The 72089-nt window shown below is 40.6% G+C and overlaps 1 protein-coding gene across 7 annotated transcripts; it reads left to right on the forward strand.

Annotated features, from left to right (window-relative positions):
- Positions 1 to 731: 731 nt before the first annotated feature.
- Positions 732 to 57782, forward strand: INTS6L (integrator complex subunit 6 like). 7 transcript variants are annotated; one of them, XM_044937546.1, is made up of 18 exons: positions 736 to 1184; positions 1325 to 1402; positions 25322 to 25471; positions 26265 to 26354; positions 26597 to 26780; positions 27062 to 27190; positions 30458 to 30621; positions 33595 to 33747; positions 37085 to 37217; positions 45172 to 45266; positions 46279 to 46389; positions 48588 to 48806; positions 50041 to 50164; positions 51214 to 51356; positions 52975 to 53209; positions 54807 to 55181; positions 56027 to 56120; positions 56817 to 57782. In XM_044937546.1, exons 1-18 carry the CDS (start codon positions 1074 to 1076, stop codon positions 56917 to 56919), a joined length of 2691 nt encoding a protein of 896 aa, XP_044793481.1. In that variant the 5' UTR covers positions 736 to 1073; the 3' UTR covers positions 56920 to 57782. The 7 variants fall into 7 exon arrangements, 6 of the variants coding, with proteins under 6 accessions (XP_044793485.1, XP_044793481.1, XP_044793482.1 ...); XM_006056256.3 differs by having other exon boundaries at positions 738 to 1184; positions 52975 to 53077; XM_044937547.1 differs by lacking the exon at positions 46279 to 46389.
- The last annotated feature ends 14307 nt before the right edge of the window (positions 57783 to 72089 follow it).

Below are 72089 nucleotides of genomic sequence, written 5' to 3' on the forward strand. Positions count from 1 at the left end.
CTAAACGAGACTAATGTGGATGGCTGACACTTCATAGGTGCTCAATAAATGTGAGTTGAATCAGAAACCAGGTTGGCAAACCTTCCGTGTGTAAAGGCTGCAGAGACACAACAGTAGGTAGAATCATCACAGGCAGGCCAATACTTTGAAGTGCTCAACGAAACTGAAGAAGCTTGTGCACACAAAACGCCAGTTTAGGTAACTGTGCTTTAGTTTCCTTTCTAAGTAGAGATACGTGGAATGCAAGGCCAGCAACAGACTTACAAATACTGACCAAGAGTGGGGAGGGATCTGAAGGAATGCAAGTAAGTCTTGCCAGGAAAGAAGTTTGCTGCTTCTGAAATGTTTCGGTCTTAGCCACTGGCAGGATTGATCGATTGCAGTAAGCAGTTTTCTGTGCAGCCTGTCCAAGCATCTGTTTCTGTACTTCTGCACAACTGTTGCTCAAATTCACTCTTCTTTTCGAATTATCATCTTTAAAGAGCAAGCGAAAACTCCATTCAAGCCACCCTAAGTATCCTAACAGCTTCCAAGTCCTCTAAAGGAGGGTCCTTAACATTTCCCCTTACCCCCTGCCTGGGTTCAAACTTCAACTCCCAAGGTCCGCCCAAGTCCCTCCCCTTGCCCTGTCATCTAATGAATATGCAAATACCACATAATTGGCAGCCAATGGCGTGGGTTCTGGTCACATGGTGCCCATGGTAGGTGAGCGGACAGAAGTTGTGTGTCGGTGAACAGAGACAGCTCTCAGTCTGGGGCGAGCGCTTCAGTGAGCGTGGACGGATGCTCGGGTAGTAGTCTCTGCGGCAGCAGCAGCGGCAGTAGTGGTGCCAGAAGAGAGGAAGGGGGAGGGCCCCGAGGGCTACACACGCTCACATTTTCAAGTTCCCTTGTTGGGAGAAGAGGTGGGGCTGCAAAAAGAGGAGGCCAGGAGCAGTTCCATCCGTCCCGTCCCGTCTTCCTCTTGCTCCCTGCACCCTGGCTCTGCGAGAGTTGAGGGTTCAGGTGGCAGTACGCGGCAGTGAGGGCAAGAGGGCCAAGAGTGGGGAGCGGAGCCAGGGGTGTGGGGGAAGATGCCCATCCTGCTGTTCCTCATAGACACGTCCGCCTCTATGAACCAGCGCACTGACCTGGGCACCTCCTATTTGGATATTGCCAAAGGCGCTGTGGAGTTATTCTTGAAGGTAAAGGGAGGGGAGGGGAGAGATGGGGAGAGTTCCCGAAGGATGGGGTTGGTGGTGGATTTAGGTGCTTCTGTAACGCTGGTATCGCCCCCTCCACCCCCTTCCCTTCGTGGCCCCCTCCGTCATCCCTCGTCCTGTAGCTGCGTGCCCGGGATCCGGCCAGCCGCGGAGACAGGTACATGCTGGTCACCTACGACGAACCCCCGTATTGCATCAAGGTAAAGGGCCATCCAGGGGGTGGGCCGGGCGGGAAGCAGGAGCCAGTTGGCCTGGGCAGTCGAGACCCCCTGCCCCCGCCCGAGGCGGTCCTGCGTCGCCAGGCGGGGCGGGCAGGGCGGGGTGGGGTGGGGGCGAGGGCGGGGGGAGTGGTGACTCCGCAGCTTCCGAGGAGCCGCGGCGCCTGGGGTCGGGAAGGCGGCCGGGGGAGGGGCGGCCCCGAGGAGAAACCGCAGGAGAGCCGGGCTGGTGGCGGCGACGGGCACAGCTGCCTCGGAAGATGGCGGACATTTTGCTTTTGTATGAACCGGAGAGGGAGACCGAGGGCGCTGCTGAGATGGAAAGGAGGGAGGGGAGGGAGGAGAGGAGAAGGAGGGCCCGAGACGCGAAGGGAGGCTGCGGACGGGCCCGCCCCTTCGGGTCGCACCGCGCGCGGTGGAGGCCGAGGGGCAGGACGGCGCCGGCTACTCCGCCCCGAGGTGCTGCGGACTCGCGCGCGGGTTTTCCTGGCGCCCGGGCTCCGCCCCCGGCCCCTCCTCCCCACTCCTCCCGCCCTGCGCTGCTTCTCCTCCCTCTCTTCCTCCCGCTCCCCTCCCCTTCCTGCTGAGAGCGTGGCAGAGCCGGCCGCCGGCCTTCAAAGATTAGACTGCTGCTTTTGTGCGTCTGTGGTCTCTAACCCACCCCCACCCAATGGAAAATCAGTCCGCGGAGCCAGCCTCCCAACCCCCCGGCCCGCAGAAACAGTCCTGTTCACTGCTTCTCCTGTGTCGGTCCTGTTAACCCAGGCTCTGTTACCTTAGCTACTGTTGGTGTTTCATTGTAGATTCCACCCAAGCCGCGACGGGGTGGGGCGGGGAGATGCCTAGTCGGAACCCGCGGGGACAGAGCTTTTGGGGGACCTGGCCTACCTACTGACATCATAAATTAGGTTTGTGTTAGTCACGTAGGGATTTGTCCAGGGAAGAGAAAGGAAGGAAGGGGAGGACTCGCTGTGCGCAGTTACAATAGCCAAATTCGATGACTTGATCCACGGGGTCCTGACCTGCAGGAGAGAAGTAGGGAGCATTTCACCTTCCAGCCCTCATCCTAATGGTGCGGAGATAAAGAACTGCTTTGCCTGCAGTGGCCCGATAAAATAGAATTCAGACTATTAATGCAACCTGCTTAAGAGTCCTGCTTGCATATTGAAATTTTAAACATATATTACCATAATCCTTGACGTCTTTTGCTAGATGCCCTTTTTTTCTCAAATTCTCTTAACAGAGCCGAGGAGGCACTGAATGTGTTATAATCCGTTTTAGCCGAGTGAGGTGTTTAAAAGAATGGAACCTACCAAACTGAATCGTTGGCTAAAGAGAGCGTTCCTTCGGAAGTAAAACCGAAGAGAGACTTTACTTTTGTAACTCGTATCTTCGGTTAACAGTTTGATTAGTAGGTTCCCCTGAAAACCATTCTGGTTTTAATGCTTTGTTTTCTGTTTTTGATTTATCTATTTAGAAAAATGGAGCAAGTAGACATCTTTAAGAAGGCCATAAGTTTTTTAACATGTCAGTTTCCTACAAGGGTGTGACCATTTTTTTTCCACATAGAAAAGCAGATGTTTGTCCATCCTAAGTATGAAAGTCTACACCCTTGGAGTACTAATACAGATAAGAACCCACTGTTGTACTGTGGCCATTTGAAATCCTCCTTATTTTGAAATAGTAAACAGGATAAATTACAAAGCAGTAGACTTTTTTTTTTCTTTAAAGGAGTAATTTAGTTAACATTTTGCTGAACAATATTGTAAAGTTAAAAAATAAAATTAAAAACATTTTGCTGAACACCAAGACTCATAGATGAAAAATTATTTTTGATCTATAAAGCTTTTATGGCAATATTTACAGAATCTTTGGAAAGGAATAAGAAAGTCTGGCCCCCCTTTTAACCATCATCACAGCTTTTTTTTTAAACCTAGCGTTATATTACTTTTGAGTTCTACCTTTTCCATCTGTTTTGTTCTATGAATTATTCCCAGTAGCCACATAGTCTTCATCCCTAAAATTTTTCGTGGCCGTGTAACTTACCCATGGTATTTTGGATGCTCCAGGTAGTTCTGTGGGCAGAGGGGAAAAGTTGAATTTTGTTTTTAGTGGAAATTTCATCTGTCAGCTCTTTTTATCTTGCAATCTTGTATACTACATTTTATCCTGAAGTAAAAAACATTCTTCTAAGCTGGCTTTGATCTTTTTTTTATGTGGACAGGTATGTGAAGACATTTTGATTAACACTTTCAATTGCTAATCATGAGCTATCCTCTTGCTTACGCTTTTCCAAAGTCATTCAGGTTTTTTTCTTTTTAATCTTATATGATAACTACATGTGCTAGGGAACAATGACTGATTTTAGTGATGTTTTTGTCATTTTGCTGTCTATAACTGAATTGCTAATGATATGCCATATTTTGGTAGCACTTTCTTTCTCTGAGTCCCATTCAGTCACTCTTTTTCAGCCCACCCCATCCCTCCCCTCAGCATGTGGTAACTATTTGTTCTTCTGCTTCTAGGACCTAGCCATTTTGGAAGGTCTGAAATTTTAGAACATCTGGTGAATTTTTCTTAAAATTTAATCTAATCTTTCACTTGCTGATAGCTGGGAGCCATAAATGTCTGTTTTCTGTCACACCAATTATCAAATAGGTCTTTATTTGACTGTCAGCAGGCGTCTTAGTTCCTACTTAAAACTTCACTCTTCCCTAGGAGTCTGAGGTCCTTTCAGCAAAGTGATGTTAGATGAGGTTTTATTTGTAACTTATTTTTCTGCAGAATAACGTGAAGTGTGTTTTTGGGTTTCTCTACAGTTAGAGGGCTTTATCTCTTGTCAAAGAAACTGCTTACTTATTTCTCAGGTCTTGGTTATGTCCAACTGTGAACACTGCAAAACTGATTTTTTTTCCTAGTAGAAGATTCAGTTGTATTGGTGGTGTAACAGGCATGAGTTGTGCATTTGGTTGGAAGGTTTATTCCCTAACAGGCGTGGAACTATTCCCAGTATATCCACTTACAAGCTCTGACAATAAATCTTGTTGTGAAAAGTTACTGTGACTGGAATTCTTCACTAAAGTGTACTGTTAAGCATATGAATATAGTATTTCACCCAGGACTTCGTAGCTTCTTACTGCATAGCTCTTTTAAAATTAGTCAGACCTGTTACTTGCAGTCAGCTTGACGTGGGTGGAAGTAAGTTTGATTTGGGGAACCATATAAAAGGCATACGAAATGCAAGTATTTTGTGCTACATCTGTTTCAAGTGTTGCTTTGTAGACACATTTTATACATAGTGTCACAAGTGTTAACACTACATTTATACAATGGTATCTCTAGTGTACATAGCTAGGTTGAAGCTGTTTAATATTTTAAAATTTCTAGTGTATCCTTATAAGACTAATACATGGTTTTAAGAAGTGGGGTGGGTTTCTTTTCTCTTTTTTTGGTATAATAGTTCTTAATAGTTTTGGCTGAGGTTCTGCTGTCTTGTATGTTTTGTTTTGCTATGAGTCATAATTTCCTTTTATTCAGTGAATAGCAGAGGTAAGCTTGTCACTACTACTAAGTCTGAGCAAACTGAGGGCATCAAGAAGAAAGTGAGCCATGAGACTGGAGTAGATAATAAGTATTCCACATAGTTTGATGTTTGAAGCTACTTTCTTAAAGTGATTTCTTTTTATTGAAGGCAATACTATTTTTTTAAACATAAAACTGAGTCAGTTTTCTAGAAATAGCTGAAACACATGTATACATTGCAGACAGACATATATTTTTTTCATATAAATAGGGAGAGATGTTTCAAAGAAATATCCCAAGTCTGTAATTCGAAACAGCATTTGTAAAAGTAAAAATTTCCCTTGAGTGTTGCTTTTCACATCCTATAGCCAGTCTTGCTTACTGGTATCTGTGTGCCTCTGTCAACATGTATCAGCAAAAGGCGTTTTGGCTTACAGATTTAGGAAGTGAACCTGTGCTTTTAAAAGTGATCTTTGTTGCAAATATTTACTGGTATTTTAAACTAAGGCTTAACTTTGTCATATGCCCATGAGTATATTTTGTGGGCCTAATTTGGAAAAGGAGTGACTTCTAGGGGAGCCTTTCACTGTGGTTGGAAGCTAAGGAAGTGCTTTTGGGTGAAACAGCAGTAAAGTAGCCTGTGAGAACAATCAGAGGCAATTGCATCGAAAACTCAAAATACTACAAAGGTGGTGCATCTACTTTTATGATTAGTTGTTTCTTCCCTGACCATGTTTCCTTTTCACCTTCCTCACTAGCCATTTGAAGCATTATTTTGAAATTGAAAAAGAGGAAAAAAATCATCAACAAAATGAAAAGACAACCTGCTGAATGGGAGAAAATCTTTCCAAATTATGTATCTGATAAGATGTTACTATCTAAAATATTAGAAGAACTCACATAACTCAATAGCAGAAAAAAAACTAAACAATCTGATTTTAAAAATGGGCAGAAGATCTGAATAGACAGTTTTTCAAAGAAGATACACAGATGGACCGCAGGCTCATGAAAAGATGCTCACCATCACTAATCATCAGGGAAATGCAAATAAAACCACAATAGGATATCACCTCAGGCCTGTTAGAGTAGCTATTATCAAAAAGACAACAAATAACAAGTGTTGGAAAGGATTTGGAGAAAAGGGAACCCTCCTCTGCTGTCGGTGGGAATGTAAATTTATGCAGCCACTGTGGAAAGCTGTATGGAGGTTCCTCAAAAGATTAAAGCTAGAAGTAGCCTATGATCCAGCAACTCTACTTCTGGGTATTTATCTGAAGAAAATGAAAACATTAACTTGAAAAGATATATGCACCCCCATGTTCATTGCAGTTTATTTACAATAACCAAGAAATGGAAATAACCTAAGTGTTCATTGATGTGTAAATAAAGAAAATGTAGTATATACATACAATGGAATATTATTCAGCCATAAAACAGAAGGAAATCTTGCTATTTGTGACAACATGAATGAACCTTGAGGACATTATGCCAAGTGAAATAAGTCAGACAGAGAGAGACAAATACCATATGATCTCACTTAAATATGGAATTGAAAACAAAACAAAAAAAGAACAAGCTCATAGATACAGAGAACAGATTGGTGGTTGTGAGAGGTGGAAGGTGGGGAAAGTTGGTGAAGGATGTCAAAATGTACAAACCTCCAGGTATGAAAAAGTCATGAGATGTAATGTACAGTATGGTAATGATAGTTAATAATATTGTATATTTGAAAGTTGCTAAGAAAGTAAATCTTAAAAGTTCATAAGAAAAAAGAAAAAATGTTGTAACTTTGTGTGGCAATGAGTATTAACCAGATTTATTGTGATCATTTTGCACTGTATACAAATATCAAATTATGTTGAAAACCTTAAATGAATAGTGTTATATATCAATTACACATACATACCTAAAAGATGAATGCTTCCAGATTTTTATCCAGCCTATAAATTAAATATATTTTACTCGAAGGAATTTTAGGAATGAAGTACTCTGACTGATAGCATTTTTTCTTTATATAAGAGTAAAAGATGGAGGAATTAGAACTTTCAGTCAGTCAGTTTAGTCGCTCAGTCGTGTCCGACTCTTTGCGACCCTTTGGACTGCAGTACACCAGGCCTCCCTGTCCATCACCAACTCTCAGAGTTTACTCAAACTCATGTCCATTGAGTTGGTGATGCCATCCATGATGGCATCAGGATGGATGAGGATGCCATCTCATCCTCTGTCGTCCCCTTCTCCTCCCGCCTTCAATCTTTCCCAGCATCAGGGTCTTTTCCAATCAGTCAGTTCTTTGCATCAGGTGGCCAAAGTATTGGAGCTTCAGCATCAGTCCTTCAAATGAATAATCAGGACTTATTTCCTTTAGTGTGGAGTGGGTGGATCTCCTTGCGGTCCAGGGGACTCTCAAGAGTCTTCTCCAACACCACAGTTCAAAAGCATCAATTCTTTGGTGCTCAGGTTTCTTTATAGTCCAACTCACATCCATACATGACTACTGGAAAAACCATAGCCTTGACTAGACGGACCTTTGTTGTCAAAGTAATGTCTCTGCTTTTTAACATGCTGTCTAGGTTGGTCATAACTTTTCTTCCAAGGAACAAGCATCTTTAATTTCATGGCTGCAGTCACCATCTGCAGTGATTTTGGAGCCCCAAAAAATAAAGTCAGCCACTGTTTCCCCATCTATTTGCCATGAAGTGATGGGACCAGGTGCCATGATCTTAGTTTTCTGAATATTGAGCTTTAAGCCAACTTTTTCACTCTCCTCTTTCACTTTCATCAAGAGGCTTTTTAGTTCCTCTTCACTTTCATCAAGAGGTTCTTTAGTTCTTTGCTTTCTGCCATTAGAACTTTAGTAAAAGCTTATACAGAGAACCCTCCACCAGTCATGTGTATACCACTGTATTTATGTGCACTTTTGTTTGTTGTTTAGTTTTGCAGTGAATAAAATATTCCTTGTTTTAAAGAAGAGAGAGAAAAGTGGGGAAGTTTTGGTAGAAGACTAGCTCTGTGGTCAAGGGAATTAGCACTGCTATTTTCAGATTAGGTTCAAGCTGGAAGATGACTGTGGAATGCTGAGAAAATTATGGAGTCCTGTCTGTTCTGTATTCTAAACCTCTCTTGTGTCCATTTATTCTTTTTTTCAAGTTTCTATTTCATTAATTTTAATTTTATTTATTTATTTTTGACTGTGCTGGGTCTTCGTTGCTGTGTGCAGGCTTCCTCTGGTTGTGGTGAGCAGAGGCTACTCTCTAGTCATGGTGCATGGGTTTCTCATTGCAGTGGCTTCTCTTGTTGCAGCTCACAGGCTCTAGGCAAACAGGCGCAGAGCAACTAAGTCCACACCACAACTACTGAGAATAAGATCAAACTTGTGTTCCTGCATTAGTAGGTGGATTCTTAACCACTGGACTACCAGGGAAGTCCCTAGCCATTCGTTCTTATTTGCTCCTCTCTTGTTTCAACTTTCAACAATCTTCACCTGGACCATTGTGGCAGCAGCCACTCACTTGGTCTCCCTACTTATGGTCTTGCTCACCTCTGATTCTTCACCCTCATTGCCACTAGCTTGCTCATTCTTAAAGTAAAATAAAAACTCATTCCCACACTAAAAATTCTTCACTGACTCCCCATTATATTTCAGAATAAAATCCCTGCTCCTTAGTTTGGTTTTGCCCACAGTGTCTCCTCACACTTTTTTCTTGGACCTCAGGCTTCAACCACAATAAGAACTTGACCATCTTCTTCAGACTCAATATGCCTCTTGCTTCTGTATCATTGCTTATGTGGTTCCCTCTGCTTGGTTAGCCTGACATGCCTCAATTCTTCATTCTACACTCTCAAAAGTCATCCTGCCCCTCTGCCCACTCCTACTGCAAACAGTGTAACAACTTCCACTATGATCCCTTAACTGTCTGTAACCGTCTGTCCAGAAGATGCCGCTTGCTGCTTACAATCACTTCCTCCCCTGGAGGTAGCCATTGGTCTAACTTTTACCACTGTTGTAGTGATATGACCAAAATAGTGTTTCTGGAAGAGAAGTCTGACACTGGACTGCTACTACAGCAATCTGGGCTTTTATAAACCATATGTTCAATGAACACCCTCTGTGGACTATACTATACTATACTTGGAGCCTAAGGTGACTCCAGGAAAAACTTGGCCCAAGGGGAGATTGGAATAGTAAAAGATATAGTCTTAATCCTCAGGGTCTTGAGAATAGTCACTGGAAGAAGGTGACTGGAAAATGTGGAGTAAGGTATGGGGGATGTCAACAACAGTGGATTCTTAACCAACAGATTGGAGTCCATTCATTCCAATGGAAGGAAGGGAGGGAAGATTGACAAGACACAGTGTTAATTCAGTTTATCCAGTCAAGATTGCAACTAGCTGAGATTGGATGCAAACGGGCTTTGAAACCTACAAGCTAGAGTTTGTACATTTCTCCTGAAAGAAAGAGCTATGAGGTGGATTTGAAGACAAATAGGGTAAGGATTTGGAGAAGGAAATGGCAACCCACTCCAGTACTCTTGCCTGGAGAATCCCAGGGACAGGGGAGCCTGGTGGGCTGCCGTCTATGGGGTCGCACAGAGTCGGACACGACTGAAGCAACTTAGCAGCAGCAGCAGCAGCAAGATAAGGATTGTGTGCTTGTTTGATGATAAGGCAGAAGCCTGTGTTGAGATGGGCTGGGGAGAAGGGAGGATGAAAGGTGGGAGAGATTTAAAATATGTAGTTGAAGTTGCCCATTTTGCATGAATGCTAGTCACTTGAGAGCTTTTGACTTTGAGGCTGGGATGGGGGTAGGAGGGACTGCGGAAGGACAGGGCACCATATGGAAAGGGCACATATGTCCTTTACATTTTGCCTTTGCTTCAGGAAGACAACTGCTCCGAATACAGGGTTCTCACTTTCACAGAGTGTTCCAAAATGACAGGTCTTCTACATTTCAGGAACAAATGTGCTTTCTAGAGAAGGGCAAGATTGAAGGACGCTCTATATGTGGGGAAGAGAGGATGGGGATGAAGAAGGGAACCAATTGGTTTAATTTAAGTACTTAAATAAGCAAGTCTCTGTAAACATGTCTTTCAGCACCCTTTTACCAAGAGTGTAGATGAGAGATCCAGGCAGTCCCTTTGTGTGCCTACTGGAAGCTTGGAACACACTATCTCCTGGATACAGTGTTCTAAATGGTGATTAGGTTCCCAGACCTTCCTCCCCAGGAAAGCCTATTAACCCTTAATGCCACTTATCCATTGAACTATTGTGTTTGCTATTGTTTCTACTGGGAAATGGAGTTGGGATTCCAAGGTGCTTTGTTAAAAACACATCCTTTCCCCTCTTCCTCCTCATAGCTCCAGGTGGACTAGTGGTCCCAGAGAGGGGTGGGGACACTGTTAGAGCTCCAGCAATGAGGGTCAAGAGCTGAGGTGGCAGCGAGGGCCGGTATGTCTCTTCAGATATACCAGTCATTCACGTTAGATTGGTTGTATTTGCACCATTCAGGACAGCATCTGCTAGCCACATGTGGTTATTCAGCACTTGAGTAGGTGGCTAGTTGGAATCAAGATGTTCTGTAAGTGTAAACTAAATGTGAGATTTTGAAGATTTAGCACCAAAAGTGTATAAAATATATCATTAAGAATTTTTATATTGACTACAAATTTAAACAATATTTTTGATGTACTTTGTTAAATTAAATATTTATCTCACTTGCTTGTATTTTTTAAATGTGGCTACATATGTGGCTTACCCTATATTTTTATTAGACAGCACTGTTGGTCTTTATTTTTTCTTCATATATTTATGACATTCATGTCCTAGAAATTGTTTCTGAACGAAGATCCTCTCTCTCAAAGTTCTGTTTTAAATGAGCACTTCCATAATGGAGTCATTTGTGCATGAAAGGTTATCATACAGTTCAGCGTTGATGGGTTGATAACCCTTGGCCCTGGGGCAAAAGTATGAAAGCATCCCATTCTTGTTTGTATTGAAAGCCAGTTTGGTTGCTTCGACTTTTGGATGTAGTTGGTGATCCAACTGGTTGGGTTGGAAGTTTTTTTCCTGGGCTAAGTACAAAAGAATATATATGTGAACTCCTAATATGACTATAGTAATTTAGAATTCTGTTTGTAATATGTGCTCACCAGTGGCACTAAATGTTCCATGATTGTAGTGTTATTAGAAATATGTAACATATCCCTTACTAGATTTACATAGCTACTTGGCCCAAGAATTCCCAAGAACAGTATTCATCAAGAAAAAGAGGATAAAGGATAAATTCTTTAGCTTGGCATAGTGTAAAACCTAAGAAACAAAGAAGGGTTTGTATCAATGCTCTTGTTGAAGGCTTTCTTGAGGTTCCCTAGCAAAGCTCTTGTCTTGTATCATGGGAAGTCATCAGTAGCATTAAAAGGAGGGGGGTTGTCAAGTGAAGCCAATGGAGGGTTCCCATAATTATTACTTTCTCTAAGCTCAGTATTCCTAAAGGGGGTTACAGGAGTGACAGTGTTATTTTTTGTTACTGTAATGGGCCCCATTTAAGGAATAAATACCAATATCTAATTCTGAGCCTGAGTGAGAATACAGATGTGCTGATGAATAACATGTATATTGGAGAAAGGCATGGCAACCCACTCCAGTATTCTTGCCTGGAGAATTCCATAAACAGAGGAGCCTGGTGGGCTACAGTCCATGGAGTTGCAAAGAGTCAAACACGACTGAGCGACTAACACACAACATGTATATGATGTGGAGCCATTTTAATAGCCCTAGTTATAAATCCTCCTGAAACCTTATAGTCAAAGATGCTATCTGACTTTCACAGATATGACTTGACTTATATCTACTTCCTTGTAATAATGAACAATAATATAATAGCTTTCTAATAATAGCTGTTGACATTTATTGAGTAATGCTGATGTACAGGGCAATGTGCCAATGAATGTACAGTGCTTATTTCATTTATCTTCCCAACTAACCTAAATCACAGGTACTACTATTATCCCCACTTAGCAGATAAGGAAGCTGGGGCCCAGAGAGGTTAAGTAACGTGGTTGAATAGTAACTTAGGTCTCTGTGTATTCCAGAGTCTTAAGTAGTGGGCCACTTCACTTTTTATCAATTATGGTAGAATATTCCTTTTAATAACTTCTCAGTGATATTTTCTAATTGTGGGATATGTCCTAGAATCATGTATTTTAGACAGAATTATCATGCTATTGTTTATAGTTGTTTTTGATAACAATGTATGAGGTTGGCCAAAAAAAATAGTTCAGGTTTTTCTGTAACAGCTTATGGAAACCCGAACAAACTTTTTGGCCAGCCCGATATTAGAGCAAGTACTTGACGAATGAAAAGTATTACTGCTAGTGTTACCATTTTGACTATTTCTCTGACTCTATGTAGGTGAATATCATGGTACATTTTTCTGTGAAACACTCTGGTCTTTGATTATGCCCCCACTGAGGGAAAGATATGGAGTTGTTGGGACTCTCAGTTGATGGAGCTTGAGATAGTTGGGAGTAGAGGTTGAGGACCGGGGCCTAGGCTGAGTAGGTCCTGTAGGAAGAATGATAGGCTTGAAAAAACAACAGGGTGGTCTTTGGCTATTTAGTGGTCTCCAGAAACTGATATGTCATCTTCACTCTGTCAGTCTCCTGATAAATGTTTTTCTTGTAGAAGAACAAAAGACAGCCGATGTACTACATAGTAGCCATTTAGTTGCCTTTAATCCACAACCTGCCGGAGAGGCAGAAGTGGTTTTGTAAAAGGCCTGAATGCACCCTACTGCCTTCACAGAGTTTTATCTATCAGTCAGTGCCTCATCTCCTGGTTCACTCCTCATTTCAGCCAGATCTCCCATTCTCTTCAAGCCACTCCTCTGCCATAGCCAGATAGCTTTATCCGCCCCCCCCCCCCACTGCTTAGTTAGGTTGGTAAGAGGTGAATTTCAGAAGATTGGAGGTGCTACCCAACTAAGCCACTGGGGTTTTAACAGGAGAAAAGTTATACCAAGACATTTGTGCTGATGTGCCAGATGTTCATAGAAAAAGTAGAGTTCTATATGTTAAACCATATGTCTGATAAATTGCACTTGCTCTTTTGTTAGGTACATCCTGCTCTGTAAGACACAGTTCAGTAAACTTAGTACTAAGAGTACTCTGGACTTGGATGTTATTGAACAGAAGACTCAAGACATTTATTTGTGCAATTAAGGAGTAGTACTATTGAGGGAAGTACAATATAGTTTATTAAGGTCTTCAGACTTATTGTGTGTGTGCTCAGTTCCCCAGTTGTGTCTGACTCTTTGTGGCCCAGTGGACTGTGGGCCACTAGGCTCCTCTGTCCATGGGATTTCCCAGGCAAGAATACTGGAGTAGGTTGCCATTTCCTTCTTCAGGGGATCTTGCTGACCCAGGGATCAAACCCATGTCTCCTGTGTCCCCTGCATTGGTAGGGTGATTCTTTACCACTGAGCTGCCTGGGAAGCCCACTATATAGCTACTTGGGCTAATTTACTAATGTTTATTCTTTTTGTCCTTGCCTATATTTGAAACTGTTAATGCTCCTTTCTTCCAGAAACTTATCACCTCCTGCATTCTGTTTTTCCACCCCTCTTTCTGATAAGTGTGTCCCTATCTGCAAAATTATTTCCCTTGGTGAATGCATTCTATATCATTCATGGTTTCAAATATTCCTTTTACTCTCCAATCTTCAGCTTCTCACCCGGGCATCTCAAGCTCATGATGGGACATCTCCACTTGACTATCTTTTAATTTTAATTTTTTAATCTTTTGGCCATGCTGCAGCCATGTGGGATCTTAGTTCCCTGACCAGGGACTGAACGTGTACCTCCTGCATTGGCAGTGCAGAGTCTTCACCACTGGACCACTAGGGAAGTCTCTGCCTATCTTTCCATCAGCTCATAGCATGTCAAACAGATCTCCTTATGGCTCTAAAACTATCCTGTCTTCTATGTTCCCCATCTTTTAGTCACCCAGGATTGCAAGCTGGGGATTATTCACCTTTGATCTTGTCCTTCCATCTTCTAAGGCCCATGCCTTTGAAATATCCCTTACATATGTTCCTTCAACTCAATTTCTGGTGCCATCACTTCAGTCCAGGTCCTGACTTCCATGTTTTGAGACTTCTTTTCAATAACATCCAAATCCAGTACCATGAGTGCTAAGTTGCTTCAGTTGTGTCCAACTCTTTGCAACCCCATGGACTGTAGCCCACCAGGCTCTTCTAGCCATGGGATTCTCCAGGCAAGAATACTGGAACGGGTTGCCATTTCCTTCTCCAAGGGATCTTCCTGACCCAGAGATTGAATCTGCATCTCTTATGTCTCCTGCATTGGTGGGTAGGTTCTTTACCACTAGCACCACCTGGGAAGCCCCCTTATATATGTTCCTTCAACTCAATTTCTGGTGCCATCACTTCAGTCCAGGTCCTGACTTCTATGCTTTGGCCTGTAACAACCTTCTTCTGGAATCTCCCAGTGAGTTCAGTTCAGACGTTCAGTCATGTCTGACTCTTTGTGACCCCATGGACTGTAGCATGCCAGGCTTCCCTGTCCATCACCAACTCCCAGAGCTTGCTCAAACTCATGTCCATCGAGTCAGTGATGCCATCCAACCATCTCATCCTCTGTTGTCCCCTTCTCCTCCTGCCTTCAATCTTTCCCAGTAGTGGAGTCTCCCAAGTGCCTCCCAAATTCCTACTCTACCCACACCAAGTGCTAACTTTCTAAAAAAGCTGATTTCATCCTATCACTGCCCTGCTCACAACCCTTCAGAGACTCCCCAGTGCCTATGGAATCAAGCCAAAATTGCTCAGTCTGCCATTCTGAGCTCTCTAGGGCCTGCTCCATGTATCTGTATAAACGTGTTTCCCCTCATTTCCCCACAGGAGCCCTGCCCTTCAGCCAGACCTCTCTTTCTACCACCTGAGTTTGTGTCCTTATTCCTGATGCCAACTCTTAGAGCATCAGTTAACCAGAGGGGGAAGAGATAGAGAGCCAGAGGAGCCAGAGGCCCAGGCGAGGAGAGAAAATGCACTGAAAGCATGCCAGTTAAGGGTGTGACTTGAGGAGAAGGAGGATGTGACAGAAGATGCTTTAAATGCTGTTGTAATGATGAGAATTTGCAGTAGGAAGGGGGAGAGAGCTGAATTCTGACCTTCAGTGGTTGAGTAGCCTGAACCAGACCAAGATGTTTAGATTTAAATTGGCCTCCAGTTGCCAGGAAGCCCTGCTGTTTAATCAGAAGCCCCACACAACTAGATAATGAATAATGGGATTCTAGGGAGAATATCTAGCCTTTTAATACAGCCGCGACATTGGAAAGTTGGGGGTCCTTCCTTTTGTATGTCTTGTAGAAGAACATGCATCATGTTTGGAGCCCCAGTGCTCCATTTTTCTTAAAAGCTGACATGTGTTTAGACATTGTAAATTCCATTTCATTAGTGAAGCTGTATGTTAGCAGTTTATTTCAAGTCTTTCTAGGTACTTTCATAAAAATTAGATTTGAAAAAGTGGTCACAGGATAGCCTGTCTGTTAGATCACGCCATCCACAGTCAAGTAAGTCTGGCAAGTCATGTCTCTTTGGACTAGGAGGTAGAGACCAGGATTCTTTAGCTACAGTCTGCTACTGATTAGATACATGACCCCAGACAAATCACTTAACCTTTTAAGGTGTCAGTTTTCTTATCTGTAAAATGAAGGGATTAGACTAGATAATTTCCACTATTCCTTCTGAAAAAAGTCCAGGAAAGAATTGTATAACTGAAAGGCAGGAAGTGGAATAATTCAGGCTGGAAAGTCAGGGTGATTTCAAACTTGCTTCAAATTTTAGAAAACAGTTTCTGTAAGTGGTTAATGTGCTGTATCACATATCTACTGGTTAGATCAGTCACTCCAACTTATTGGTAAATGTCACTTCATTTTATTGGAGTCATTTCTGTTTGCTGCCAAACAATTTAAAGTTCAAGACAGATTCCTAGCCATGGTTACCTCTAAAGAGTGGAATTGACAGTTTGGTGAAGAGATAGACTAACTTTGTACTTCTGTTGGGATTTTTAACGATGAATGTGTGTTACTTTTATAATGTGAAAAACAGCTTATAAAATTTTGTGAGAGAATTTTAAACAAAGAATTAGTCTGGAAGAAAGAAATGCCATAAGATCTTCAGAAAGTAAGGAATGGCCATTCTGCTCTCTCCTTTGTTAAACACTTTCTGTAATGTTTGGGTGGCTTCATCTCATTCCTGTCCCTGCGTATTTTTTTTCCAAGGCCACTTTTGTTGATTTTTAACTTGTGTGTGTGTTCATAAAAATGTCCCCTATCAGAACCCCAAATCTAAACAGTTGAACATGAGCCTTGCACTATAGCATTTTTTTTTTGTTTGGTTGGGTTTTTTCTTTTTTTAATAATGGCTATTGGTCAATAGGTACAGTTGAAATGGACAGGGAGTGAAAGAGGAAACTTAACATTTATATCTGACCACATTTGGTAAATTCTTTGCAAGTCTATGGCATTTTTCTTTCAGTAGAAGTTCAGTTGCTTCTTGGACAGAGGAAAAAATTTGCTTTCTACACGTTAGCATCCTCTGGTGGAGATCAAATTTCTTTTGATCTTATGCTTTCTCTGAGAGGTGTGCTAGTTTATAATTTTATTTTAATTCTCCAGGGTAAGAATTAAAAAGTCATAAATGAATTTTGTAAATATTTTAGGCTAATCCCTATGATTGTTAATCCACCAAAAAACCCCTCAAACTAGGTATCTTCAAGAGACCAGTGACACAAAAATGGCAAACTTTGTAAGGATGGAATCATGTCTTTGCCCGGTTTACTTAAAAATTTGTGGTTATGAGAGTCTTTAACCATCTGCTGAAAAAAAAAAAATCCAGCAGGCCACAGTCTGTCAAATAAATTTATGCAATATACTAGGAAATCAGTTTCTAAGAACTTCTTTAAAAAGTAGAAGACTCAAGTAAGCCAGATTTCTTTTACATGATCTTGGCTGGTAGTATTTCCTGAAGCTTGTGGATGAAAATTCATGGACCGAAGCACAGAATGATAGTATTCAGAGTTCTCTGGGAGAGAACTGATGTAATCAAATAAAATGGACTTCAGGCATTTTACCAAGTTCAAGACACTAAGGAGTGCCCCTAGGGAAGTAACTTTGACAAAAAGGGATCCAAGAAAACTGGATATTCTTAAAACAAGTAATTTTACAACAGAAAGCTGTATTGGTACACATAAAACACAGAATAATAGAATGCCTCCTTTGAACCTAGAAGTGTATCAGTACCTTGAGTCAAGTGAGAAAACCACACTCACACAAAACAGTGAAATCAGACCAAATTACTAGAGTATTAAGGGGAAAAATTGTATCAGATAGGGTCTGAAAATAGAATGCAAAATAGAGAGTTTTTCAAAGTTGATACAAGAAGGAAGATAATCCTAAAATGATACAGTGTCTTCCTAATGTGTATTTCACAAGTTTAACAACCTTCTTTATAGGTGTGCTAGCTGTAAACACGATTTTAAATGACATTTGAGCATATTAAAGTGATTTCAGCTTACATGTTCTGTTTACCTAAGAGGGTAAGTAAACCTCCTCTTATATGTATCAGAATTGGAGTCCATTTTAGTTTCTAGAAGATAATTCTCAAAGTTGAAGACTTTTAACTTGCACAAATATTCCATATAAGGCTAAGGGCAAAGACCAAGGGAAAAGTCATTTGTCTTCTCAGGAGACAGAGTTGATTAGAAAAGCAGGGCTTCTTATTTTTCATGTCATCCTGTCCCACTGATCAGTTTACCAACATAAGAACAGTTTGTGATGACAAAGATGATAGAATGGTAAATTGGAGAAGAAGGTTAAGTTGGTTGAAAAGATGCTGTTGAAGTTGATTTATTCAAATTGTCTGGGATGTTGCAGAACAAGTTTCTCCCAAACTGTGGAGAGCAGATGGAAAAAGGAAAATAGTTTATCTTTAAAGGAGAGAAATGATGGCCTTGCTAAATTTAGACTCTTTGGCCTTAACTTGCAACATCTGGGAAAATACTCAAATCTGTTCATCATCTTGTTTGTACCACCTAGAAGAAGAGCTCAAAGTTCAGGATAGTCCTCTGTATGGGTTTATGAAGGGCACATATAATCAGGCTGATTTCATTTCCTTTCATTAAAGTTAAAAAGTCTTGTCAAAGAGAGGGAAACATGTATTTTCTCTCTGGAATCCAGTGAGGCTTTTTCTTCATTGTGATGCACTTGCTAACCAGCTAGGAAGCCTTGGACTGAATTGAACTGCTCTTCAGGGAAGGGTCCAAATAGGCTTTTGGGTGCATGTGCCCAAAATGGGTTTGCACAGTGGCTCAGCACCCAGTCAGAGGGACAGAGCATGTGATGCTCCTTCAGTGAGAGAGAGCCTGGCTTGTGACAATCTGTAATATAGAAGGATTATTTTTGCTGTTTGAAAAGATTCACTGCCGTTCATTCCCTTTCAGAAGCTGTCACCCTAGAGAATTTTAGCTATTTAACTTTTTAAATTTATAAATATTCCATTTGTAAGGTCTTTTAGGGGGCGTTTCTCCTGTGGAAAGTTAGATACAGCTGCCCTAAAAAAATGTTTTTCAGTTACCTTGGCTGGAGAAACCACTAACACATTCATGAAATCTTCACTATATACTAAATCTAACATGATCATTTATAATTTGGAAAAGGATTACAGGTGACCTTTAGAGATAGAACAAGGGTTTACAGAACAAGCTCTAACACCACTCCCACGTCCCTTTCAAGGACAGTTCATCTGTTTTTTCTCTCTTTTTCTTGTTATGCTTCCTGGCAAGATTTCCTTGGAGGAAAAGGGGTCTTTATTTTAAAAAATAAAAATAAAACAAGCATCAGTGAATCAGAGAAATGGTCCTGCTGAAATGGGATGGAGGTCAGAAAGGACAAGTGTTAGGATACTGAGGTTTGGAGGAGCCATTAAATAACATCCCTACCTTTCCTTCCTCCATTGAAACCAATGGAGAAATAAGGCAGACACAGGAACCAGCCAGCGTTCTAAATAACAGTCTTATTCCTGATAAAAGCTATACTGGAGGGTGGAGCCTAGATGTGTGTTCATGAAAAGCTTCCACATAGTTCGCGTGTGTTGACAGACCTCCACTAAGGTCTGTTGTAGGGGCAGGACCTGCCCTTTAAGCACCTTATGGTTACCGTCAGAGGACAGACCAGATAAGAAGATGGAAATAGGGGTGTGGAGGGTAATCGAAAATATTTCTTTTAGGCTTTACCTTTCTGAGGAAAGAAATACAAACTCTTTTCTTTCTGTGCTGATATTAGTGGGGAATAAACAACTAGTGGGCTAGTCTGTAGAGCTGTGGGGAGAACCCAAGGCACTGATAGACTAAAAGGCCCAGCTATTTCTGCTGATATTCAAAGATGTCTTTAGTTGGCTATACACATGTAAACCAGACCTGAATTAGCATTTTTATTAACATATGAGGCATTTTTCTTTCTGTAAGTCAGATTTTTTTTTTTAACAAGGTCACCAGTAGAGAGTGACTGGGGGCTATTTTATTTATTTATTTATTTATTTTTGGCTGTGCTCTGCAGCGTATGGGATCTTAACTTCCTGACCAGGGATTGAACCCATGCCCCCTGCATTGGGAGCACAGAGTCTTAACCACTGGACCATCAGGGAAGTCCCTGTAAGTCAAATTTATATAAAGGACAAATACAAGGTATGGAATAATAGAATATAAAGGCTGAAAAGGATCTTAGAATTGGTTTTCAATATTTTCATTGCTTAAATGAGGAAACAGCCTCAGTAAGGGGTAAACGGTTTACTCTGGACCACTTGTTTTGCTAGTTAATTATGGCCAGGATTGGACCAGGGTCTTCCAAATGCCAATTCACTGCTCCCCACACCCAACTGTTCTGCGTTCTGACATCAGGGAAAGTAGGCTTAAATTAAATGAAATTTGGAAATTCTATTAAACTTAGGAACCTTTAAGCTAGTATAACAAGACATGTCTATGTGTTGAATATGTGGAATATGTAGAAGAATCTCTAGTTTACACTGGTGGGTTCTACAGTTAGGCTGTGCTGTGTGCTGTGCTTAGTCACTCAGTTGTGTCCAACTCTTTGTGACCCCATGGACTGTAGCCCACCAGGCTCCTTAGTCCATGGAATTCTCCAGGCAAGAATACTGGAGTGGTTGCCATTCCCTTCTCCAGGGGATCTCCCCAACCCAGGGATCGAACCCAGGTCTCCCACATTGCAAGTGGATTCTTTACCATCTGAGCCACCAAGGAAGCCCACAGTTAGGCTACCTGGGTTCAAATCCTGGCTGTGTCATTTACTAGTTGTTTTGACCGAGACAAGATGCTTATCCTCTCTGAGCCTCAGTGTGCTCATCTATTAAATGGGAAATAATAATAGTACCCACTTTGTAGGGTGGTTATGAGGCTCAGATGAGAAGGATACATATAAAATATTCTGTTTAGCATAAGCGAGTTCCTGACACATAGGCACTGATAAATATTGCCTGTGATTATTATTTGTTATCATATCATTATCCTCATTTTACTTCTGGGAGACTTTAAAAACTTGATCTGTGAAGACAGCAAAGTCTTAGTTTAGAATTCCCCCCACCCCAGCTTACTCCTTTGTCCTGAACATCTATTCTTCAGTGCTCTCAGGTGAGAAGTTTTGTACTCATCTTTTGCTCTGTCTCCTTTAGGCCTATTGTCTGTCTGTCACCAAGTCCTATTTTGGTGGTTCAAATGTTTCTCAGTTAACCCCTTCCTCTTAATTTCTATCCTAATTCAGACCCTGATGCCCTCAGACCTGGATGCCTATTCAAACCTCCTAGCTTCTTTTTCCTAGCTACAGCTTCTTCTTCTCCAGTCTCTCCTATAATTCACTGCCAGACTGACCTTCCTGAGATGCTGTTTGATCCTGTCTCCCCCTGCCTTGGAATCTGTAATGAGTCTATTTTCTGCCAATGCAAGGCCAAGTTCTCCTGCCTGACCTTCAGCTCCCTCTAGATCATCTCTACCCAATAGGTATATAATGCCAGCCATCCACAACAGTTCAGATTTTCTAGTAGCCACATTAAAAAGTAATCTCTAGTCAGACTGGCCATGTTTCAAGTTCTCAGTGGCCCCATGTGGCTGAATAGTGAAACTCCAGACTGTTCCTCTCTGACTGTCCCCATTCCCCAAACAAGACATACCCACATCTTACTTCCTCCTGGTTTATGAAAACAAAATAAGGATGGTAATACCATGCTTATTTTATAGGATTGTCTTAGGCAAATGTGAAGTGTGAAAGCGCTTTGTAAGCTGTAACGCTCCATAAAAATATATGAAAATTATTGTCAGAAGTAAAGGCTTTACTGTGGGAGATTGGATACATGTATAGATACATGTATATGTATGGCTGAGTCTCTTTGCTGAGTCTCTTTGCTGTCCACCTGAAACTATCACAACATTGGTAATCAGCTATCAGATCAGATCAGTCGCTCAGTCGTGTCTGACTCTTTGCAACCCCATGAATCGCAGCACACCAGGCCTCCCTGTCCATCACCAACTCCTGGAGTTCACTCAGACTCACGTCCATCGAGTCAGTGATGCCATCCAGCCATCTCATCCTCTGTCGTCCCCTTCTCCTCCTGCCCTCAATCCCTCCCAGCATCAGAGTCTTTTCCAAGGAGTCAACTCTTCGCATGAGGTGGCCAAAGTACTGGAGTTTCAGCTACTCCAATATAAAATAAGAAGTTTTAAAAGAGAAAGATTTTACTGACATAAAAGTAGGATATCTTTGGGGTAATTTGAAATAAAAGACTTTATTAAGAACAACGAGCTGTCCTGAATTCATTTATGAAAAAATCAACTACAAGCAGTGACTGAAGAATATAAACATCTACTCTCTCCCACTGGCTCTAAATAATTATCTTTTGGGAAGAATTTTTCACATTGATAAGATTCTCCAGATATTTAAATTCCTCTTTAGGCCTTTTTTCCCCTTCAGCATTTTGAGGACTGGATTTAGGGGCATTAATTCTTCTCTAGAAGAAACTAAACTGCTACCAGGAAATTTATTGTTTTGGGTAGTAAATGTAGCCCATACACTTTTAGTACTGAGATAGGCCTAGCATTCAAATCTCATGTATTATCTAATTCATTGCAAAGGATTGGAATTGGCCTAAAAATTGAATGCCGGTGATTCAGGTGTAGAAACAATTTGTAAAACGTTTTCAACTCATATCATAAAGGAAGTTTTAAGGAGCAATTATTCTGACAGGTGGATTAGTGACAATTGGTACACAATATTTGAAACACTGATGAGTTATAGGGTGCTTGCTTAGATGGTACTCAAACCTTATCCCAGCCCTTTACCAGATTAAATAGTTCACTATTTTTTCTTTAGTTGTGCCTTGAATTATCTGGTGGGTCTCAGGAGTTCAACACTCACTGCAGATAGAACTAAGATTGCAGTGTAGAAGTTAGATTGCTAAATGAAGTCATTCTGGGAAAAAAAGGTCTATAAAGTGCCTTCTGGGTGAAAGACACCACCATTCACAGGTTTGCCCAAGCCAGAAAACTCAGCCTAATGTATGACCCTTTTTATCCCTCATGCATCCCCCTAATTAGCTACTAAATCCTTCTGACTCCACCCACCTCTGAAATACTTCTTTAATCTGCAGCCTCCTCTCCATCTCCACTGCCCTCGCTCAGGCTTTCATCACATTTCTTGTAAGTTATTGCAACATTCCCCAAGCCAGTTTCCCTACCTCAAGCTTCAGCTTCCCCTCCACCCCACAATTTATTCTCCAACTCTCAAGAGAATGATCTTGCTAAAATACAGATATGATCATGCCACTCCCCTAATTAAAAACTTCAAGTCATTCCTAGGGCCGACAGATAAAATCCAAAGTACTGAGCACAATGTACAAAGCACATTACAGTCAGAGCCCAGCTTATCAGCTTTGCCTCCCACCGTGTACCCAGAGTGATGATAATCAAATTACTTGTGGCTCCCCAGGAAGCCCTAGGCTTTTATAAACTCTCTGTTCTCTTCCTTTGGACTGCCCCCTCCACTCCTCACATCAGCGTAGGGATCCCGTGATCTTTTTCTCCTGCCATTGTGTGTGTGTGGGTGTGTTAGTCGCTCAGTCATGTCCAACTCTTTGGGACCCCATGGACTGTGGCCCACCAGGCTCCTTTGTCCATGGGATTCTCCAGGCAAGACTACTGGAGTGGGTTGCCATTTCCTTCTCCAAATCTCCTGCCATTAGACTTCTTCAAATGCCCAATCTTCTGTGACAGGCTTTCCTAACTCCCTGGTTATTTGTTCTTTCCGTCCCCATAACCATTTCTTATTCCTTTGCGGCTCGAACTCATCAAGGGCTAATTGCTCTCAATATCTCCAGCATGTAGCATTCTGCCCAGCATAGCATAGTTGGTCCATAAAAATTGGTTGGATAAATAAAGGAAAGAATTGATACTATCCCTCTCCCTGACCCCCAGCTGTAGACCTTCTCTTCTACTTCAAAGAATAAGTTTTTAATTCAGTGTGATTTATAATCATGTGATATTTCTAAGTATTTGATGAGGACAGTTGAAATAATAATCCTTGCTTTTAAGTAAACTGATAAGATATTCCTTGGGCCAAAGGAATACATGGATTTGACCTTTAGATGCTTTGACTTAATAGTATATGTTAGCAAACACACACATAACAATGCACATTCTTAACTTCACAGAATCCAGAGTGTTGGACTGGAAAGGATCTTAAATCAGGATCCCCTTCATCTTGAATGGTTATGAAGGTTGGGTACTGTTCAAACCTAGGGGGCACCATTCTCGTTTGAATGGCTCTCCAGGGTTGTAACATATACAGCCTCACACAGTATCCCTGTTTATCTAAATCTCTTCATTTTCAGATAATGAAATGTAGGTCCTAAGAGCCAACAAATTTGCTCAAGGTTATGCAGATTCTTCATAGTAGGGTACAGGCAATCTCTTCTGCCTCTCAGTCATTCTGACCCAGATTGCTTTAGAACGCTATAAAACTAGAAAATACAATGTTTGCTGTAGTTATATGGATAATGGTCTTTAGCTAAATATGAAACTTCAATCATCTCATTTAGCTTTGCATTATTTGCTCTGGCTTTCCACCTCCAGCTGTACTGATTTGGTGGGCATGACTTCAGCTTTCAGCATATTACACGACTGCCCTTAGGGCAGTTGCCGTTTGTCCCACCCGGTTGCCAAGCTGTGCTGCCTGCCCTCTACCTTGCTGGTCTACTCCTTTGTGACCTGTTAGCTGCCACCTTCTTTTTGCTTCTCTTCTTGGCATTTCGTGCTGCTTTGTTTTTATAGCCGCATTGCTGACCAGTCAATGTGGTCCTTTCCTTCTGTTCTACAAACCATTCAACCACAGCATATTGGCTGTTGACCTTGAGTTTTTGGTTCTTTGCTACTGTTCATACCAGCTAGGGGTGCCTAGGCTATGCTGCTTCTTTGCCAAATGTTTTTGTTTCTTTTCTTTCTGCCTTACTCTAGACTTGGGGCTTTCTGAATGCTTAAAGATACCAGACAGGTTGTCTCCAGATACTTGTGACTTCATTCCTATAATTCTCCTTATACTTTCATTTAAAGTGAAAGTATTGTTTGGGAAGAATTATCTTGGTTAGAAAAGCTCAGGTAGGTCAGATGCTCATAATAGTTGATTGTCTGTATCAAGGATGATGCATTTAAAAAAATAACTCCTTCCTCTCCCCCTTATTCCTTGTTCATCCTCAATGTCAAACTAAAGTAAATACTGTGGTGTTTTGGCAGGTTTGATTGAGCCTGAATAGAAAACTAGCAGACTTCTTGAGCCAAAGCCAACCAGCCATAATGGACTGAATTCACTGTTTGCATCTTTGGTCTTGATCATCGAGGGTGGCAGATCTTTCTCAAACTGGTTGCTTGCTTTAGTTCCACTTGATCAGCCAATATATAGAATATAATATACTTAATGAACTATTGGGCTTCCCCAATGGCTCAGTGGGTAAAGAATCTGCCTGCAGTGCAGGAGATGTGGGTTTGGTCCCTGGGTTGGGAAGATCCCCTGGAGAAGGAAATGGCAACCCACTCCAGTATTTTTGCCTGGAGAATTCTATGGACTGAGGAGCCTGGGGGCCGACAGTCCATGGGGTTGCAAAGAGTCAGACAGCTGAGCAACTAAGCACACACATGCACACAAGGAATTATTGATTTGTTGGAGGTTTGATACTTGTTATTTAGTGGTTGTTTGCATTTTATATATTGTTCATTGTGTAATTGGGAATTTTTTGTAAATGTTTGGTTTTCAGGCTGGTTGGAAGGAAAATCACGCAACATTCATGAGTGAACTAAAAAATCTTCAGGCTTCTGGACTGACTACTCTTGGTCAGGCTCTAAGATCCTCATTTGATTTGTTAAATCTCAATAGATTAATATCTGGAATAGACAATTATGGACAGGTAAAAAATTCTTTGAGTGAGTATAGCTAATTTATTTTGGTGACTTGGGGTAAGAATTTAAAATTGAGCATGGCAACCAAGTTTTCTGCTCCTTTTCATAACATCCAAAAGGAGGTCCATGTGTAGTTTAAATATATCCTTTAACAAAAATCCTTTAGGTAGAGTCTTTTATGTGCTTTGACCATAAAATAGTTAAAATTGCCTACCCATCAGATCATCAGTTATAATGGGATGAATAAATTGCTGAAAAAAATTGAACAAGACAATTGAAGAGAAACTTTCAGAGTCCTTAAGTCCCTCATCCCTTCCAAGTTATGAAAAAGCTCTATCATAAGAGGAAGGCAGAACAGCGTTTGCTGCAGCGATCATTGCACTTTTCTACTGTAAAAACTGCTCACAATAACCAGAGTCACCGTCCAGGTTACAGACATAAGTCACTTATATCCCCCTTTCTGTGCCAAGATTCTGAATGGAATTATGGGTGTGGCTGATGCTGCCATTGTAATGTCTTTAGTATCTTTCATGGTTACCTAGAAAGCAGAGGGTGGGGGGATTTGGGTGTTATAGTTTGAGAGGTTCCCGAATTATAAGAATTCCTCAGTTTATTCTGAATGTTACCTCTGTAGAGATTGTTATTTTGATCCCCACCCACTTCAGTCCCTAATCTTTTCCTTCTTATTTATCCAGGCAAATTTTATCACACACTTGAGAGATCATAGGCAAGATAAATGTAAAAATTGAAATATAATTTTATTACTTTACATGGCTCTAATACTTTTTAAATGTATTTTAGGGACGAAATCCATTTTTTTTAGAACCATCTATTTTAATTACCATCACAGATGGAAACAAGTTAACAAGTACTTCTGGCGTTCAAGAAGAGGTGAGATTTCTTTTTTTTTTAATTTCGTTTAAATGGCAGAGAACATGCAGCTATTTCTGCACGTGGGAGGCATACATTCCCAGTTAAGAATAAATTTAATCAAACGTTCCATCTTGGGAATCCTTGAAAGATTGCCTCATTTTATTGACAACATCAAAGAAAAGTGAACCCTTTAACTCTTGAATTGTCTTCATTTTTGTATGAGTTGTTATGATGAAACTTTTCCAATTTTGCCTTATCAGCTTCATCTGCCTTTGAATTCTCCTCTGCCTGGAAGTGAACTAACTAAAGAACCTTTTCGTTGGGATCAAAGGTTGTTTGCTCTGGTGTTGCGTTTGCCTGGATTGGCTTCTACTGAACCAGAGCAGATAGGGAGTGTACCAACTGATGAATCTGCCATCACACAGATGTGTGAAGTCACAGGAGGTATTGGCGGATATTTGCTATTTCTAAAGGGAAGAATTCAGGGCAGCAGAGTACCACTTTCTGTAAATGCCATATCCTAGCTTTACTTTTTTCCCTTCTGTATCTTTTAACTCTGCTGCTCAAGCTCATCATTAGTGTGAGGTTTGCTCCCAGTGTGAGCTTCCCTGGTGGCTTGTAGTTTTGATTATTTTGAGTTGTATTTTAGGATTTCAAATGCTTGTGTTGTTAAGTAGTATTTTATTTGATCAACCTTGTACTATTTGTTTTTCCTTCTGGTTTAGGTCGCTCCTACTGTGTTAGAACACAAAGAATGTTGAATCAATGTTTAGAATCTTTAGTTCAAAAAGTTCAGAGTGGTGTAGTTATTAACTTTGAAAAAACAGGACCAGATCCACTTCCTATTGGAGAAGGTACAGTAGATCACCTTTTTTTCTTTTAACCTTAAAGTGTTAAATAGGAGAGCAATCTGAGACTGAGAAAACATTGAACTAATCGCAAGAGATACTGTCTTCACTAGCCACCCACGTTCAAGTGGTTACAGACATCCATCCAAACAACTGTCATTCATCCGTTGCCTGTGGCTACCTTTCTAGCTTTAATTCAATGTCAATTCTTCCTCAGAACATTCTTCCCTTTCCCTGCCCATTTCATATTTCTGGTCCTAGTATTAGGATAACACTGAATTCTTCACTTCTCTAGTCATGAAATAGCTGGATATTCACGACAGAGTGCCACTTAGCCAGCCATCTGGTTTTGGTCTTGTGAGCGCCAATGTGTCAAACTATCTTGATAAAATCTATATTTGTTACCACACATCAGCAAGAGGTTGTGAATGTTTAGCCAGGACCTGCTAGTATTCTATAAGATCCTACACCAGTATTTTCCTGGCCACTGTTCTTTTTCTGGGGGGTGGGGGGAAGTCGAGGAGGGCTCCACGTGGCTTGTGGGATCTTAGTTCCTTGACCAGGGATGGAACCTGGGCCCCTGCACTGGAAGGGCAGAGTCTTAACCACTGAACTGCAAGGGAAGTCCCTCTTGGCCATTTATTAACTGCAGAACCTTTTGTCTTCAAATGAGATTTTATAGAAACTTCAACATCTCAAAATATGAAAGCAGAGCTACTTTTGTATTGGGAAAGGGAATCATACCCCATTGCATGGCTCCCTCAGAGCTCTGGGCTTCCCTGGTGGCTCAGACGGTAAAGCGGGAGACCTGGGTTTGATCCCTGAGTTGGGAAGATCCCCTGGAGAAGGAAATGGCAACCCACTCCAGTACTCTTGCCTGGAAAATTCCATGGACTGAGGAGCCTGGTAGGCTACAGTCCATGGGGTCACAAAGAGTTGGACACGACTGAGTGACTTCACTGAGAGCTCTGTTCTAGGCCATAGCTTGTCTTCATTCCTGTCGGTTCATGCACAGCATACATACCCGTGTGTACCTAGACTCCATCATCACCACAGTGCTTGTCTGATCTGATTCATACATTTTAATTGTTGTGGCCACAATTAGTGGTAGCTGCCTGGAGAAGCAAAGGGTAAGTGCAAAGGGGCAGAAAGACACATTTCTTGCTGAGGCAGTGGATCCTACGGTTCCTGAATTTTTTGCTTTTTAGTCTCTAAAACCCTTTAAGAAGCTAGTGGAAAAATAGAGACCCCTCTCTCCAGAAAAATGTACATGGACAACACATGCACACATAATTTTGTGTTTCATTTCAGGGGTTCTTGGACTCCAATTAAAAAACACACAGATAATGGACTTGGAGACTCAGGGTGGGAAGGGGAGGGTGGGATGAAGCAAGAGAGTAGCATTGACATATATACACTACCATGTATGAAATACATAGCTAAGGGGAAGCTGCTGCATAGCAGAGGGAGCTCAGCTCAGTGCTCTGCCATGACCTAGAAGGGTTGGGGTGGGGCGGGGGGTGGGAGAGAGGTTCAAGAGGGAGGGAATATATGCATACTTATGGCTGTTTCACATTGTTGTACAGTAGAAACAAATACAGCATTGTAAAGCAATTATCCTCCAATTAAAATACAAGTTTTAAAAAACATATGTAGAGATGGCCTAGGACTTCTATGAATAAATTTATAGAACTCTACCAAGAGAAACAAAAAAGTCTATATTAAATGGAGAGGTACCATGTGCTTGACTGCAAAGAATGGATAGTGTGAAGGTATCACTTCTCAAATAAATATAAATATATATATATACATATACATATATATTTCATGTACTTTGATCTAAAATTTTTTAACAGGATTTTTGGGAAACATAAAAGATGACTTTAAAGTCCATTAAGAGATAAAATAATAAATGTTAAATACCTTAAGAAACACCTGCTGTAGAAGACTGAGGCCTCACAGCCTATTTCAAAATAATTAATTGTAAAGGAAGGACATGTTGTATTGGTAATGATAGACCACTCAAGTCCATAATTTTGTGTTCATTACCTTCCCGTGAACTGGGAACTTTCCTACTGAAAACCAGTTAGATCGTGCCATATAAATAGCTCAAACGTTCTTTCTAGCTCCATTTTCCCTTTGTCCAGAGTTCTTAACCTTTGAGATTCTCATGAAAGCTAAGAATTTTCTCCTCAGAAAAATCCACATCCCCAGAACTGTGAACTAACTCAACTTCAGAGGGGATCTTTTGGTTCCCTGAAGCCATTATATGTATTCTCTATAGTTTCATGGACCTCAGTAAATCCCCTGCTCTAAAGTAATTACTTGTTTAAAGTAATGCTTAAATAAGTAAATCAAATGGTATATAATTTAAGAAAAACATGAGACTCAAATCATTATCACGTATTTTTTACAATTATAATTTAGACTAATGAATCATAACATTAAAGGTTATGTAACTCTGCCTTGCCCTGTTTTCAGGGGGCAAATGAAATACGCTAGCTCAAATAATTAAAATACACTCGGGGTATATTATTCAGCATTATATGATGCCTAGTTTCCGTGGGATTTTAATATGGGTGAAGAAGGAAATTATAATGAAGTAGTCCATATAAACTTGATGCATTCACTTTGTATTCCCTCCCCAACTATATACATAGATTGATTGTATTGTCATCGTTCCTTCTACCTTTCAGTGAATTTGCCTTTGTGGTCATTGGGTCTAACTGTTTAGTAAAGAATACTTTTTTAATCTAGTTGAAAATAGAAGAAAAAATCTAAATGGATTTTATGACTTATTCTGTCAGATTCCAAAAATGTGAAACTATACCAGGGAATGAACAATTTTCATATGCCTAATTTGAAAAAATAACTGTTGTGGTTTAGTGTGTTTAATTTGTGTCAAATCTCAGAAAATTTAAAACTAACTTTATGACAGTTTTCCATATAACTACCTATTTCGGTTATAATTAAGGAAGAAAGGTATAGGATATCAGATTAGAGGAGTTGGGTTAGATGATGAAAAGGGTTGCGATTGTAAAGCAACTGCACTCCAATAAAAAAAGTAATAATAAAAACAAAACAAAAACAGAAAAGAGTAGCCAGAGAAAACATTTAGAAAGTCTAGTGGAGTCACTTTTTTTCTTGCATCTTTCATGAATCACTGTTTTGGTCTTGTTTTGTACTTTGCTTTCAACTGAAAAATCTGTACAAGGAGATCAGTGGCTGTACAAAGAAATTCATGCCTTATTCTGTCTTTTGTTTAATTTTCAGATGGACTTATGGATTCATCCAGGCCAAGCAATTCATTTGCTGCTCAGCCATGGCATAGTTGTCATAAGCTCATTTATGTGCGGCCTAACTCTAAGACTGGTGTTCCTGTTGGACATTGGCCAATTCCAGAATCTTTTTGGCCGGATCAGAATTTACCTTCACTAGTAAGTGTCATAAAACAAAAAGGTAAACATCATTCTGGATTTTCAATTAGCTGATTACAGAGAACCGTTTAAAATAGCTTGGAAACTTTTAAGCTGTGCCTTCTCTCACTTACTGGAAAGTCTAGCTTGTACTAAAAGCAAGAGAGGACTTCCTTTCTGTTAGGGCATTCTTTCTCTCAGTTGCCTTTACCACTTAATCTACCTTCTTTAGATTTTAAAATATTGTTATTTTTGATGCTGTTGCAATCTGTGGCTTGGTTTTTATTTCAGAGCCGCCGACTGAATTTCTATGGTAAACAATGCATGAAAAGGGCAGGCACTGATTTTCATGTACATCCTTGGGAAATTAGAACTTAGTTTACACTGTGTATAGGTTCTAGAAATGTATTCAAAGCAGAGATTCATCCATTCTCTGAGGGAGCCATTGGACATGTAGTGGGACTTTGTGGGCCTACTTTTCAGTATTTTTATAATCAGTGGACTTGAGTTCCTTGGCAGTGTACTTTTCAGTTCAGTTCAGTTCAGTCGCTCAGTCATGTCTGACTCTTCGCAATCCCATGGACTGCAGCACGCCAGGCCTCCCTGTCCATCACCAACTCCCAGAGTTTACTCAAACTCATGTCCATTGAGTCCGTGATGCCATCCAACCATCTCATCCTCTGTCGTCCCTTTCTCTCCCCCCTTCAATCTTTCCCAGCATCAGGGTCTTTTCCAATGAGTCAGTTCTTCTCATCAGGTGGCCAAAGTTATTGGAGTTTCAGCTTCAGCATCAGTCCTTCCAATGAATATTCAGGACTGATCTCCTTTAGGATGGACTGGTTGGATCTCCTTGCAGTCCAAGGGACTCTCAAGAGTCTTTGAATGATGAGTAATTAAGCAATATTTTAAAAATTATCTTTAAGCAAAGATTTATCTTTTTGTTCACCATATTTGGTGGAACAGGGTTTGATATTGTAGTTGCTCCATGTGAAACCTATTCTCCTTTTCATCCTCCTCCCTCCTCCCAGCCAATATAAAAAGGCCAGAGCAATCCTTGGGGCATCCAGGTGTCTCAGTGGCAAAGAATCCACCTGCCAATGCAGGAAACGTGGGTTCAGTCTCTGGGTTCAGAAGATCCCCTGGAGAAGGAAATGGCAACTCACTGCCGAATTCTTGTCTGGAAAATACCATGGACACGGAAGCCTGGCAGACTTCCATGTGACAGTTCATGGAGTCACAAAGAGTTGTACATGACTTAGTGACTAAACGGCAACAACAATCCTTGCTAGGGGTGGGGCGGAGAAAGAGGCACAAAAAGGTCACTGCTTTTCCACTACCTTCCAGATTCAGCCAATCTATAGTCTATCTAAATTTTAGACATTTCTGACATGAACTGGATTTTTCTCCTGATTGCTATTTTGAGGTTCCTGCATTTTTTTCAGAGGTGCCCATGGAAGGCCAGAATATACGACTGAAGAGCCATCCTCAGTCCCTGCAGTGGGTGAGGCTCCATCTCCTCGTCTGTCCCTCAGGACACTGAGGTGGCATGCTTGTTAAACCTCAGAGCCCAGTTACTCTCAGCTCCTTCAAACCCCAGAGTGAATGGTTTAGTTACAAATCTGCATCATTATTGCTGGTGATGGGGTTTCACTTATGTCTTTTTATAGATTTCAATCTAATAAGTCAGAAATATTTCACAAGTTTGATTAAAATTAAAATCAGGGAAAAAAACAGAATTGAAGAAATTCCAGGTAACTCACATAGCTTGTGTTACTGTTCCTCCAGGTTTTTTTTTCTTTCTTTCTTTTTTTTAAATTTTGGCCACACGACAGGGCGTGTGGGATCCTAGTTCCCCAACCAGGGACCGAACCCATCGCCTCCACATTGGAAGTGCAGAGACTCAACCACTCGACCACCAGGGGCAGTCCATTCCTCCAGCTTTAAAAGCACATTGAAAGGCTATTTTTCTCAGTCCCCAAAACCTCTTGTAGGTTTGTAAATCATAAAGGCAAATTAGCATGTTTTTCCCTTTTATAAAGAAAAGGAAATGTTTTATCATATTCACATCAACCTTACAGATCTCTGAGCAAGAGTACGCAGAGCCATGTCTCACTCTTGACCCTGTGACTTGTCCTGTCTCTTTCTCTCTCCGTTTGCCCTTGCTGCCACCATTTCTCTCACTGGTGCTCTCCATCCCCACAAGCTAAACCCGTTAATAAAATGACTCCTCCATCAGTCTGCTCTGGAACCCCAGGTACACGGCCTTTCAGCCCAGCCAAGAGCATCCCCATCTCTAGCTGTTCAGTAAGTGTTTGGGTGTGAGAAATGCTATAAAAATTTAGCTGCAAAGAAAATTTCAGCCAGGCCCTGGAGTTGTGACGGGCTCATTTTCAGTCTCTATCTTGCCTTTTCCATTCCTTTATAATTGTTCGTCTTGCTTGTTAGTGGCTCCAGCTCTGTCATTACCTCATTTGAAAGCTCCATGGATTTCCTCTTCCCTAGCAGTTTCTGACTTATCTGAAACCTTACAGTACAAAGTAGTGAAGGGAAGATAGTCCTTGAATGTCACAAAGTGGATCTGAATTTCCGGGTTCTTAATATTCAAGGCAATTTTATTTTTTACTTCCCTAAAACTGTAATTATGAGTGTTATAATTTACCTTTCTTCTTCCCAATGCCAAGTAGATGGTAGAGCGAAAGAATCTGAGTCTCCTCTGCCATTGATGACACTTAGAGCTCAAGAGCCATCTTTTGCAAAACAGCCCATCTATATATCTCAGCGATGGTTTAACAAAACATAAAAGAGTTGCATGTAACTATGGCTGATTCTTGTTGATGTATGACAGAAAACCACAAAATTCTGTAAAGCAATTATCCTTCAATTAAAATTGTTTTTAAAAATGAATGACCAACAAGGACTTAAAAAGAGTTTCAGAGTTGTCAGATATATCAACTGTCTTGATAACAGATTGTATTTTCCCCTCTTGTTTTTTAGCCTCCACGAACATCTCATCCTATTGTGAGGTTCTCCTGTATAGATTGTGAGCCAATGGTAATAGACAAACTTCCCTTTGACAAATATGAACTTGAACCTTCACCCTTAACTCAGTACATCCTGGAACGAAAGTCGCCCCATACTTGCTGGCAGGTACTTCCCCTTTGTTGTTAGCCAAATGTCTGGAACCACTCAGAGATCTGGGAATTGTTTAAAGAACTTTCAAAGGTTAATCTGGGAATAGTTGGGCTGAGTCTATTAATAATGTTTCTCACAAATGCTATCAAGTAAGCAACATGGCTAAGCAAATAACTTCAGGCTGAAGTTAGCCTACCATACATTGCCATTTAAGGAACCTGATGAAACCTACATATTTGGAGGACTCCCCTGAAGCCTATCCAGGGACCCCAGGTTAAAGGCTATGGCTATGGCTTCTGCAGCTGAAGCAATGTTCTCAGTCCTTATTGTGAACTTGACAGATTGGACAAAGGTTTTTTTTGTTTTGTTTTGTTTTTTTGGTCAAACCACATGACTTGCAGGATCTTAGTTCCCCAACCAGGGATCAAACTCGCGCCCTCTGCAGTAAAAATGTAGAGCCCTAACCACTGGACTGCCAGGGAATTCCCAGTACAAGACATTTTTGACAAACAAAACAAAACAAAAACATAAACCTGAAATTACTTTATGTATTAGTGTAATGTAATCAAGCTCTTCTTGTAGTACAAACTACATTGGTGTGTGTGGTATGGATTTTCCTTGGATGAAGGAGATGCATAGGCAGATGTACAACACTGACCCTTCCAAGAGGTACACTTCAGCCAGGAGGGCTTGCTTATTTGTTAATAGACTCACCTTTGGATTTTAATTTGTGAAAATCCATATATGGTAATCACAGCTATTTTATTTGAAGATAATAAGGAAGTCCTACACTGTAAGAATGTTTGTTCTATTTCTAAACTACAGCAATCAGTAATTGTTACATTTTACTTACTCAAGGGACACTTTCAGACCACCATCTGTTTCAACCTACAATGTGAAATCATTGCTACTAGTTGTCTTTAAACTACTTAAATTCTACAAAGATGCTAAAACTGGGTAGAAAAAAAAGGAACAGGTGTAAAGCAAGGATGTAAAAGTGCAAGAAACAGAGTGATCTCATAAATATAATACTGAGTGAAAGAAGCCAGACATAAAAGATCACATATCATATGATTCAACTTTATATAGTTCAAAAAGATGTTAGATTGCCTTTTATTTTGTTCAAAGTCAGGAGAGTGATTTCTCTTGGGGGTACAGAATGGTGACCAGAAAAAGACACGAAGGGTTTTCTGGTCAGGTTCTATTTCTTGATCCAGGTGCTGATGACACATATACGTTCATTTTTTGAACATTCATTGAACTGTATACTTATAATTCATGCAATTTTGAATGTATGTTTATATTTCAATAAAATACACCAAAATGTGCTAGAAATGTAGATATAGGGATGAGAGCATGCTAAGTTAAAATCAAGGTAAAAGCTTGAATTTATGAATTGAAAAACATTTTGGAATACAAGCATATAAAATTACAAATTACAGTTTTTCCCCCAAATAAACCCTTTATTCTATATAGCATCTTCCTTGTAAATCTTCTCCAAAGGAACTTAAGAAATCCTGTCCTCAATCCTTGCAGCACCCCTTAAATTTGCCATATGTCTTTCTCTTGCATCTTATGTTACTTTGGTTTAGAGTAGTTTAATGCGATGAATTAGTGGGAATGAAAAAGAATAAGATGAACCAGGAGCCGGGAAATTTTGGAAAGTCATAATGGAAACTGGATTCTAACCCCAGCTCTCCCACCAACTATGTGGTTTTTGGACCAGACACTTTCTCTAGACTAGATGATCTCTAATGATCCCTTTGAACCTCCAAATTCTGTGAATCTGCAGGTGATAAAGAATTTGGAAAAACTCAGTGGGCTTATGGGAAGGAAGGAAGGTATGAGGATGGGAAGGGAGGGAATAAAGACAGAAAGATAGTGAGCAAGGAACAAAAAATACAGTGCTTCTCCTTTCAGAAGAGTTATAGGTATGATCCTTGCTGGCTGTAACTTTTTTTATCCTTTGTGATGATTTCCCCTCTTTCTATTATACACACTTAGGAAATGAGGAAATCCAACATGTGGTGAAAGTCGCTCAGTCGTGTCCGACTCTTTGTGACCCCATGGACTGTACAGTCCATGGAATTCTCCAGGCCAGAATACTGGAGTGGGTAGCCTTTCCCTTCTCCAGGGGATCTTCCCAACCCAGAGATGGAACCCAGTTCTCCTGTATTGCAGGCAGATTCTTTACTGGCTGAGCTACCAGGGAAGCCTGGGTCCAACATGTTTTATTACAATTGTCTGTTTCTATTAAGGTTCAAATTAAGAGATGAAATCTAGTAGATGAGTCATGTTTTAACACAATCCATTGTTTTGTGGAGGCATCCATTACATAGGAAAGATTTATTTTGAGCTGCAGCTAAGTATAGAAAGAATTCAGTGAACTGGTAGGTGATGTTGCTGGTTGAACAAGAATTAGCAAAGTAAGTGGGTTCTGTTCACCATCAGGATGTGACTTCTGTCTTAAATATCCTGCTGAAGGATGTTAGAAAAGGTAAAGGTCTAGGTCCATAAAATTATATACTAATGTCCTGATTTGGCCAAAGAGTGAACATGGAACACAGAGAAATCATGATAGCTAGAGGACTCCAGAATAGCATATCAGGTGAATGGGACCTGAAAATATCATATCTATCAAATCAGGAATAAGGAATAAGATGCCTAGTCATATGGAATAAAGATTAATGTTCTCATTTTTATTGAATGTTTGTTCCACCAGGATTATTTACAAGAGAAAATGCCTTCCAGATTGAACCAAAGCATCTCCTTGCTCAATATAATTGTCTCAAAATAATTAGCACCAGTGCCTGGCTTGTAATAGACTCCTCAATAAATATTTATTGGATGAGAAATGAATAAATGGGTAGGGAAATGGGGCATCAAAGGGAAGTAGAGCAAGACTTAATAGTAGTTCACATAAGGGGTGTTAGCATAATCCTTTAAATGGGCTTTGTTTTTGTAATTGCATGCTTTAGGCATGGGGCCATGTTCCATTTTCCTAAAGTCTCCACTCTGGTCACCACTTGTTCTTTTGAGAAGTCAATTTGTTTTAATGGCTGGTATCACTTAGTGGTATTTCAGCCTAATTTTCCATTGTGCTAACTAAGTAAATATTTGGGTATTGTTGATGCAGCCTGTGGTCTCCAAATGGTTATTTCATTTACTAACACAATTTATAAAAGAATTGCAGTCTGAACATTCTATTTTTTGACATAAATATAGAGAAAGGAGTATTCCCATTTTTAAATTACAATTGTGCCAGAGATGCTGGTATAGCATATTGCTGTGAGTTTGGTTTGACATAAAATCCTTATTGTCATAACTGTACATTACTTCATGATCTTCTCAGGTATTTGTTACTAGCAGTGGAAAATACAATGAACTTGGATATCCATTTGGTTATTTAAAAGCCAGTACGACTTTAACTTGTGTAAACCTCTTTGTGATGCCGTACAACTACCCAGTTTTACTCCCTCTTTTAGGTAAGTCAAGTATGTGCCATTCAGTCATCTTTTCAGTGTGGTGGTAGTTTAGTTGCTAAGTTGGGTCTGAGTCTTTGTGACCCTAGGGACTATAACCCGCCTCCTCTGTCCATGGAATTTCCCAGGCAAGAATACTGGAGTGGGTTGCCATTCCCTTCTCCAGGGGATCTTCCCTACCCAGGGATTAAAGCTGGGCCTCCTGCATTGCAGGCAGATTCTTTACCACTGAGCCACCAGGGAAGCCCTTAGTCATCTTTAAAATACAGCAAAAAAGAAAAGTTGATGATGAACTAAGCATTTTAAATGTATCCAAAGAGTAATGGGTGTCAGGATATATAAAAGTCTAAAAACTGATTCAGAAAGATAGAATTGGCATCCTGCTTTCTGTTGTGTTCGTTTTCCTTTTGTTGTTTTTGCATCAGACAGAAAAGACTCTTCACCTGGGGAAGTGGAAGTATTAGTCACTTAGTCCTGTCCGACTCTTTGTGACCCCATGGACTGTAGCCCACCAGGTTCTTCTGTCCATGGGATTCTCCAGGCAAGAATACTGAAGTGGGTTGCCATGCCCTTCTCCGGAGGGTGGGGGTGTGATTCTTATGCTGCTCTTTGGTTTGCAAGCTCCAGTGTTCTCACCCCTCTTCTTTTTTTTTTTGTTTTTAATATGTGTGTGTACACACTTCCTTGTTTTCTTATTGTTTCACTTATTTACATTTATTTTATTTTTGGCTATGCCACAAGGCATGCAAGATCAAACCTGTGGCCCCTGCATTGGAAGTACAGAGTCCTAACCACTGGACGGCCAGGGAATTCCCACTTTTCTCTGGTTTTAAGTGCACTTGGCTTTTGGTAAACTAGTTTGGGCACCCCCAAAATTGATTGTGGTTGACACTTCAAGAATCTGATGGCTTTTTCAGAAAATAGGGCTTCCATGGCATTACTGGATTGCAGTTAGTTCCTCTACAAAAGAATAGGAAATGCTCTTGAGGCATCTGTTTTAAGCAAGGTAGCAAGTTAAAGTAATAGATACAATAGTGACTTCTGCAGTAACTGCAGTTGTAGAAGCTGTGGTTTCCATGGCAAAATTCTAAAAGGAACAACTCCAGAGGCTGTTACTCAGACATCACTGAAAATGTGTATAGAGATTTTTTTTTTTTTTCATTTAAGGAGCCACGTCTGTTTAGAGTAATATAGTACCACATGGTATCCTCCTCCTTGTAAAGTTACGAACATTTTTAGTTGCTGAGGTTTCTTAATTATTGCAAAAAGGATCAAACCTTTACCAAGTTTTAATATAGTCATTAAAAGCGTAAGATTTTTTAGTGCTATAAATAGTCTATGTATCAAATGTCTTGATAAAGCAGTTCTTTTAAATGTTGCAAATGAAGAAGATTAAGAGTGGGTCATCATAAATGATTGTTTTGGCTAGCCTATTTACTTTATTTTTTTGTCTACTCTAAAAATATCCTCTAAGAGGTGATTGTCACTTATATAAAATATAGATTATGTCTTTGAGATTAATAATACTACCAATAAAAAGTATTTTGTGGGTTTATTTACCCTGTCTTATTAAATATACCTTTATGACCTCTGGTTTTCACATCTATAAAATGAAGGATCAAACTAGCTAATCTTCACTTAAACTGTTAAGAATATTATTTTTCTGTTTTTTAAGTACACTTTTTATTTTGAGATAATTGTGGATTCACATGCAATTGTAAGAAATGATAAAAAAGAGACAACACCAAAAGTGCAGACAACAGAAGCGAAAATAAACACATGGGACTACATCAAACTTAAAGACTTTTGTGGATCAAAGGATACAGTAGAGAACAAAAGGAAACCTATAAAATGGGGAAAAAAATGCAAATCTTCTATCTGATCATTTGGGGGAGGGCTCTATCCAACCCTGCCTGCTGCTGCTGTTGCTGCTGCTAAGTCACTTCAGTCGTGTCCGACTCTGTGCGACCCCATAGACGGCAGCCCACCAGGCTCCCCCGTCCCTGGGATTCTCCAGGCAAGAGCACTGGAGTGGGTTGCCATTTCCTTCTCCAATACATGAAAGTGAAAGTGAAAGTGAATTCGCTCAGTCGTGTCCGATTCTTAGCGACCTCATGGACTGCAGCCCACCAGGCTCCTCTGTCCATGGGATTTGCCAGGCAAGAGTACTGGAGTGGGGTGCTATTGCCTTCTCCCCAACCCTGCCTAGACCATCATTATCCCTTTGCAAACATTCCAAACCAGAAACCCCAGAGGCATCTTTGATTTCTTCCCCTTCCCTGATCCCACACATCCATTTGAGGTTCACCTCATTCTTGACTCAATTCATATTCTTCTCTTTGGCTTCAAATATTCATTTCTAGGCTTTTCTATAACCTGTGTCTTCCAAGGAGCATAGGGTTTTTTACACCCTTTGAGGCTGAGGTCCTTGTGCCCTTGAATCCCTAACTTGGGTTTCATGTTGAGGTTCTGCAATAGTTTCCAGCCATACTTCTGCCATTACTTCGCTTTCTGGGTTGTGTGGTTTCCATAGAGATTTGGAGTCTGAACTGTAGGGTATAGCTGCCCTGATAATGAATCCTGGCTCTGCTGTTTGTTTGTTAGCTTCATGACCCTAGATAAGATACTTCACCTCTTTGTGCCTCAACTATTTCATCTATAAAGTAGGGATAATAATAGTACCTACCTGAAAGGGATTTCATTGGTGTTAAATGAATTGTGTTAGTTGCTCAGTCATGTCTGACTCTCTGCGATCCCATGGACTATAGCCCGCCAAGGCTCCTCTGTCCATGGAATTCTCTAGGCAAGAACACTGGAGTGCGTAGCCATTCCCTTCTCCAGGGGACCTTCCTGACCCAGGGATTGAATTCATGTGTCCCACATTGCAGGCAGATTCTTTACTGTCTGAGCCGCCAGGGAAGCCCTTAATACAGTTAAATTGCATTGAACTCACCTGGCAAAAAGTAAGTGTTCAATAATGCTTTCAGTCATTATTGTCTGATTAATAATACTGTTCTCATTATTAATATCTATGTTATCTTAGTAGCTCTTGAAGTCCCTGATATTCCATATAATATAATTATATATTTTAATTATATGTAAGGATATAATATAAAGATATAATATAAAGATATAGAACAGTTTTGTAGTTTTAGTAGGCAGTTCAGTTCAGTCGTGCAGTCATGTCCGACTCTTTGCAACCCCATGAACCGCAGCACACCAGGCCTCCCTGTCCATCACCAACTCCCAGAGTTTACTCAAATTCATGTCCATTGAGTCGGTGATGCCATTTAACCATCTCATCCTCTGCCGTCCCCTTCTCCTCCTGCCCTCAATCTTTCCCAGCATCAGGGTCTTTTCCAATGAGTCAGCTGTTCACATGAGGTGGCCAAAGTATTGGAGTTTCAGCTTTAGCATCAGTCCTTCCAAAGAACACCCAGGACTGATCTTCAGAATGGACTGGTTGGATCTCCTCGCAGTCCAAGGGACTCTCAAGAGCCTTCTCCAACACTACAGTTCAAAAGCATCAATTCTTTGGTGCTCAGCTTTCTTTATAGTTCAACTCTCACATCCATACATGACTACTGGAAAAACCATAGCCTTGATGAGACGGACCTTTGTTGGCAAATTAATGTCTCTACTTTTTAATATGCTGTCTGCTGCTGCTGCTGCTAAGTCACTTCAGTCGTGACTGACTCTGTGCGATCCCATAGACGGCAGCCTACCAGGCTCCCCCATCCCTGGGATTCTCCAGGCAAGAACACTGGAGTGGGTTGCCATTTCCTTCTCCAATGCAGGAAAGTGAAAAGTGAAAGTGAAGTCATGCAGTCATGTCCGACTCTTTGCGACCCCATGGACTGCAGCCTACCAGGCTCCTCCATCCATGGGATTTTCCAGGCAAGAGTACTGGAGTGGGGTGCCATCGCCTTCTCTGATTATGCTGTCTAGGTTGGTCATAACTTTTCTTCCAAGGAGTACGCGTCTTTTAATTTCATGGCTGCAGTCACCATCTGCAGTGATTTTGGAGCCCCAAAAAATAAAGTCAACCACTGTTTCCACTGTTTCCCCACCTATTTGCCATGAAGTGATGGGACCGGGTGCCATGATCTTAGTTTTCTGAATGTTGAACTTTAAGCCAACTTTTTCACTCTCCATTTTCACTTTCATCAAGAGGCTTTTTAGTTCCTCTTCACTTTCTGCCATAAGGGTGGTGTCATCTGCATATCTGAGGTGATTGATATTTCTCCCGGCAGTCTTGATTCCAGCTTGTGCTTCTTCCAGCCCAGCATTTCTCATGATGTACTCTGCATAGAAGTTAAATAAGCAGGGTGACAATATACAGCTTTGACGTACTCCTTTTCCTATTTGGAACCAGCCTGTTGTTCCATGTCCAGTTCTGACTGTTGCTTCCTGACCTGCATACAGATTTCTCAAGAGGCAGGTCAGGTGGTCTGGTATTCCCATCTCTTTCAGAATTTCCCACAGTTTATTGTGATCCACACAGTCAAAGGCTTTGGCATAGTCAATAAAGCAGAAATAGATGTTTTTCTGGACTCTCTTGCTTTTTCCATGATCCAGTGGATGTTGGCAATTTGATCTGTGGTTCCTCTGCCTTCTCTAAAACCAGCTTGAACATCTGGAAGTTCATGGTTCAAGTATTGCTGAAGTCTGGCTTGGAGAATTTTGAGCATTACTTTACTAGCGTGTGAGATGAGTGCAATTGTGCAGTAGTTTGAGCATTTTTTGGCATTTCCTTTCTTTGGGATTAAAATGAAAACTGACCTTTTCCAGTCCTGTGGCCACTGCTGAGTTTTCCAAATTTGCTGACATATTGAGTACAGCACTTTCTTTTAGGATTTGAAATAGCTCAACTGGGATTCCATCACCAGGGCATTTAGTAAAAAGTCGTGAATTTAAGTCATGTACACTTTAATGTCTGGAACATCCCTGTGGTTCTGCAGAGTACAATAACTGTCCATAAAAGTGACCCCTGTTTCCTGTTTATTAATTAAAGATTTTTATCAAAAGTATTTAAGAAAAGTTTAATTATTTAAGCACCAAAATTTACCTGGGTGAGGCTTAATTGGATCAATGAGCTACCATAAGAATCATGTCACTAGGGTGGTAACCGGATTATTACAGATGGAAAGATTCTCTCCCAATTGGGAAATGAGGAATTTTTTTTTTCTCTTGAGGGTCATTAACCAAAGCATTTGTAGCAACTTGTCTTTTTGTCCTCTTCTTAAATATGCCACATTCAGTCACTTATTTTGAAAAAATTAAGAACTGGGGACTTGTGTAAAGAATAAAGTTCATCTCCATCTTAAGACCAGTTATTATTAGGAAGAGGAAAAGAGAATAATTGGAAAAGGATAATTTGATATTTATTTATCACTATATATCCAGTGCTTTTCAGTTTATGCTATTTATAAATTTTGGATATTGTTTTCACATCCATAATCTAGTTACTCAGAACAATCCTATGGGGTAAGGCGATGATCATTAAACTCATTTTATGGATGAAATGGAGGCATAAAATGGTGAAGTGATTTCCTGAAGCTCACTGAGCTAAGTATATAGCATGTGTCTGAGCTTGGACTCAAACCCCACCTTTTTGAAGCAGGAAATGGGGAGAAAGGAACTGGAAGAGATAATATCTGTAGTTTTTGAGGTGCTGACAGTGTCGCTTTACTCTTGTTCCACACTCTCACCTCCTCATCTTTCGAATGTGGATGAGCTAATTGTTCATGGTATCTTTACCACTCTGCAGATTCCAAGTGAATGGAAATCTAATACCATGGAAGTCATTTTCTGAGCAGCAAAGATAGTGACTAAAGCAGTGTAAGCTTCCCTGGTGGCTCAGATGGTAAAGCGTCTGCCTGCAATGCGGGAGAACTGGGTTCGATCCCTGGGTTGGGAAGAAGATCCTCTGGAGAAGGAAATGGCAACCCACTCCAGTACTGTTGCCTGGAAAATTCCATGGATGGAGGAGCCTGGTGGGCTGCAGTCCATGGGGTCACAAAGGCAGTGTCACCCTAACTGCTCTCTACCCTTGACCTAGTCGGTGGAAGATTTTCTTCCTCTCACCCCCATTAAAAAATAAATCCAACAAGAAATAACTAGACTAAATTAGCTCCTGGGTAGAATCATTGCAATTGGCATTGTTAGAAATATTAAGACTATTATTGACTCTCATTATCTAATCTATTTATACTAAATGTCTCTTCAGTCTGGTGGTATTTAAATTTGTCAGTTTCCAAAATCTGCCTAATTCCCCACAGACTTCACACAAAGACACGTATAACAGGATATTTCCACGGTCTATCATTCCTTTCTGTCAAGATATGAATGGTCTTTAAGGACCTGCATGCTGCAATGAGCCAGAAATCTCTTCAGATCTTTTTCCCTTTGTTCTTTCTACCCTGTACCAAAAGAAGAAAAGACCTACGTTTTATGGCTTTGTAAATTCATTTAAATTAGCTTCAGCAGGAGTGAATAATTTACTATAGCAGTAAAAGGAAGAAAATATGTAGTTGCCTTTCTTAACCAGAGTAATTCATAATTTCAAAGAATACCCCTATTTGTAGAGAAATTATGCATACAGCATAGAAATGGTTTTGTTCCTAGAAGTAAAGCATTTGTTTTTTGGATAAAAGCCAATTAAACCTGAAGAAACAATGTAGAGAATGAGTTTATAATATCTTTGCTATTTATAAAAAGTGTAGCAGATTCATGTTTGTTGATGTCTGGGGATATCAACTTTGAATTATATTAAAAATTTCTTACCCTTGGAAGGAAATAATGAGACATTTTGGGAATTTTTCATGTAGTGTACATAATGCATTTAAATTATAAATTATTAAATTTGAGTGTGAAAATATAGGGAATATCTGCTTATTTAAAGAATATCTTTAGTTCTATTAATAATGCACATGATATTCAAGAACCATATTTATTGAGGTATAATTGACATTCTGTTAGCTTCAGGTGTGCAATATTGATGCAATAGTTGTATATATTTGTGCAATAATGATGCGATATTTGTATATATTGCAAAATGATCATCACAATAAATCTAGTTAATATCTGTCACTGTACATAGTTCCAATTTTTTTCTTGTGATGAAAAAATTAAGATTTACTCTCTTAGTAACTTTCAAATATGCAATACAGTGTAGTTAACTATAATCATGCTGTGCATTACATCCCCATGACTTATTTCTCTTATAACTGGAAGTCTGTATTTAAACCCCTTCAAGCATTTCAACCCCTCCACCCCTCACCTCAGGCAACCACCAATCTGTTCTCTCTGTCTATGAGTTTGTTTTGTTGTTGTTTTAACATTCTCTATTTTAAAAAAATAAAGAAATATTCTAGCAACCAGTGACCATAGATTCATCCTTAGGTGAAAATTACTACACTAGAATTACCAATACATAAGAGGCCGGAAGGGCTTCCCTGGTGGCTCAGTGATAAAGAATCTGCCTGCCAGTGCATGAGACGCAGGTTTGATCCCCGGGTTGGAAAGATCCCCTGCAGGAGGGCATGGCAACCCACTCCAGTATTTTTGCCTGGGAAACCCCTGAACAGAGGAGCATGGAGGGCTACAGTCCATGGGGTTACAAAAGAATCAGACATGACTTGGCAACTAAACAACAAGAGGTCAGAGAAATATTTCACATAGATCAGAGCCAGTGTTTTAATATTATGCTATGTGGCTTCACAGATGAAAGATAAATATGTAACCTGAGAATTTATATCATTTTCTAGAAAACTACTATATTTAATTTTGGTACACAATACCCCCCCAAATCAAATAAACGCGAATGAAATAGTCATCTAATGTAGTTGAAACTAGAAATTTCTAGGGAATGGTATAATAGATGTGTGTTGCTTGATTTAGATCTTGGAATTTAGAACTGGAATAATGTAATATTTTCTTGGATTTTCTCTTGCAGATGACTTGTTTAAAGTTCACAAGCTTAAGCCAAATCTGAAGTGGCGACAGGCTTTTGACAGCTACTTAAAAACTCTGCCTCCATACTACTTATTAGTATGTATTTCTGTGTATATATATATATATGTATTAACTCTATCCATGATGATTCCTGTCACAAAAAAATGTCAATGAATCAAAAACTTCACCCCTGAAATAAGATTTTCTTTAATTTATAAATTTGAGTCGCCATTGTCTTTTCAAATTATGCCTAAGAGCCTGGAGATGTCAGGGCGGCACAAAAGAGAACTGCTTATTTTATTTCCTTTAACTGCCATGGTTATTGTTATAAAACACATCTATATTTCTCTTATAAAAATTAACTTTATGATATTATAATTTTGGAATTTAAGAAAAATAAATTGGATTCATGTATTATATTAGCCTCCCTTTTTAACTCTAGAAATTCGAAGTATGGGGTTTTCCTCTGGAAAAAAAAAAACAAAACCTGACGACATTATATTTACTTATTGCTTGTTAAACGTGTCCTAGACACAGCATGAAACAGAGGCACTGATTGAGGGGAATCCCAAAAAAGTAAAAAGTGACTTGGTGTCATTTGGATTTTTATAATTTGAGAAAAAGATTCATAATGATTTTGAACTGGTCATATAATCTAAATCGAGATTATCAAAATCGTTTCAGAGGTAGATGTGGTCAACTGTAAGCCAAGTTTCTAGAGGTGAAAAGGCAGAATCTCAAGTGGTACATTTGTGTCACTGGGAGGAGAAATTGGGGTGTGTTAGTATTTACCATGGCAGGAACGGGGTGCACAATTAAATGTAATGTGAAATGATTTTATGACTTGGAAATTAAGACTGAAAGCAATTTGCCTGTTTGAATTTGCTGTTACTTGCTCTTCTTATCCCACTCTCTTCTGATTTTTTTGCTCTCTGCTCCTTACCTCTCTGCTATTTTCATTGCCACTTTTTAATGTTCCATGTTTGGTTTTATGTGCAGCACCTTGACTTCTAAGAAATGAATCATGTCCCTTTGCCCCTTATAACTGAACTTTGAGTATTTTAAGATTTATTCTATTCTTACTGTTGTGTATTTTGTTTCCTTATAGCCATTAAAGAAAGCACTAAGGATGATGGGAGCTCCAAATCTGATATCAGATAATTTAGATTGTGGACTTAGTTACAGTGTTATCTCTTACCTTAAAAAACTCAGCCAACAGGTAGTATTGGTAAAAACAAACAAACAAAAATCCTTTGCCCTCAGAAGTGCATTTCCTTATTCTTTAGTGTAATTGTAATTTTCAAATTAAATGTGTATATATTTCTACACTTTATGAATTAGTAGTAATGTGATTCTCTATGGCTTCTGGCTTCACCATTAAACTGCAGTTAAGGGTCTGTCAGTATCATTGGATGCTGTGCCATTTCTCCTTTTGCTTGCCAGTTTGTTTTACCCCAAGCTGGTTGATACTTTGTGGCCTAAGAGGGGCAGAGGCTTAATAGATTTATCTCATGGGTCACATTTTGTCTATCCTCAACCTAGTTTCTCCTCAAATCACATTGGGCTAGAGCATCCCCCGTTTTAGGTCAGCACACTGAGGCATGGTGTGATTAAATGACTTGCCTGAACTTCGTTTTTAGGCAATAAATATCAGCATGCTTTTTCTTGGAGAGGGGGAGATGAGACCAGTGTACCTCACACTGGAGGGTGGCAGGCCCTCCCTCTGTTCCTTTACACCCCCACCTCATTTACCATTATTCACCTTGTCCCTTGCCTGCCCCTCTCTATTAGTACCTCATCCTCCACTCACCCCTACTTATCATACTTCTCACCTCTACTTAGCCCATTCTTGCAAGGTGAAAATGCTTGAGAACTGCTGAGTTAGAGCTTTACTGCCATACAAATGTGTTATGTTATATGACAAATTAATGCAGCAGCTTAACTTTGTTCTTATGCACAAATGTATTCCCAGGTAGGGACTAGTAGTAGCATTTGCAGTGACAATAATACTTCAAGTTGGATATGTTTCAAAGCTGGGCCTTTAGAAAACAGAGAGTAGTAAGTAAATAAGTGTCAGATTTCTGACACCAGAGAACATAGATGACTCTGCAGTTTGGGATGCTGACACACCTTGCTAGGAACTGGCAAAAACTTAAGTATAGTCTGGAGTTTACCAGCTCCTACCAGTCCAGTGTGCTTATACATGCAAAAGAGAGTAAAGCAAACCCAGATTTCTGATCTACCAAGCATCCCCTTAACTCCGTTCCTCTCTGCTAATAGATTTTTGGTGGTGGTGTTAATGTTTTGTTTTGGTTATTTATTGATTGATCTCTTGATTTATATTTTTTTATTTGATGTTTGCCTTAGGCCTTTAAGGCTGGGTCAGCAAGGTATGGCCAGAAGGAAGAATATTGAACAGACTTGAAACTCATGCAAGTTCTGGGACCTTCTGGGACACGTTGCTTGTATAGTTTTACAAATGGGCTTTTAGGACCCTTTGTGGAAACAGACTCTTCATTTGCTCTTACCCCCTATTTCATGACTAAATTTTTAAACAGATAATAAATATACCTCATTCTAATAATTAAAGAAAATTAATGAATATCTCTGACCAAACCACAAGAAATTCAGAATTAATTTGGCCTTATAAGACATGGGTGGAATTCTACCTTTTAGAAAAAAAAAAGATCATTACTAATTTATACTAGCTCTAATTACTAATTTACTTACTAATTTAATAATTCTCTGTCACCAGTGTTCTTTGAACCATCTCAGATGTATGTAAATCAGAAAATATGCCCAATACACTGCTATAATACACTCTCAAGCAATATTTATCAATAATGATATAATAGTATCTATTAAGAGAATTTTTTGTTGTGAATTATAAACTTGAGTACTATTATAAATTATTTACTTGGTAACATTTGTTAAATTAAGTATCACATTTTTGTGAGTGGTCTGATAATAGAAATAAACACTGTAAGTTTTTTCAGATACAGTGCCAATCTATGTAATCTGAATTTCAGCACTACTGCAATTTTTAAATGCAGACTTTTACCTTTTATAACTGGGTTCGAAATGAGTATGTTGACTTAGACTAGATTTTACAGTAACAAAATGTGATTTTAAATATCTATGAATATAATTCTTACCCACTGTTTTCATTCTTTCCATGATTCAGTCATAATTTTGACACTAGAGAAGAGGAAAAAAATGTATTATTGGTCTTTCTAGCCCCCTCTGTTCTTTGTGGTAGTACAGAGAAGCACAGGAAAATGTTTAATTATCTGTTTTTCTGTGATTTGTAATTTAAATTTGTTCAGTGGGGTTCTTAAAGTATCATCTTTCTTAAGTAGTAAAAACAACAGTGATAATATAGCTCTTTTTATAACATACTATATACTTTCATTTTAGACCAAACTAGAGTCAGAACGAATACTAGCATCCGTGGGGAAGAAACCTCCCCAGGAAATTGGAATCAAAGTGAAAAATCATTCTGGAGGTGGTGTTTCCTTGACTCACAATAAAAACTTTAGAAAACTATTGAAAGAAATCATTGGGGATACTGCACCAAGACTGACAGAATTGAACACCAAAGAATTTGCCGGCTTCCAAGTAGGGCTCTTAAACAAGGTAAATTGTGACATAAATAGCTTGTTGGGGGTGGTGGGGGGAAAATAATGTCTGTGAAAGACAAAGGGGAGAAGGAATGGGAACAAACAAGGAGAGCTTTCAGATCCCTTGCAGAACATTTGGTCCTATCCAAAATATCCATAAGACATGTGAAAGTGAAAGTGAAGTCGCTCAGTCGTGTCCGACTCTTTGAGACCCCATGGACTGTATCCTATCAGGCTCCTCCATCCATGGGATTTTCCAGGCAAGAGTGCTGGAGTGTATTGCCATTTCCTTCTCCAGGGGATCTTCCCGACCCAGGAATCGAACCTGGGTCCCCTGCATTGCAGGCAGACGCTTTACCGTCTGAGCCACCAGGGAGGCCCAAATGGAACATCAGAAGGGGGCACCTGGATGACATGTAGTCCACATGAAAAGGCCCTTGAAATCTGGTCCAATCATATTTGGTTCATGCCAAATGGACAGAACCAAGTATCAAGGACCTTTTGGTATGTACTACATGTCTTATGAACATTTTGGACAGCACCAAGTATGACCAAATATCAAGGATCCTTGGGGAGGACCAACTGTCTGCTAAACTTCAGATCACACTGCTGAACTAACATTTGTGAGAGAATGGGGAAAGGAAGGAGGAATGGGTATGAAGAGCTTCAGGCATCAGTATAGCTTGTAGAAAGTTTTGGCCAGCCCAACAGGGAACCCTGGCACCACAAAATCCCATAGAGGAGGTCCATATTGGCAGAACTGGCCAGGCCTGAACATCCCCCGTCATTCTCAGTCACTGGCTGGGGGCAGTCTGGAAAGAGCACAGCCTCTGTCCCAGTGCTGCCCCAGATCCTGAAGGTACTGTGGCTGGAGGTGCTCAGATCACTGTACCCCTTGTGGATCAGCCATTGCTTCCTGGACAGACATCCCATCAGCTCCTCTTCATGGCTGCCAGGGGAGGGCGTCTAGATTATGAATACTGGGCCTGCAAGGCTGCCACAGGCACAGATCTCAGGATCTGATGTTTTAAATGGTATACTTGAAAAAGGATATACACAGTGGCTTTGAAGCTACGTGGATGTAGTAGAATTCAGAACATGGCCAGCAAAGGCAAATTTTCCACTGCAAAATTGTACTGAAGTCAGTTGTAATGAATATCCCTCTCTTTGCTAAGATTGTAAGAGGATTATGAATTACATTTCTATATTAAAAGCCTCAGGAGTAACTGAAATTGTTTCATTTCAAATAGGATTTGAAACCTCAGACATATAGAAATGCTTATGATATTCCACGTAGAGATCTTTTAGACCAGTTAACCAGAATGCGATCCAATCTGCTGAAAACACACAAGTTTATTGTCGGACAAGATGAAGGTAAGTGAACAAAGAAGTAGTTTTTGTTGATAAAATGTCAAGTCTGACTAACATGAAGGTGTTTATTGCATAAAGCATACATTATTTTGTAATACTTTAATATTTATAATACCTATGTTCTCTAAATCCCTTCATCTACTAGCACAAGTTTATTGTTCTTGGGTTTAAAGGGAAGTGGGCATTAATTGGCATGTATATTACACTACACATGCTTTAGCTCTTGTAAGTCTCATAACAACCCCGTGAGACAGATACTGTTTTTATGCCCATTTTTATGGACATTGGAACTCAGAATGAGCATTTTAATAGCTTCCCCAGTTCTAGTGAGCTGGAAAGCAGCAGAAACTAGGTCTATCAGAAATTGGAAATTGTACACCCTGACACTGTACCACCTAGCCTACTCTGATAAGTTCAATCCAGATTCCTCATTTACAGGAAAAGAATGAACCTGATACTGTCGAGCATAATTGATGATGATGTACAATTCCCCTTGATTCCATTTTGTTCATTTTAAACAGTGTCATTTGTCCATTAAAATGAACAAATCTTAGCCTGGCCAACCTCCTGAAGTTATATGTCAGTATTTTTTTTTGAGGGGGGTAGGATATTTTTTTGGGGGGGGGGGCTTAGAAAGCCTGTAGATCTAATCAAGTTTTCCAAAAGGGTATGGCCCACTAACCAAGATTCTGTAGATGATAAGAGAAAGCCAGAGAGCCTAGGCTCTTCAAAACACAAAATATTGGGTTTTGAGTTGGGATGCGGTATAGGGAATGTCAGCCCATTCTCAAACCTGCAATGAAGAGTGAGGGAGTTGTTCTTGGTCTAGGGATTTGAGCTTGTAGGCCATGGTGATGTTAGACTGAGTGATGAATGGGATGAAGAGAGATGATTTTTAGATACTAGAGTGCTAGATTCAAGATTTTAGCCTATCGGTTGCTGAGATACACAATGCTAAACCAGACTATGATCATGTCCTCTCAGAAGAACCACACACACTTCAACTATAGAACATGTATAGAGCATCTGTTTGTCTTCTGGTGATTTTGCAGATTCTCTTCATAGTGTTCCAGTCGCACAAATGGGTAACTATCAAGAATATCTAAAGACATTGGCTTCTCCACTTCGAGAGATTGATCCAGATCAACCAAAAAGACTACATACTTTTGGCAATCCATTTAAACAAGATAAGAAGGTGGGATACCCAGTTCTATGTCTGCGTAAATCATGATATTCTTGGAATAACTCCTTCCTTTTTGGCAAGGTGTATATAAGTCAGAGGCCTTACTTCTGTTTGTTTAAAAGATAAAATATGTCTCCAGGGCTCTTTGTGAATGGAAAGTGGGAGCCTCCTGATGGAAGAGTATGTTGGTTAAAAAACGGTAGCTGGCATTTACTGCATACGTAGTAGGAGCTGATGTTTTAAATGATAACATTGAATGCACACAACCATTCTGCAGATGAGTATAACTGTCTGCCCTATAATATGAAGAAATTAGAGCTCACTGTGGTCAAATGATTCACCCTGAGTGACAGCCAGTTAGAGCCAAGATTTGAACCTCCATCTTTCCAGCTCCAGAGTCTGTATGTACTCCCAGCTCCACACACTAATTCCTTCAATATTGAGATCACCATTTATTTCCTTTGTTTACATTATTCAGATCTTTAGTGCTCTATCTAGACAGTTATTAAGTGTTCTTCTTGAAATATGAAGTACTAAGTGATGTTGCTTTATTGGCTTGTCCTACAAGAGATATAAACATGAGATGTGTGTGCACACACATGTGTGTGTATGTATGTATCTCTGTGTTTATATGTGAGAGATATCCTGACTTGATGATATAAGCATGAAGACAAATGAGAATTATATCTGCAATCATGGAAGAAACCATTGTTACAGAGGTGCAGAGCATGCAATACTGTCTTCTGTAACTAAACTGGACCAAAAGTATTCTACTTTACCTGAATCCTCAGTTAACTAGAATTCTTAATCTTCTATGTCTTGGTTTTTGTCACTGGTAGCACTGGCGATAACTATGACATCTAACTAATAGAGCTCTGTGGAGAATTGAGTTAGTACCTGTACATCATTTAGAACATTACCTGACATGTGGTACCTGCTCAGTGAATATGTTTTCCTCTTTCTGTACTGTTTTGCTATGGGGAATGCTTTGGAAAAGTCATTTATCGTGGTTTTATTCAAATAATGGGAGTGCATCTTCCTGGGTTATCCTTGGATGAAAACAGCTTTTAGTTAACCTTCTATACTGCTGTCTCTCATCTTTTATTCCCAGGGGTGAAAAGCCCCCTCCTTCATTTGTGTCCAGCACCAAGGTGAATATATATGAATCTCTGTGAGGTTGCTCCTAAGGGAATGACATTTTCCATCTACCTATCTGTCACCATTTACATGCAGCATTCTGTATAGTGATTATCAATATTTCTTAAGGATGTATTTAAATCACACAAAAGGGAATGATTTCCTTACCAAGGGTTGATGCAAAATGGTTTGTAGCTTCTTCAGAAGGGTAACTGTGGGTTAATTTCCATTTTGGTTGATGAGAGTTTCTTATTCCCCAGGCTTTCAGGTTAATCATGATTGTGTTATGTTTGACCGTAAAACAAATTTCCTCCTTGTTCACTTAGACTGGATTAAAATTGAGTAGTGTTTTCTGAAAAGTCTGTGTGAGGCATGGCAAATCTTTGGCCCATGATTAAGATCTATATTGTTGACATAATGCATGATCATATGTGCATGTGAAGAGTGTGTGCAGTGTTCTCTTTAATGGAATATGTTCATTGATGTTTTCTAGGGAATGATGATCGATGAAGCAGATGAGTTTGTAGCAGGGCCGCAAAAGAAAGTGAAACGTCCTGGAGAAGTCAACAGTGCTTTGTCATCTAAGAGAAGGCGGAGTATGTCCCTGCTGTTGAGGAAACCACAAACACCACCTACTGTAACTAACCATGTGGGCGGAAAGGGACCACCCTCAGCCTCGTGGTTCCCATCTTATTCAAACCTCATAAAACCCACCCTTGTGTATACAGGTATAGAGTAGTGGTTGTGATTTCCTTATGGCCCCTAGAGGACTAGGACACTAAACAATTTTCTTTTATATTCATTTCTTTTGTATTCAGTTTTTGTTCATTAAGTAAGCCATTATTTTTAATCATCCGTGTGGTAGGTACAAAGCACCCTGTGAGAGGAGAGACCTTGTTTCAAGGATCTCCATCTATATGAGGGGAGGAAGATCCCTACTTATATAGTAGTTAACACAAGATGGAGAAATGTTGGAAGATGTGCCTGTTGACTTTGTCAAGTCAAGGCTGAAGAAGGTGCAACAATTTGGAGTTGCTGCAGAAGTCAGTAGGAGCAAATGGGCTCAGTATGGCTGGGTCTGCACTGGGTCAGTAAAGGCTGGTGCTGTCTGTGTGCACATCTCCTCTCCTCAGTCCAGCCCAGCACAGTCTGGCCCAGCCTCCTCCACTCCACTGGATGGTGCCAAGTATAAGTCCCACACCCCACCATTCCTCTCCATTCCTCTGATCTATGCTGCCATCATGTCACCAAAATACTCCAATAGTTTATTTTTCTACTTTCCAACCTTCTCATCTAACTCATTTTCTGACCTGCAGCCAGAGTGATCATATCAACACAGAAATCAGATCACACCACATCCATGCTGAAAACGCCTCATTACCTTTCCTAGGCACTCAGAGTACAATCTGAGCTCCTGACTCTGGTCCACTGACTCTGCACGACCTGGGCCCACCATCCTCTCCTAACACGTGTCCTCTGCATGGGCACAGGCCGGCTCTCCCTCCTCCTCCAGCCTCTGCCCAAAGGACACCTGCTCAGAAGGGATCTGCCTGACCTCGTGATCCACTGGGGCTCGCCCTCCTGCTCTCTGTCCCCTGCCTGCTTGCTTCTCCCTGAACATGAGTTTGAACTGTAATTTTTTGTTGGATCATAGTACACTTCCTGCCTGGCCTTCCCATGAGCATGGACATTCCATTAGGGTGGGGATTGTTTCTCTATGTGCTGTTGGAGGCTGCCCCCAGCTCCTGGCACAGTGCCCAGCACAGAGGACAAAGAGTCAATGGAGGAGAGGTGTCAGACCTGAAGTAAAAAGAAATTCACTTTTCTGAGACAGAAAAGATGGATGAGGAGAATCATGTACTGGCAGAGAATTGGGGTGATGGAGGACATATAGAGCCTCCAGATCTAGTGGTCACCACCTCTGTTTCCTCAGAACTTTTAAGGAAGTGAGGACAGAGTTTGAGGGGGGGCACACGTAGTCTGGTGTCAAGCTCAGTAGAGCATGGCATTTCATAGGTAAATGACAGAAACCATGACATCATGTGAGACTTGCTGCTTTTCAGCTTGTAAAGCACAAGCTGCAGCTAAGCCCTCAGTGCCAGGGATCTGAGACTATTTACTAGTTGTTCTGTCTTGTTTCCATATATATTCTTGGTGCCATGGAGATTACCTTCCTGAGCTCAACTTGAGGGGTCTTGAGCTCCCTCTGGTACATCCTCTTGCTTTATGAAACCATTTCCTCAAAACTGAGGAGCCCCATGATATCCCTTTGGGGTTACTATAACACACCTACCCCACAGCTCAACTTCTCATTTTGGTTTCCAGGTGTTACTGTCACTCACGATGTTCATGAGGAGAAGATGGAAAATGGTCAAATCTCACCTGATGGCTTCTTGTCAAAATCTGCTTCACCAGAGCTTATGAATATGGCAGGAGATGGTATCCCACCCGACCAAGTGGATTCTCTATCTGATGATTTCGCTAGTCTCAGGGAAGACGGCCTGATTCACAAACCCGGGAGTAATGCACTTACAGGAGAAACCAAGAACTGCAGCGTCTCTGTGGATGATCAAAAAGTCGCAGTAACATCTGCTTTGGAGACTGCGCCAAGTACATTGCAGATAACTCCTGCTATGGCACAAGGAATCAATGCTGATATAAAGCACCAGCTAATGAAGGAAGTTCGAAAATTTGGACGAAGTAAGTAGTAGAAGAACATCTATCAGTAATATAATGGGGAGATCCCTTTCATTTTAAGATTCAAAATAGATTCAGGATAACTCTTAAGGTGCATTTTTGGGAAATATTGGACTTTCACATAATTGAAAATGATTCCTCTTGTTTTACCTAAACAACTCAATACACCTTTCTGGATTTCCCCCCTTACTTATTGTAATGATCTCCTTTTGCTGCTGTAACAAGTGATCACAAACTTTGTAGCTCAAAACTGAATTTTCTTCGAGTTGTGGAAGTGAGATTTGAAATTCTTTTCATTGGGCTAACATGAAGGTGTTGGCAGGCTAGCATTCCTTCTGGATGCTCAGGGGGAGTCTGTTTCCTTACCTCTTCCAGCTTCCACAGGCTGCCTGTGTTCCTTGACTCATGGCCCCTTCCTCCATCTTCAACCAGCAATGTAGCCCCTTCTTAAGCCAGCAGTGTATCTACTCTCTAACCTCTGCCCCCACCCTTACATCTTTTCTCCCTGACCAGCTCTACTGCCTCCCTTTCCTAAGGATATTTGTGATTATATTGGGCCTCCATGTATAAACCTGGATAGTCTCCCCAGCTCCAGATCCATAACTTAATCCCATATACAAAGTAGAGTCTCTTTTGCAAGATAAGGTAATATGTTGACAGTTTCTGAGAATTAGGACATGGACAACTTGAGGGGTGGGGCATCATTCAGCTGACCACATTTGATTAGTGTTTACAGGTTTCCCTAGCAGATACGTGTAGATGTCTTGATGATTGTTGAGGATGTGTAAATATTGCATTTTATTTTTCATCCACATTTTTAACAACAATAATATTTTTAATATCTTCAGAGTATGAGAGAATTTTCACTTTGCTTGAAGGAGTACAAGGACCTCTTGCAGTCAAGAAACAATTTGTTGAATTTACCATCAAGGAAGCTGCAAGGTGGGTGTGAAGAGGAACTCTTCGTTGTGTTTTTTGTTTATTTAATTATTTTTGGTTACACGGGGTCTTCTTTCTGTGCTCAGGCTTTCTCTAGTTGCGGCGCACAGGCTTGTCATTTCAGTAGCTTCTCTTGTTGTGGAGCACGGGCCCTAGGGTGTGCAGGCTTCAGCAGTTGTGGCATCTGGGTTCAGTAGTTGCAGCTCCTGGGCTCTAGAGCACAGGCTCAGTAGTTTGGGTGTGTGGGCTTAGTTGCCCCGAGGCATGTGGAATCTTAGTTCTTGGACCAGGGATCAAACCTGTGTCCCCTGCATTGCAGAGCAGATTCCACTAGACAACCAGGGAAGTCACTTGTGTGTTTTTGGGAGCATAAGGACCCAATGTAAGACAGGCAGAGGGATTGATCCTGCCTTTCTTTTGTAAGCCCTGGCCTTCATGCATAGTTACAGCTATCTCCAGAGGCATTTAGATTGCTATTATCCGAGTCCAACTCATTCACCCTAGTCTATGAGCGCTTTCTGGACTCTTCACAGTCTGAGGCGGGCTTGGGCTCTCAGTTGGTACTTGTGGTATTAGCTAAGCCCCATCTTTACATGAAGATACATTTTCTATTTCCCATGTAGATTGTCAGTTCCACCTGGTACCCCACACAGTGCTTTAAGGACCTTTTGGTTAATAAAATTCCTCTTTCTTTTTTAGGTTCAAAAGACGAGTCTTAATTCAGTACCTTGAGAAGGTACTAGAAAAAATAGAATCCTATCACCTTCTCAACAATGTTAATCACATCAACAGCAGATCATGATGTTACTGCAGAGACCAAGAAGGAAAAAAGAACAAGTTCTCTGTGTTGTAGGACAGAGTGGGATATTGTTGAACATCCCAGGATGTTTTACTCAAGGGAACTGGCTTCCAGAGGTTAAGAAAAAGCAATGACATCTTTCATTTTCTGATTCTCTGGCAGTAAAAGCTGGCTTTGCCCTATGTTTTCTTTGAAAGTACTAACTGGTTGTTTTATTGTTACTTTTCCCAATTGAGGAAGGTGATATGATTAATCCAGCAGGTTCAGTTCAGTGAACACACACAAGTGATAAGGGTTCACTCTTGAGTTCGGTCATCCTGGGCATGTCCAGAGTGACTAGGGACCACCTGCAGGCGGAGCACTACCTGATGCTCTTACTATGTCATTTAGAAAGAAGAGGGGTTCAGAGTCCACCTGCTAATTGTGTGTGTTCTGAATGAAGTTTTCAACAATTCCTAGTTGTGCCTTTAAAACCATGCAATATTCAGGACAGTTTGGATCAAAGAGTGAGAAAGCTGCTATTTGGGTAACTTATTTCTCCATGGGAGGGGGCAGGGAGAGTCACCAAATGATCTACCTCCAACTGTCTTCTATTTTGTCTAGAGACATTACAAAGTACGCCTGAGGCCACCTCCACCCCTGACGTTTGTTCTTGCATGTGATGCCAGAAAGGCTTCAGGTGGACTTGTGCATTCTGTGCTTCAGAAGCACTAAAAAAAATAATGTAGATATTTCCTTTAATGTTTATACAAAAGTTTTTATGAAGCAGTATTGTTATGTTTGTATTTGCAGAAATTTAAGTGTACAAAGAGATTTTGACTTTTCATATATAAAATAAATCATTTTATTGATTTTTCACAAGGTCATTGACGCTTGAGAAATTTCTAGTTTTGTCTTTCTTCTAATTTGTAACTCCTTTCAGAAAAAATGCCCACTATAATTAAGATGTTAGCAGAATGATGTAAACTTCAAAATGTCACTCACCGAACTGATACTGGTGAAACTGGTGGAGTGGGGTACTCCAGAAACACCGAAAACACTGGGGAAAATGATTGGAATCAAGTTTACTGGGACTCTGGAAGATAGAGGTTTACAGCAACCAAGTGAATGTTGAGTCAGAAGAAGACCCATTGAAATGTGATAGGAGAATCTGGTAGCATTTTAACTTATTCTTGCCTCATTCTCCTCCCCAGTATAATAGTGGTCTTGAAGATATCAGCCTGCATTCCAACTGAAGGTTCCTGGCTCAAGAGGGAGGAGGATAGACCTTATTCCCAAGGAATTGTGTTTGTTTAAACCTGTCCAGAGGCCTCCCTGAAGGACTGACCAATGGGATTGATTGCTTTTCTTTTGTCTAACTCTAAACTCTCTTATAAGGACTTCCTTGATGGTCCAGTGGTTAAGACTGTACTTCCACTGCAAGGAGCACAGGTTTGATTCCTGATGCGGGAACTAAGATCCCTCATGCCATGTGGTACAGCCAAAAAAAATTTTTTTTTAATTTTAAAAATAAACTCTTATAGTAGAGAAGCAGCTATGTGAAGGTTGTTCCTCAAAAACATTGAAAGGCAAGTAAGGGGCTTCCCTGATGGTCCAGTGGTTAGGAATCCACCAGCTAATGCAGGGGACAAGGATTCAATCCCTGGTACAGGAGAAGGCCACATGCCACAGAGCAGCTAAATCCGTGTGCCACAACTACTGAGCCAGCACTCTAGAGCCCAGGAGCCACAACCACTGAAGCCCGAGTGCCTAGAGCACATGCTCCTAAAAATAAATAAATAAATAAATAAAATGAAAAAGGCAAGTGAATAAGCTCCTGATGCTTATGGCAAGTAAAGTGTTAGTTCCTCAGTCATGATGGTGGTTTTTGTTCAGCTGCTAAGTCTTGTCCAACTCTTTGCGACCCCATGACCTCCAGCACGCCAGGCTGCTTTGTCCTTCACTATCTCCCAGAGTTTGCTCAAACTCATGTCCACTGAGTTGGTGATGCCATCCAACCATCTCATCCTCTGTCGTCCCCTTCTCTTCCTGCACTCAATCTTTCCCAGCATCAGGGGCTTTTCCAAGGAGTCAGCTCTTCACATCAGGTGGCCAAAGTATTGGAGCTTCAACTTCAGCATCAGACCTTCCAAGAATATTCAGGGTTGATTTCCTTTAGGATTGACTGGTTTGATCTCCTCGCAGTCCTAGGGACTCTCTAGAGGTCTTCTTCAGCACCACAATTAGAAAGCACCAATTCTTCAGCACTTAGCCTTCTTTATGGTCCAACTCTCACATCCGTACATGACTACTGGAAAAACCATAGCTTTGACTATATGGATCTATGTCAATAAAGTGATGCCTCTGCTTTTTAATATGCTGTCTGAGTTTGTCATAGCTTTTCTTCCCACCTGGCACTAGTGGTAAAGAATCTGCCTGCCAGTGCAGGAGATGCAGGAGACACAGGTTCGAGCCCTGGGTTGGGAAGATCCACTGGCGTAGGAAATGGTAACCCACTCCAGTATTCTTGCCTGGAAAATTCCATGGACAGAGGAGCCTGGCAGGCTATAGTTCATGCAGTCACAAAGAACTGGACATGACTGAGCACATACACATCTTAGATTCCATATATATGAGTTAATATATGATATTTGTTTATCTCTTTCTGACTTGCTTCACTCTATATAATAAGCTTGAGGTTCATTCACCTCATTAGAACTGACTCAAATGTGTTCCTTTATATGGCTGAGTAATATTCCATTGTGTGTATGTACCACAGCTTCTTTATCCATTCATCTGTCGATGGGCATCTAATTTGCTAACATGTCCTAGCTATTGCAAATAGTGCTGAAGTGAACATTGGTGTACGTGTGTCTTTTTCAATTATGATTTTCTCAGGGTATATGCCCAGTAGTGGAGTCATTGGGTCTTATGGTAGTTTTATTCCTAGTTTTTTAAGGAATCTCCACACTGTCCTCCATAGTGGCTGTATCAATTTACATTCCCATCAACAGTGCAAGAGGATTCCCTTTTCTCCACATCCTCTCCAGCATTTATTGTTTGTAGACTTTTTGATGATAGCCATTCTGACTGGTGTGAGGTGATATCTCATTGTAGTTTTGATTTGCATTTCTTTAATACTGAGTGATATTGAGCATCTTTTCATGTGTTTATTAGTCATCTGTATGTCTTCTCTGGAGATATGTCTTTTTAGGTCTTCTGCCCACTTTTTGATTGGGTTGTTTATTTTTCTGGTATTGAGTTACATGAGCTGCCTGTATATTTTGAAGACTAATCCTTTGTCAGCTGTTTCATTTGTTTTCACCTTGTTTATAGTTTTCTTTGCTGTGCAAAAGCTCTTAAGTTTAATTAGGTCCCACTTTATTTTTGTTTTTATTTCCATTACTCTGGGAGGTGGGTCATAGAGGATCTTGCTGTGATTTATGTCATATAGTGTTCTGCCTATGTTTTCCTCTAAGAGTTATGTAGTTTATGGTCCTACATTTAGGCCCTTCATCCATTTTGAGTTTATCTTTGTGTATGGTGTTAGAAGGGGTTCTAATTTAATTCTTTCACACTTAGCTGTCCAGTTTTCCCAGTACCACTTATTGAAGCCACTATCTTTTCTTCATTGTATAGTCTTGCCTCCTTTGTCAAAGATAAGGTGCCCATAGGTGCATGGGTTTATCTCTGGGCTTTCTATCTTGCTCCATTGGTTTATATTTCTGTTTTTGTGCCAGTACCATACTGTCTTGATAACTGTAGCTTTGTAGTATAGTCTGAAGTCAGGAAGGTTGATTCCTCCAACTCCATTCTTCTTTCTCAAAATAGCTTTGACTATTCAGGGTCTTTTATGTTTCCATATGAATTGTGAAATTTTTTATTCTAGTTCTGTGAAAAATACCATTAGTAATTTGATAGGGATTGCCTTGAATCTGTGGATTGCTTTTGGTAGTATAATCATTTTCACAATATTGATTCTTTCAGCACAGGAACATGGACTATCTCTCCATTTGTTTATGTCATCTTTGATTTCTTTCATCTGTGTCTTAAAATAGTAAAACAGTTTTAGGATAAGATAGTTCTGTAATGGTTGCACAGCATTGTGAAGGTACTTTATGCCATTGAGTTGTATATCTTAAAGTGGTAAACTTTAGGGAATTTCCTGGCTGCCTAGTGGTTAGGATTCCATGCTTCCACTGCCAGGGTCCTAGGTTCGATCCTTGGTCAAGTAACTAAAATCCTGCAAGCTGCGGCATGACCAAAAAATAAAACTAAAAGGGTGCTGTCACCTCAACAGAGGTAGGGAGGAAAACTAAAACCACAAACATGACCTAGAACCCTGTAAGGACAGACAAATACATCTCCGTTATTGTTGCCTCTGATCCTGGTGACAAAATACCTGCAGAAACCAAGGCTCTACTTCACGGAGTTAAACATAAACACCTGGTCCAAAAGATAGAGATACCGAGGGTGAATCCGGGGGAAGACAAAGAAATTGCAGACCCAGCTGCTGCTTCATGCCAAAAGGTGAATCTGCAGATCAGCAACAAGATGTGGGAGCTGCAAAATGGTGGCTGCTTCTCTTCCACCACAGTCTCCAACCTCCCAGAGTCCCTCTGTGGCACCCTCTGACCGAAAACATGCAGGAAGTAGAAGTGTCTGTGATGTGAGTCACCTAACCAAAGTGACACTTTACAACGGGCACCTCTTGTCATCTTACTACTTATGAACATCTCTCTAAACCATACTTCATCTTTAAATAGAAACAACAAAGACGTGATTCTGCCTAACCAGATACGTTTCTCCCACCTACAACCAAGAGAACACTAACACATCTCTGAAAGAGGGCGCAAAGTCATATCTTTTAAGTCTTATTCATTCTTTACCTGATTCACACCCCAGTTTAATATTGTGTACCTTAAAAACTGAAAAATAAAAGTAACTAATAACACATCTTGTGTTAGAAATTATTTGGTTAATGTATATGTGAGTCGATTTATACAAAAATAAATGATACTCATAATCATTACAGTCCTTGTTTCTGCATATGGTTATGTGGTTACTTCTACTTCCCATTCCACATTTTCTTACCCTCACAAGTCCTTTCCCTGATGATTGTCCTTTCCGTGATGAAGTGACCCAACCTCTCACTCTTGAGGTTCATGGCCATTAGCGCTCCTAAATGAATTAGGGTGGTGTAATTTCCATTGACGGAGAAGGCAATGGCACCCCACTCCAGTACTCTTGCCTGGAAAAACCTATGGGCGGAGGAGCCTGGTGGGCTGCAGTCCATGGGATCGCGAAGAGTCGGACACAACTGAGCGACTTCCCTTTCACTTTTCACTTTCATGCATGGGAGAAGGAAATGGCAACCCACTCCAGTGTTCTTGCCTGGAGAATCCCAGGGATGGGGGAGCCTGGTGGGCTGCCGTCTATGGGGTCGCACAGAGTCGGATACGACTGAAGCGACTTAGCAGCAGCAGCAGCAGCAGTTTCCATTGACTTTAATCAGTGGGCATGAGAGTACTGAGAGGTGCCTTATAGCAGCTCCTGCAGTGAATAGAAGGGGTGATGATGGGCATCCTTGTTTTTTATCTTAAGAAGAATATTTCCAGTTATTCACATAGAAATACAGTATGCTATGGATTTCTGATGTGTAACCTTCTTAACAAATGCTTTCAAATTTTTCTTTGTGAATAGTTGTTGCATCTCATCCCATGTGTTGTCTGCATTTATTAGGCTAATCTTATGACTTTCCTCTTTTAATCTGTCAATAAAGTGTGATGGTTCAATTGCCTGTAAGCTCCCAATTCCCCTTTTCGTCCTGCTCTGTGAAAATGTTTTGGTCCCTTGCCATTTTTTCCCCTGTGGCAGTTGTTACTAAAGTTTACCACTAGAGGGCGCCAGAGACAGTAAAAAGCAAGAGATTCTCTTCTGGTTCTGGGTTGGGGGCACAGCCATCCTGTGCAGGGCACCAGGCTTCTCCAGCGCCAGGCTCTGCCCCTCACATGGCTTCTATAGGGCCCGACTGGTGCAGAGCAATGTGGCCAGCACCACTCCATAGCCAGAAGCCTCCTTTAGACCTCCCTCAGGCAGTATTATTTGGGTTGGCCAAAAAGTTCCTTCGATTCTGTCTGTAAGCTATGATGGAAAAACCTGAACTTTTTGGCAAACCCAATATATCAGAGTGTTTCTAGTAAGACACTTGCTCATGTACAACATTGCCAGTCATCTCAGAGAAAGATTTCCAGCAACTTTCAGAGGGCAGATTTCCAGGTAGTTCCACTAGTGTGTTTCCACTACACAGCAACCGGTAACACTGAAGAAGCTGAAGTTGAACAGTTCTATGAAGACCTACAAGACCTTCTAGAACTAACACCCAAAAGAGATGTCCTTTTCATTATAGGGGACTGGAATGCAAAAGTAGGAAGTCAAGAAACACCTGGAGTAACAGGCAACTTTGGCCTTGGAGTACAGAATGAAGCAGGGCAAAGGCTAATAGAGTTCAGCCAAGAGAACACACTGGTCATAGTGCCTTCCAACAACACAAGAGAAGACTCTACACGTGGACATCACCAGATGGTCGACACTGAAATCAGATTGATTATATTCTTTGCAGCCAAAGATGGAGAAGCTCTATACAGTCAGCAAAAACAAGACCGGGAGCTGACTGAAGCTCAGATCATGAACTCCTTATTGCCAAATTCAGACAGAAATTGAAGAAAGTGGAGAAAACCACTAGACCATTCAGGTATGACCTAAATCAAATCCCTTATGATTATACAGTGGAAGTGAGAAATAGATTTAAGGGACTAGATCTGATAGAGTGCCTGATGAACTATGGACAGAGTACAGGAGACAGGGATCAAGACCATCCCCATGGAAAAGAAATGCAAAAAAGCAAAATGGCTGTCTGGGGAGGCCTTACAAATAGCTGTGAAAAGAAGGGAAGTGAAAAGCAAAGGGAAAGATACACCCATTTGAATGCAGAGTTCCGAAGAATAGCAAGGAGAGATAAGAAAGCCTTCCTCAGTGATCAATGCAAAGAAATAGAGGAAAACAACAGAATGGGAAAGACTAGAGATCTTTTCAAGAAAATTAGAGATACCAAGGGAACATTTTATGCAAAGATGGGCTCAATAAAGGACAGAAATGGTAGGGACCTAACAGAAGCAGAAGATATTAAGAAGAGGTGGCAAGAATACACAGAAAAACTGTACAAAAAAAATCTTCATGACCCAGATAATCACGATGGTGTGATCACTCATCTAGAGCCAGACATCCTGGAATGTGAAGTCAAGTGGGCCTTGACAGCTTCTTCAGCGTTACCGGTCGCTGTGTAGTGGAAACACACTAGTGGAACTACCTGGAAATCTGCCCTCTGAAAGTTGCTGGAAATCTTTCTCTGAGGTGACTGGCAATGTTGTACATGAGCAAGTGTCTTACTAGAAACACTCTGATATATTGGGTTTGCCAAAAAGTTCATCCAGGTTTTTTCATCATAGCTTACAGAATCGAAGGAACTTTTTGGCCAACCTAAATAATACTGCCTGAACAGTTCAGGCCAACAGGAAGCATCACTACGAACAAAGCTAGTGGAGGTGATGGAATTCCAGTTGAGCTATTTCAAATCCTGGAAGATGATGCTGTGAAAGTGCTGCACTCAGTATGCCAGCAAATTTGGAAAACTCAGCAGTGGCCACAGGACTGGAAAAGGTCAGTTTTCATTCCAATCCCAGAGAAAGGCAATGCCAAAGAATGCTCAAACTACCGCACAATTGCATTCATCTCACACGCTAGTAAAGTAATGCTTAAAATTCTCCAACCCAGGCTTTAGCAATACGTGAACCATGAACTTCCAGATGTTCAAGCTGGTTTTAGAGAAGGCAGAGGAACCAGAGATCAAATTGCCAACATCTGCTGGATCATCGAAAAAGCAAGAGAGTTCCAGAAAAACATCTGTTTCTGCTTTATTAACTATGTCAAAGCCTTTGACTGTGTGGATCACAATAAACTGTGGAAAATTCTGAAAGAGATGGGAATACCAGACCACCTGATCTGCCTCCTGAGAATTCTGTATGCAGGTCAGGAAACAACAGTTAGAACTGGACATAGAACAACAGACTGGTTCCAAATAGGAAAAGGAGTATGTCAAGGCTGTATATTATCACCCTGCTTATTTAACTTATATGCAGAGTACATCATGAGAAACGCTGGGCTGGAGGAAGCACAAGCTGGAATCAAGATTGCCGGGAGAAATATCAATAACCTCAGTTATGCAAATGACACCACCCTTATGGCAGAAAGTGAAGAGAGACTAAAGAGCCTCTTGATGAAAGTGAAAGAGGAGAGTGAAAAAGCTGGCTTAAAGCTCAACATTCAGAAAACTAAGATCATGGCATCCAGTCCCATCTCTTCAGGGCAAATACATGGGGAAACAGTGGAACCAGTGGCTGACTTTATTTTTGGGGGCTCCGAAATCACTGCAGATGGTGATTGCAGCCATGAAATTAAAAGACGTGTACTCCTTGGAAGGAAAATTATGACCAACCTAGACAGCATATTACAAAGTAGAGACATTAATTTGCCAACAAAGGTCCATCTCATCAAGGCTATGGTTTTTCCAGTAGTCATGTATGGATGTGAGAGTTGGACTATAAAGAAAGCTGAGTGCCGAAGAATTGATGCTTTTGAACTGTGGTGTTGGAGAAGACTCTTGAGAGTCCCTTGGACTGCAAGGAGATCCAACCAGTCCATCCTAAAGTAGATCAGTCCTGGATGTTCATTGGTAGGACTGATGTTGAAGCTGAAACTCCAGTACTTTGGCCACCTGATGGGAAGAGCTGACTCATTGGAAAGGACCCTGATGCTGGGAAAGATTGAGGGTAGGAGGAGAAGGGGACGACAGAGGATGAGATGGTTGGATGGCATCACCGACTCAATGGACATTGGTTTGGGTGGACTCCGAGAGTTGGTGATGGACAGGGAGGCCTGGCGTGCTGCTGCTCATGGGGTTGCAAAGAGTCAGACACGACTGAGCTGAACTGAACTGAACTACACGTTTTATTGACATTCTGTGGATTTCTGCCAGGTTCCTCCAGCCAGGTGAGAATTTCAACAGGAGGAACAGGAATCCTTTTCCTTGGGTGGCAAAGTATCTCTTGTGTGGGTTACTTAAGTATTTAATTTCAGCCCTGTAGTGAGGCACTGTCTCCAGTGACTCGTATCTCAGTCATATTTCAGGAGGGACTTTTCCCTGGGTGACCTATCTCAGCCCTGGGCCAAGGAATGTTGCTTTGGGTGCTTTGTCTCTAATTTCAGAAGGTGGCACCACAAAAATTCTCTGCCACACACCGAATCACAGCTGGCCCTCTCCAAAAAGATCTAGACTTTAGCCCTTGAGGCATAATGAGAACTGGCACTGGTCCTCCATATCAGCCTAAGTGTGGTGACTCTTCCTGGAAGAGGACTCATACATGAGTGCACTACCCCAATTCAGGGGTAGATGGTTCCTCACGGGCTCTGTCTCATAATCTCTGTGAAGTGCGGCTTTTTCTGAGGTGCTCTATCTCAGCTCAAGAAGAGAACTTTCTATAAGTTCTCTCTCTCTCTGCCTCAGTCCTGAGGGATGACATGTTCTTGGGGGCTTGATCTTGCCCTTGAGAAGGAATACTTTTCCTTGGATGCTTTATATCAGCACTGTGGAGGACCTGGTTATGTTGGGGTGCTTTCCTTGGTTGCTCCATGGGAGCCATTGAAGTGGGGCAGCTTCTGTGGATGCTCTGTCTCTGTCCTGGGGTGGGGGTAACTATTCTTTCTTTGAGGGCTGTATCTCAATCCTGTGGGGGACCCTTCCTTGAGTGCTCATCACAGTGAAGTTGGAGGGTGGTTGCTGGATGCTGGACCTCAGCCTGGGTTGGGAACTCTTCCTTGGGAACTCTGCTACATATTTAGGAGGGCAGATTTCTAGAAGATTCTGCGGCTATTGTAGCACAATGCATTTTCTGCCATTCAGTGATCCACACCCTGACTTTTCCAACCAGGCATGAGTTTCAGCTTGTGGAAGGTGCAGTGGGATTCTCATGGGTGTTGTATCTCAGCCCAGGAGGAGTACTATTCCTTAGTGGCTTTATATCATGTTCCAGAGCATGGAGTTCAAGCAAATTCCACTGGTGTAACACTACCAACACCTTCTCCACCATTCTGTGAGCCACAGCTGGGCTTCTCCAACATGGTGTGGATTTCTGCCAATGGAATGGAGGGGAGTGGCTTTCTCTAGTTGGGAGTGCTCTTCCTTGGGTGCTCTGTCCTCCATTTGGGGTAGGAGGATGTTTCTTTGGCTGCTGTTTATCAGCACTGCAGGTTGTGGCTTCTCCCTTGAGTGCACTCTCTCAGCTCCAAGGTGGCGGGGGGTTTTCTCTAGATGTTCTCCCTCAGTCTGAGGAGGGTGGCTCTTCTTTGTGAGCTCTCTCAGCTGTGGGAAGGCTCAAGGCAGTGGCTGCTTTCTTTTAGTCTTGGAGCAAGCTGCTTCTTCCTTTGTTGCCCTGTGTCAGCTCTTCAGTTGGAGTGGGAGGGGGCGATATATCCTTGGGAGCTCTGCCTCCACCTTGGTGGGGGCAGACTTTCCTTGAGTGTACCATTTCAGCCATGGAGGGGTATATACCACAGATGTTCTATGTCAGCCGGGATGATGGCTCATCATTACCGTGTTTTGTAATAGTTTTGAAGTGGGAGCTCTCACTGTAGTTTTCTTTCTCAGTTCTGGCAGACAGCTTTTCCTTGGGGACTGTCTCAGCCTTGTTAGATACAGGTTTTTCCTTGTGCCTTGTCATTTGTATTCTATTTCAGCATTGTTGTGATTTTTCTCAACTCTGAGGGATAGGACATTTCCTTGAGTGCTATATCCCCTTGGGAGATTCTTCTCTGTGTCCAACTCTTCCCTGGGAGGACCTTACTTGGTGCTCTGTCTCAACTTGGAGGGGGAAGGAGGGTGGAGAATTGTACTTCCGTTTCTCTCTTTCCCATGAGGGGTTTGAAGTCTTCTTCATGGAACTCATCCATAGAGAGGGCTCTTCTTTGGGTCTCTATCTTAGCTCTGCGGGAAAGACTCTTTAGGAGCGCTATCGCAGCTCTCCCTGGTGCAGGGACGGTGGGGAGGGACTATGCCTTGGATGCTGTATCTCAGCCTGTGGAATTTTTCTTTGGGTGCTCCGTCTCAGTTCTGAGGAGGACAGACTTACTTGTGGGATCCAACTCAATCCTCGGGCCCTTCAGCCTTGAGTGCTTTAATTCAGCCAAGAAGTGGGGATGGCTTTTCCTTGAGTGTTCTATCTCAGCAATGGCTGGACATAAGGGTAAGGGGATGAACTTCCTTGGGTTCTATAAGGAATTACTGTAGATTAGGTGGCTTATCAACAACAGACATTCATTTTGTACAGTTCTGAAGGCTGGGAGTTCGAGATCATGGTGCCAATATGGACAGATTCTGGGGAGAGCTCTTTCCCAAATATGACTCCAGTTTTTTCCATGTGACTATCCTGAACATGGTAAAGAGCTAGCTAGCTCTTTGACCTCTTCTTATGATGGCACTAATTCCATTCCCATGAGAGCTCCACTCTCATGACCTAATTACTTTCCCCAAACCCCACCTCCAAATGCCATCACATTGATATTAGGGTTTCAGTATACGACTTTTGGGGAGTGGGTACAATCAATCCATCGCAGGTGCTCTATTTCAGCTTTGGAGATAGAGACAGCTCCTTATATCTTCTCTTTCTATATTTAGAGTGCTTTTTTTTTTTTTTTTGTGTGTGTGTGTGTGTGTGTAATAAAGTTTTATTAAAGTATAAAGGAGATAGAGAAAGCTTCTGACATAGGCATCAGAAGGGGGCAGAAAGAGTACCCGCTTGCTAGTGTTAACAATGAGGTTATATAATCCAAAGAATGTCTGGAGGTTGTAAAGACCTCATCAGACCTACTCCCATAATTAACATTTTAAGATAACAGAAGGTTGAATCCAAAGACTGTCCTTAGGCAGGATACATTATTGTTATATAATCCTAAGGAATGTGGAGAAAGAAAAAAAGTTTGTCCTTTCTCCCTCCTTGAGAATTCCAGACCCCTTTCTCCTTGGGGACCCCTAGACTCCCTATCAACCTGCCTAAGAAATGACTCTCTCATTCCCCACTTTTCTTTTAGGAGAATTATGTTGCCTAGGGAAAAGGGGCATCATTCTCATTCCATAACTGCTTCCAAGCTGACAAGGGGCGTTGTCCCTAAATTGGTGAGGTAACATATTCTCCTAATCCTCATATTGAGCATATCTGATCCAGGGGCCCTAAATAGTAGTTGGAGGAAGCTACAGCAGTAGCAGGAGTTTGAGCAACCATTTGTAACTTAAAAGCTTTCATGTGGCTAGAAACAAATCCAGTTATACAATTACAGATGCAGGGAGCAAACAGCTTACTAACCAATCTCTTTTTACTTTATTCCCCCATTACAGGCAATAATTCTTTATATTAAATGTTCACTGTTCAAATCACTGTGTGGTTTCTCTCTCCTGATTCAGCACAGTCTGAAATAGAATTGGTGCTGTGAGTAGTCTCTAAGGCAGGCCCTTGGAGACTTCTTTGATTGTGCCTTTGAGCTTGAGTACAGTGCTCTGTTTCTTGCTAATGGGAAATAGCATGAAAGTAATCCATGGCATGAAGCGACATCACAATTTGTAAAACTGTCATGATGGATGATTGCCATAAAGTGCTAACCAAAGTACTGAGGAGCTGAAGTATCAAAATGGTTCCAGCAAAGCATGAGAGTTCCTCTTGTATCATATCCTCACAAATGTGTAGTGTAGTCTGTCCTTAATGTAGACATTTTGGCGGACATTATGGCTTTAATTTGCATTCCCTTGATGATTAGATTTGGAGCACCCATTTATAAGTTTAGTAGCCATTTGGATATGTTCTTATGGAGTAACTTTTAAGATATTTTGCTCATATTTGAGTTGTCTTTTTCTTATCAACTTGTAAGAGTTCTGAATTCAGCTCCTTTGCTGGATATATATACTATGAGTATGTTCTATGAGTCTCTGGGTTACCTTTTCACTCTCTTATTAGTGTTTGTTGATGAAAAGAAATTCTTAATTTAATCAAATCCAATTGATTAATCTTGAGTTTTTTGATATCCTGTTTAAAAATCTATTCCTACCTCAAAGTTATGAAGAAGATGTCCCAAGTTTTCTTGTAGATCTCTGGCCCATCTCAAATACCATTGTGTATGCAATGAAGCAAAGGTTAGTATTCATATTTCCTGTATGGTTATCTAGTGGATTTATTTTAAAAATGATTATTTCCACATAGATATGCAGTTAAGTTTTTCTGTAAATTTGTCTATTTCACCTAGGTTTTCAATTTTAATATGAAGTTGCTCACTGTGTTCCAACCCCCTTTCAAAATCTTTGCTGGATCCATAGTTAGGTCTCCTTTTTCATCCCTAATGTTATTTATTTGTGGATTATCTTTCTCTTGACAGTTTCACTAACGGTTTGTCTATGTTTTTGTTGCTTTCAAAGGACAAACTTTTGGTTTTGTTATTTTTCTCTATTGCAGTCTTTTATTGACTTCTTCTTTATTTTTACTACCTCCTTCTTTCTATTTTCTTTGGGTTTATTATACTCTTCTAACACTGGACACATATAATTAATTTTCAGGCTTTTTTTTCTCTTCTAACATACAAATGCAAGGCTATGAAGTTCCAGCGAAGGTCCACTTTCACTGCATCCAAAATGTTTTGATATGTAATATTCTTCTTCATTTCCAAGTATTTATTTGAAAGAGTGTTTTAAAATCCTTGAATACATTTTGTTGTTGCTGCTATTGACTTCTTTTTTTGAGTTGGTTGGAGAGTATGGTTCATGAAATTATTAATAAGTATTTTAACATTGTTGAGACTAAAGATCATTTTTATGTGCATGCTTGAGAAGAACTTATATTCAAACTGTTGGATACAGATTTCTGTAAATGATTGATTAAGCCTGTTAATTTTGTTGAAAATATTTATGCATTTACTAATTACTTTTTCTGTTTGAACTAACAACAATTTAGAGAATTGTGTTAAAATGTCCCACAATAAAGGCGGATTTTCCAGTTTCCTTCAATAGTTCTACTTATTTTCTTCCATTATAAATGTTAAGGCTGTTTTATTATTAGGTGCATTCAGGTGTACAGTTGTTAAATGTTTCTGGTGAAATAAAATTTGGTTATTTTATAGTGAGCTTTTATACTCCACTTATGCATTTTTTAAAAAGTCTCTTTTGTTTGATATTAGTATAACTACCTCAGCTTTCTTTTGGTTAATTTTTGCCTTTTATAAAATATTAATTTCTTTACATTCAATCATTCTATGTCCTCAAATTTTAAATCTTTATCTTAGCATAAAACTAGAATTTTTAAAAAATCCATTCTGACCACCTTAACTGGCAATGTGATATATTTACATTTATTATCATTACACATAATATTTAGACTTGCCTTTAGCAGGTTGCTTTGTGCCTTTTCTTTGTACTTCATGCTTATGTTCTTCTTTATTACTATTTTTTTAATTTAAATTTTGATAATGAAAGAAAGCATGAAAGTGAAAGGTGCTCAGTCGTCCAGGCCAGAATACTGCAGTGGGTAGACTTTCCCATCTCCAGGGGATCTTCCCAACCTAGGGATCAAACCCAGGTCTCCTGCATTGCAGATTCTTTACCAGCTGAGCCACACAGGTCAAGAAGCAACAGTTAGAACTGGACATGCAACAACAGACTGGTTACAAATCAGGAAAGGAGTACGTCAAGACTATATTTTCTCACCCTGCTTATTCAACTTATATGCAGAGTACATCATGAGAAATGCTGGGCTGGAGGAAGCACAAGCTGGAATCAAGATTGCCAGGAGAAATATCAATAACCTCAGATATGCAGATGACACCACCCTTATGGAAGAATTCAAAGAAGAACTAAAGAACCTCTTGGAAGTGAAAGAGGAAAGTGAAAAAGTTGGCTTAAAGCTCAACATTCAGAAAACTAAGATCATGGCATCTGGTCCCATCACTTCATGGCAAATAGATGGGGAAACAGTGACAGACTTTATTTTCTTGGGCTCCAAAATCACTGCAGATGGTGACTGCAGCCATGAAATTAAAAGACACTT

Source organism: Bubalus bubalis, chromosome X (assembly GCF_019923935.1).
Source record: "Bubalus bubalis isolate 160015118507 breed Murrah chromosome X, NDDB_SH_1, whole genome shotgun sequence".
NCBI lineage: Eukaryota > Metazoa > Chordata > Mammalia > Artiodactyla > Bovidae > Bubalus > Bubalus bubalis.

Coding starts and splice junctions, on each gene's coding strand:
- INTS6L (XM_044937546.1), top strand. CDS start 1,074: ATGCCCATCCTGCTGTTCCTCATAGACACGTCCGCCTCTATGAACCAG. Junction 46,390..48,587: donor TTAAAAAACTCAGCCAACAG/GTAGTATTGGTA, acceptor CTTTCATTTTAG/ACCAAACTAGAGTCAGAACG. Junction 50,165..51,213: donor TATTGTCGGACAAGATGAAG/GTAAGTGAACAA, acceptor GTGATTTTGCAG/ATTCTCTTCATAGTGTTCCA.